At 36.2% G+C, this 72089-nt stretch overlaps 2 non-coding genes across 2 annotated transcripts; both read left to right on the plus strand.

The window, feature by feature from the left end:
* Positions 1-12140: 12140 nt before the first annotated feature.
* Positions 12141-12246, plus strand: LOC128280310 (small nucleolar RNA R71). The gene has a single exon (XR_008270490.1). It is a non-coding gene; the product is annotated as a small nucleolar RNA R71 (small nucleolar RNA).
* Positions 12247-32873: 20627 nt separating this feature from the next.
* Positions 32874-32980, plus strand: LOC128280046 (small nucleolar RNA R71). The gene has a single exon (XR_008270228.1). It is a non-coding gene; the product is annotated as a small nucleolar RNA R71 (small nucleolar RNA).
* Positions 32981-72089: the final 39109 nt, after the last annotated feature.

The following is a 72089-nucleotide window of genomic DNA, read 5'->3' on the forward strand; positions in this document are numbered from 1 at the left end:
AGTAGTTCCGAGGGAACATGTCACCTGGGAGTTCTTTCAATCAGAGTTCTGAAAGAAGTATATAAGACAACAATTTCTCGATCAGAAGCATAAAGAGTTTCTAGAATTGAAACAAGGTCAAATGACTATGACTGAGTACGAAAGAGAATTTGTACGATTGAGCAAGTGTGCTCAGGAATATGTCTCCACTGAAGAGATCATGTGTAAAAGATTTGTTAACAAACTGAATGAAGATATAAAACTTCTGGTTGGTATTCTGGATATCAAAGAATTTTTTTTGTTAGTTGAAAGGGCTTGTAAAGTTGAGGATCTTAGCAAAGAAAAGAGAAAAGCTTATTTTGAAGTAAAAGATTCGAGAAAGTGATCAACTAGTAAATCTTATCAGTCTGCATCAAAGAAATTTTGAAACTCATTTAATCGTTCCAATACATCTGCGGGGCATTCAAACAGAGATTGAGTAAGACAACAGTCGAGTTTCAAAGCTCCAGCTACTTCGATTGCTAGTGTTGGTAGTGTGAGACCTAACCTACTTGAATGTAAACATTGTGGTAAAAGGCATCCCAGTGATTGTAGATTGAATGATCGGGCTTGTTTTAAATGTGGATCGTTAGATCATTTTATCAGAGATTTCGCAGAGTTAGCTGATAAAGATAATGTTCAAAGTACGAGACCAAGTAACAGGGTAGTTAGAGGGAGACCTGTAATGCTCGGGTTTGTGCAAGTGTACATAGTCGTTATCAAGTAATAAGTAAGTATCGAGTTATCATCTCCACAGGAGTTGTATTCGTGCTAAGTCACTCAATTATAAAAATATTATTAACAACTTGGTAAATAGAAACAAATTTGATTTGGAAGTATTGATTAAAATTATGTAAAATTAATCTAGATGCAATGATCCCTAATGTGATTTATCCTAACGTGCAACTATATGAATGAAATAGATTTTAGTAGAATTAACACAATAAGCAACAATTATAACATAAATAAGCTAGGAAAATTACTTTAATTAAACTCAAATTATTATCAACATGCTTATCAATATTCAGAAAAGCATTTCATGGCAACTCGATCTTTCATGAGTTTGGGAAACACATTAGGTCATTTTGAAATCATTTACTTAGTAAATACACATTTTACTGATCCTTATTTACAAAGGATTTCTTAGTATTCGTTTGAGGTAACAAGGACGTGTTAGGTTTGAAACAATTTAATCACACAAATCTAAAAACTATGCAGATAATAGAGCCTGGTTAGGGTTGTTATGTAACCTGCAATTTAATTGGGTTAGGATCTAAATTGAGCATGCACATTTCAATTATGTGTACATTAGCCGTCGTCTGGTTAGAATCGCTCAGCTAATTCAGGTGTATTCCAATCACGTATGAACAAAATACAGACTTGATTTTAATTTAAAACATGATCGATTGAGGCACAAACATTATAAGCATGAATCAAATAATTATTATTTAATCAAAGCAATCATCCTAGCTTAAATAAAATTAAGCTAACATTGTTGTAAACAAGAACAAAGAACACATAGCAAACATCTTTAAATTAAATTAAAGAAAAGAAAGATTAAACCCAATCCAGAGTGGCTCTTACCCAAGACTTTGACTGACGAGGCTCCTTCATTCTTTTGCTTCACTCCATTACTAATGGCTCTCCAAGGTGGCCAACCAAGGGCTTTTTAAGAGGCTAATTTGCTAAAAATCCTTATGCAAAGAGAGTTGAGAGAGGAGAGAATGATGAATGAGTGAGGGATGATTAGAAAGTGAGAAATGGGGTCTTATTTATAGGTGAGGCAAGGGAGCTAGTTTGCTAAAAATAGGAGTGTCCATCTTTTAAAAATTCATCCAAGGGTGGCCAGCCATGATTTGTGGAAGTGTGGTGATGCGTGATATTTGTGACAGGTTTTAAAAATTTATAAATGAATCGTTCTTGAGACTAACTTATTATCATGATTAAGGCAAGGGTACCTATCGAACAATAGTATAGTTCAGCAAGACCGGATTGTCGAACCCAAAGGAACCACGAGTACTAGTATTTACTTCCTTTTAATTATCTAGCCTAAAAATCAAGAGGTTTGGTTATCTAAACTAATTACTAAACTAAGAATGCACAGAAATAAAATTTGGGAAAATACTTTTTATAAAATTCGATTGATTAAGACAATACCTAAGGAAAAATCCACCTAGACTTCACTTGTTATTTGACTCTGAATCTGACGATTTATTCATTTGACTTGATCTATAGAAATCCCTAAGTTATATTATTATCTCTCTCGAGACAAATAACATCTAACCCTAGGTTGAATAATTGAAATCTCTTTCTAATTAACACCCTAGAATTGCATTAACTCGATTTATGGATTCCCTTATTAGGTTTCACCCTAACCCGACAAAATCTTGCCTTAATTACAAAAAATTTACTCTTAGACAGGGTCTATTCCTCCTCTGAATAAGAGCGTTAACTTGAATCAATATCCTGGAATATTAAAACAAGAATTAAGAACACATAATTAAGAACAAATCAAATATTTATCATACAATTCAGATAATAATAACAAGATCCATCACAGGTTTCATTCCCCTTAGGTATTTAGGGGTTTTAGTTCATACTTATGAAGGAAAACATCTCAAAAGCATAAAGTTAACAAAACATAAGAAAACCCAAAACTTCTAAAGGAACTTGAAGGGAGATCTTTAGTCGTGATGATGAATCCGGCTTCTGAGATGGATCAATCGGCTTTCCTTGAGTAATTCCTTGCTTCTTCCTCTCTGTCCTCCTTCTAAGTGCCTCCTCAGGTGTTTAAATAGGCTTTAGAATGCCTCAGAGCCCTCCAGATTAGCCTTTTCCGAATAGGGTTATACTTGGGCTAGGCATTTGCATTTGCATTTAGCATTTGCATTATACCATTTGGTTTCAAGTGAAATGGAGCAATGGCATGTGCATCATATAAGCTTTGATAAAGCTCACGATACGTCACAAGGATAGGCGTGAACTGCATCCTCTCCAAATTCTGTCTTGTGTGCCCGATTCTTGTCTTCGAGTACTTTGTTGCTCGACCACAGCTGCTTTGGGTTGACCAACTGTGATTGCCCTCGAGTTGAGGCTATTCATGTTATTCACCTCGTTGTCCTTTCTCCTTGGGGCTGATCTTTTAGTTATTTCCCCCTCAATTTTACCGCCCCTTATGGCGTTCTTAATCATCTCTCCTGCCATAACTATATTCGCGAAACTTTTTATGATGCTTCCAATCATGTAAGTGATGAACGGTGCCTTCAAAGTGTTGATAAATAACATGGTGGTCTCCTTTTCCAACAGTGGTGGTTGTACTTGCATTGCCACCTCCCTCTATCGTTGTGCGTATTGCCTAAAACTTTCATTAGGCTTTTTCTCCATGTTTTGAAGCGTGATCCTGTCTGGCGTCATATCAGTCACATGGTTGTACTGTTGCATGAAGGCTTGTGCAAGATCTCTCCATGAACCAATTTTTGCACGGCTCAACTAATTGTACCACCTAGCCGCTGCTCCTACTAAGTTATCTTGAAAACAATGGATCAATAGTTGATCATTGTTCACATACCCAGTCATTCTCCTATAAAACATTGTTATGTGTGCCACTGGGCAAGTAGTCCCGTTGCACTTTTCAAACTCCGGCATTTTAAATTTGTGAGGAAGCACCAACTTTGGGACCAAACTTAAGTCTTTGGCAGCAATCCCATGATGATTAACAACGCCTTCCAAAACCCTAAACTTCTCCTCCAACCACTTGCAACGATCCTCCAACTGTTTTGAGGATTCGGTTGCTATTCTTTCCTTCTCCATCAGATCCAGATCAGGAGTGATAGGGTTGATCAGGCTATCGCCCATATTATTTCCTAACCCAGATGGGAAATTTACGGGGATTCCAACATCAACCAGTCCATGTTGAGGCCTTACAGTGACAGATGACCTTCTAGGAGGTGCCTCAGTTTGCAGTGGCACATGAGGCAGAGTAAAACCTGGAGGAGGACCCTCATTCTCCTCTTCAGTGATTGCCATGGGAGCTTTTCTTTTATCAGTGGCCCTCAGTAGCTGAGCCATTTCAGCCATCATATTCCTCTGAGCCTCTAACATTTGTTCCCTCATGTCATTCTGTATTTTGGCCAACTGCTCTTGCAATTGGTCTTGCATATCCTTTTGCAATTGTTCGAACCTTTGATCCAAACTCTTAGTTTTAGTGCGAGTGCCGTAAGGATATGTGATTTCCAGATTTTCTTTTCTACCTTCTGAAGTAAACTTTAACTAATTAGGGTCTTTCTATAACTTTGAATGCAAAGGATGCGATGAAATGCTATGAGATGCAAATGCATGAATGCAAAAAGGGTATCGATTCTGGTTCAATTTCATTTAGAAAACTTTATTTAAAAAAAGAATATCTCTACATATAAGAGGATTACAAATACGCTTTCGCCCTAATGCCCAAAGTTTTAACTCTATCTAATAAAAGGGCTAACTCTCGTCCTATATCCAACGACGATCCGTACATCAGACACAATACATCAGCTCGTATTGCCAAGTCTTGTACATATTCAGCAACCTCTCGAATCTGGGCTACGGCCTCACCCATGACGTGATCCCTTTCTCTGACCTGTCATCTAGATTGATGAAGCTCCCCCTTCAGATAATCTTCTCGCGCCTCGAGCTGCTCAATCCGAAGTTCACCATCATGCAATGCCACTTCCAAATCTTCAACCTTACTTTTTAGCTCTTTTTACTCGACCGTAAAATCATGATTTCGATGCCAACGAAGGGATCTTCCAAGCTCAGTTACCTTGGTCTTCAACCCTTTATTCTCTTCCTCTAATGCCAAATTCTATAACTGCATCTCTTGGAACTTCCTCCCCTAATACTCGGCTCTAGCTTTTTCCTCTTGGACCTATTTCTGCAACTGGTTTGAAGACCCTCCTACTCTCGCTCTCCTCAAGGATACTTGTGCCTTTTTGCAATGCTCCTTTAGATCATCTCGATCTTCCTCAATTTTCCTCTTTTCTTTCCTTTCCTTCTCGACCTCCATCCTTTGAACATCGACATCTAAGCTCAAGTACATTTTTTCTTCTTCAAGTTTTGCTATCCTCTTCTTGAGCTCCAAGTTCCTTCTCTCGAACTCTTGCTTCATAATTTCTAACTCCGAGGGCATCACTTGCAAATATTCCTCTATCGGTCGAGCTCCTTCCATGCTTGGCTTAGGGATGTTATCATTAATCCTTCTGCCTCTCTGTTTGACATATTTCGGTGTCGTAGTAGGGCTAATAGCTACTCCTTTCAATCGAAAAGTCTTATTCCAAGCACTTGAAACCTCGCTAACCTTCCTCTTGTAATCGGCTCCTTTGTATACAAACTCACTTTGAGCCAACCCATGAGTCGCTGGTACGAACTGCCTCAATCAATACTGCCTTAGCACGAGCAAAGGGGCATAACCAATGGCACCCCAAATTCCCAACAGGGGAACCCAATCAAAGCCGCTGCATTGATAAAGTATCTCACCAAGAATCATCCACGGAGCCCTCCACTCAACATCTTTCGATTGAAGGTTCTGAAGTAGTGCTATCCAATTCTCTTCCGGCACATCCACTTTCCCAGATGAGGCTACTATATCTTTCAACAGGGAGTAGTTCTCAAAGAAAACCCGACAAACAATCCCATCAATCAATCGGAAATGACTGTAGAACCAAGCCAAAAGTAACTGAGCACACCCTATAAACCTACCTGCACCAGCCCTCCTACATGCACCTAAGGACTTGAATGTCTTTGCCAAAATCACAGGGACGGAAGTGACCTTTTTACTGAGTCGATGAAAAAGATCTGTGGTTGCCTCATCCACATATCCCAAAGCCCTAGGAAAAACCATCAGTCCATAAAAACATAAGGCAAAAACGTGTACCTTCTTCGTCTCATCGGGGTGTGTCAAAATCAGATCTTTCAAGGCGTCCCATGAAATGCACTTGCACTTACCCTTCTCTTTAATTCTGGCCGTGATCCACTGCTCACTCATCCCCGTAATAGTCATCAATTTCTTCCAAAAGGTAGGCACACAAGGAGCTCGAGAATAGATCCTATCATTCTGAAACCTGGGACAACGAAGTAAGGCAGTGTACTCCTCCACGGTAGGCACCAAATCTACTTCCCCAAAAGTGAAACAACTGTAAGCCAGGTTCCAAAACTGAGCAAGGGCTCGGAACAAGTGCTCATCTACCTAAACATCGAGCAAGTAAGGTAAGTCTACGTAATTATCGTAGAATAACTGCTTGGTCTCATTGCCCCACTGATCCCAAATTTCCTTAAGCTCTTGGAGATTATTCTGTGTGACACTAATACGAGTATAATCTGACAGCTCTGACACATATCCCATAGTTATATTGTCTCCCTTTTCTAGTTGAGTTTGCTCAGACCATCTATGGACGTTGGCGTTGCCCTCCACTCTATCAATAAGTCCGTTATCCATAATAAAACTTCCTAACTTAGAAACTGACCGTGAATCGATACCTTCGTGAATGCAAAATGACATGCAAACAAAAGAAAAGAAGTAGTTAGTATCACATGATATCAATAAATCTCAACGATAATTTATAAGGGTAGTATCTAAAGTTTAACTCTAACTAAGTTGGGTTCTTACGGTTTTTCTATATGAGGTTGGTTCTAAAGTTTGAGGTACCTGAACCAACAGATTCCTCGATTCTCACCCATTATAGGCTCATTTGAAACGAGTTTAGTTCAGGAGAATACGTTTCCCTATGGCTACACGGAAATGAAAATCTCACCAAACCACAGGTACGGATGTATCCCGAAAGTGATCCATTATCCTGTATGGAGGCGAAAACCTCACGAAGGCGTAGTTTCTCACTCCCACTTAAGGGTGTGACCACAACGGTCATGCAAATGCAATGCATATCAGAATATAGCAACACATGCAATAATACAAGCACATGTAATGCAAAGCGGATTAAATTTTAAAATTTTTAATTTCTGACATTAAGACAAGAGATAATCAATTACACGACCTGACTCTCTTATTGGTCCCCAGTGGAGTCGCCAAGCTGTCGAAACCATTTTTTTAAATTGAGTTTTAGGAAAATGGGAATCGACTTTAAAGAACGAAAACATGAGTCGCCACCAATCTTTTTTAGGTGTGATTGGATCACCTTTAAAACATTTTGTTTTAAAATCATTAGTTTTGGTGTACGAAATAAAAAGAACGGGTTCGGGAGTCGGTTACGTACGAGGAAGGATTAGCACCTCCGTAACGCCCAAAAATTGGTACCTAATTCATTATGAAATGTCTTTAAGGTCGGAAATTAAAAATTTTAAGATGCAATCCTCTTTTAATATTTTTGATTTTTGAAAATTAGGGTTCACTTATATCAAATAAATCAAAATATTACATCCAATAAGTTAGGACACAATATTTTTAAGATATTTGACACTAAGTTAGCCTTTTTGGAAATCCTTATCTCGAAATGACAAAACGCCACATCCAGTAAGTTAGGACACAACGCTTTGAAATTTCAAGACAGTTGCTCGTATTTTGAAAATTTTAAAAACTTAGAAGGGTACTTGACTATTCGAACTCAACGAGAAAAATTGAAACCTAATAAGTTAGGGCACTACTTTTCTCGAAGCTTCCAAACACCAAGCATTGCCTTTTTATTTTGAAAACTTTGGAATCTTGTTTTTTAATTAATGAATGAGGAATCACATTATCATTATGGAATAGAATATTGCAATAATAAGTGAATAAAACATGCATTTAAATGATACAAATGGCAATAATACAAAGATCATATACTAGATACATACATGTTTAAAATTACATGACATCATATATACAAAGATATACATAGCATATATTGAAGATGAATAAGCAAAACATACAAACATACATAGTAATAATTAAGAAATGATGCATGATACACAATAAAAAATAGTAATATAATATCAATGTACATGTTCATAAAATATAACATCAAATAATAATTATAAAATGACATTTAATACATAAATGATATATACAATATAAAAATATATAAAAGAATTAGTATATATAAAAATATAAAATAAAGTGAGTAATTGTTAACGAAATATACTTGTAATACAAATAAAAATATGATATTTAATGATAATTTTAAAATAGTATTTAATATACAATATATAATATATAATAACAAAAAATTTACAAAAGAATAATAATTATATATAAAATAAAAATATATTGGTTTTAAAAAAATAATATATAAAATAAAAAGTATGTAAAAGAATTTATAAAAGAATTATATAATATATAAAAATATCAGTTTAAAATGAAATAACACATAATATATACATAAATGATTAATAATGAAATATGTATATAATATGAGTTAAAAATATAATTTAATAATAATAATTTATAAATTTTAAAATTATAAATAATATAATGAATAATATAAAACATAAATAATATAATAGATAATATACGATATACATAACATATAATAAAACAATAATAAGTAATATATAATAAAATATAATAAATGTTATATAATAAAATATAATATAAATATATATAGGAAAATAATATATGATAAATAAAAATTTTATATAAATATAAAAATAGTATTTTTAATAATAATATATGTATAGTTTTTAAAATAAATAAATTATATATATATATATATAAATAACAAAATTTGAAATAATAAAGAAAGGGCTAAAATTGAATTTAAATATAATTATAAGGCTAATTTGCAAAATAATAAAAATTCTAGGCCTGATTTGCAAGAATTAAAAATGACAAAGGACTCCCTGGGCAATTTGCCCTAATCCTAAATGACGCCGTTTTCTGGATATTGTTTTAAAAATCACTTATGGGACCAAATCAAAATAAAATTAAAAAACTAGGGCTAAATTAAAAATAAAACAAAATCAAACTGAAATTTCAGAAAACACGGGAGAATCAATCGGGTAATTTGCCCATTCTCCAAAAACACGCGAATCCTCCCCAGGTCACGGGTCAACGCGCGGATCCTGGAAGCTTTAGAACTACACCGTTTTGAGCTTATTAGATTAAGCAGAAATGATGCCGTCTCATTGAGGCTATATAAACCAAGACTTAAGCCCAAAATTCATTTTACACCGGGTTTAAAAAAAAAGTTGAAAATTCTCTGAAAAGGAGAGAAAGGGGAAAGTCCGGCCTTTGGTCTCTGACTATGGTGCAGTACCTGCACACGCGCCACACACGCCACACGCGCCGTCGTACACGATGGTCTGAGGGTTTAAAAAAACCCTCGTGCTTCCACAGGTAATTCCTTCTCTTTAAAATGTTACTATTTTTTTAAAAAACGATTCGTATATTCGTAAAAGAGAAAAGAAAACAAAGTATGAAGAATAATCACCTTCTGAAATATTATTGCAAATGTTTGGTGTACAATGCTTTTCTGGTATATTTCCCTCTATCCCCCCTTTTTTACATACTTAAGAGAAGGCTTTATAGCCTTAATCTACTGTCTATTTTGGAAAAAAAAATCGAAAGATTTCTTTCCAAACTCTGTTCTAATCTATTTACTGTAATCTTACTTTGATTTCTTTCCTTTTCTTGCAGGTGACCGCAAGGATCTTGCTTGACCACTAATGTCTGCGTGCTGATGGAGCCAACGCGAGATCGTAGCTTGAATCTGGCGTGATTTGCGCATCAATGGTGGCGCGATGTCCGATGGCAGATCACGACGCGCTTGGTGGTGACGATAGGGCCGTTGAATATACGCGAGATGAAGGGTCGCGTCGCTTAGAGTGCCCGAAGCTTCCAGGATTTCTTTGCGGCGCTGAGTTCCCAGGAAACCCTAGCTTCTGATTTGGAGTCCATGTGTTTGGGGCTCATTAGGCCTGCTAAGATTTGGGTCACGATTTGACTTTGGGTTGGTGTATGTGATGGGCCTCGGGTGTATTTGGGTCGGTCTGTTATGTTTAGACATTGGGCCCTACTGTTTGGGCTTTGTAACCTGGACTTTTATGGACTGTTAAATAAATGTTTATTTATTTATTTATTTATTTTTGTTTTATTTAGGGCCGGTCAAATTTGGGCTACTACAACTAAAATATAAATAAATCATTACTGTTAGTGCTCGGGTTGCCTCCCGAGAAGCTCTTATTTATAGTCTTTAGCTGGACTTACCTCTCTTCTACATGGTCAAGGTGGTGCGAGGAGTTTAGACTCCTCATCCCTACTATCAACTTTATCAACATAAGGTTTAAGACGGGTGTTGTTTACCTTAAATGTGTCGAATTTGGGATGAATTACCTTGACTGTACCATATGGGAAAATACTAAGTACCGTAAGAAGAATTTATTCATTAGGTTCAGGAGTGGCAATGCAAGGATCTATTGCATCTAGTATTACATTGTCTCCAACCTTAAGTTAATTTGGTGAGCTTCTCGATTTCTGTGTCCACCATTCATCTAGCTCTTCGATTTGTAGCCTTCATTCTTCATAGATAAGTCCTTTGTTGTTGTTTGAACACGACTCATATGCGTTCTTCGAAACTGTTTCTTGCATAGAGGGTATCACCACATGATCAGTACTAGTAGAATGATTTATACAACCACCTTTGATTTTTGATGTGTTACTCGAATTACGAGCTTGAAGGGTGATTGTTTCGTCTCCCACACGAAGTGTGAGTTCACCTGTACCAACATCAATAATGGTTCTAGCAGTAGCTAAAAAGGGTCGTCCTAAAATCAAAGGTGCGTTACTATCCTCTTCCATGTCTAGAACAATAAAGTCTACTAGGTATATAAATTTATTGATCTTAACAAGAACATCTTCATTGATACCCCTAGGAAATCTAATGATTTTATCAGCTAGTTGAATGTTCATCCTAGTGTGTTTGGGTTTACCAAGACCTAGCTGTTTAAACATTTTATAAGACATAATATTAATGCTTACCCCTAAGTCAGTCAATGCATTATGAACATCTAAACTACCAATTAAACAAGGAATTATAAATCTCCCTGGATCTTTCAATTTGTTGGGTAGCTTATTCTGTAATATGGCTGAGCAAACTGCATTCAACTCCACATGCGACACCTCATCCAACTTTCATTTGTTTGTTAGAAGCTCCCTTAAAAATTTGACTATGTTTGGCATCTGAAGAGAGCTTTGATAAACTGCAAGTTAATATGTAATTTCTTTAATAGTTTAAGGAATTTACCAAATTGTTCATCTATACGGTCTTTCCTTGTCGCATTGGGGTATGGCACCCGTTGTTTGTACTCTTTACTTATCATTTTCTGGTCATTGTGGTCCACCTCACCCTTACCTTTACTTACCACAATTTCCTGCCATTGTTCTGGTTCAGGTGCAATTAACCCTTCTTCATCTTGAATAGTAATTGCATTGATTTGCTCCCTTGGGTTAGATTTAGTGTTACTCGGTAGGCTACATTGTGGTCGTTCGGATATTAATTTAGCGAGCTGACCGATCTGAGTTTTGAGCCCTTGGATTGACACTTGTTGATTTTTAAGTGTCGTCTCGGTATTCTGAAAATGAGTTTCTGACACTGAGATGAATTTTGTTAGCATCTCCTCAAAGTTCAATTTTTTCTTTTATTGGTAGGGTGGTTGTTGGAAGCCTAAAGGTGGTGGTCTCTGATTCCCTTAGCGTCCCGATGAGAAATTTGGGTGGTTCCTCCAACCTACATTGTAAGTATTACTATAAGGATTATTTTGAGATCGAGGATTATTACCCATGTAATTTAACTGCTCATTCTCCATGTTGTGGCCATAGGGTGGGTATTTTGAATTGCTTGATCCACCTCCACTTGCTTTGCACTGCATTACTGGGTGAACTTGAGAAGAACTAAGAAAACCATAAATTTTCTTATTCAAGAGTTCTACCTGATTAAAGAGCATGGTGACTGAATAGACGTTATAAACGTCGGCTGTTTTTGTTGGCTTTGTCCTCATGACTTGCCACTGATATGTTATTCAGTGATATCTCCTCTATAAATTCATAGGCATCTTCAAGTGTCTTATTATTGATGGTTCTGCCAGTAGCTGCATCAACCATTTGTCGAGTCAAAGGATTCAGGCCACTATGAAAGGTTTGAACCTGTAGCTAGAGTGGTAACCCATGGTGAGGGCATCTTCTCAAGAGGTCCTTGTATCTCTCCCATTCATCGTAGAGTGTTTCTAAATCCATCTACACAAAAGAAGAGATATCATTATGTAATTTGGCTATTTTAGCTGGCGAAAATTATTTTAATAAAAAAATTTCGGTCATCTGTTCCCAAGTGGTGATTGATCCTTGTGGCAACGAGTTCAACCACTGTTTAGCCTTATTCCTCAACAAAAAAGGAAACAACCGAAGGCGAACATTAATTTTAAAAGTGTCGCAAGACTCTAAGAAATTTGCCAAGTGAGCGTTGGGATCCTCGTGCTGTAAACCATCAAACTGAACAAACTGTTGGATCATTTGAATTGTGTTAGGTTTCAGTTCAAAATTATTTGCAGCAATAGCAGGCCTAACTATGCTCGATTCAGTTCCTATTAAATTAGATTTAGCATAATCATACATAGTGCGTGGAGCAAGATTCTAATTTACTGGATTAGCAGCAATCGCAGGAGGTAGCGGATTTTCTTGGTTTTCAGCCATCTCCTCGGTTGTGGTTGAAGTGTCGTCCTCTTGCTCGTCCTCTGTGTACCTTAGGCTTTGCCTTCTTTCTCTTCAATTTTTACGAACTGTACGGTCAATCTCACCGTCAAAAAGTAGTGGTCCTGACGGGTTTCTTCTGGTCATAAACTAGAAAAACCTATCGGAAGAAAATAAATGAAAAATTAGAAAATAAAATAAAATTTTAAAATTGCAATAAAAGTAAAATGGCTAAAGTAATAAAATTGAGTGTTCCTAATATCCTAGTTCCCCGGCAATGACGCCAAAAACTTGATGCGTGATATTCGTGACAGGTTTTAAAAATTTATAAATGAATCGTTCTTGAGACTAACTTATTATCACGATTAAGGAAAGTGTACCTATTGAACTGTAGTATAGTTCAGCAAGACCGTATTGTTGAACCCAAAGGAACCTCGAGTACTAGTATTTACTTCTTTTTTATTATCTAGCCTAAAAATCAAGAGGTTTGGTTATCTAAACTAATTACTAAACTAAGAATGCACAGAAAGAAAAATTGGGAAAATACTTTTTAGAAAATTCAATTGATTAAGACAATACCTAAGGAAAAATCCACCTAGACTTCACTTGTTATTTCACTCTGAATCAGATGATTTATTCATTTGACTTGATCCGTAGAAATCTCTAAGTTATATTATTATCTCTCTCAAGACTAATAATGTCTAAACCTAGGTTGAATAATTGAAATCTCTTTCTAATTAACACCTTAGAATTGTATTAACTCGATCTATGGATTCCCTTATTAGGTTTCACCCTAATCCGGCAAAATCTTGTCACCCTATCTCTAGCACCCAATCAACTCCGCTTAATTACAACAAATTTACTCTTAGACAGGGTCTATTCCTACTCTGAATAAGAGCATTAACTTGAGTCAATATCCTGGAATATTAAAATAAGAATTAAGAACACATAATTAAGAGTAAATCAAATATTTATCATACAAATCAGATAATAATAACAAGATCCATCTTAGGTTTCATTCCCCTTAGGTATTTGGGGGTTTTAGTTCATACTTATGAAGGAAAACATTTCAAAAGCATAAAAATAAAAAAATATAAGAAAACCCAAAACTCCTAAAGAAACTTGAAGGGAGATCTTCATTCTTGATGATGAATCCGACTTCTGAGATGGATCAATCGACTTTCCTTGAGTAATTCCTTGCTTCCTCCTCTCCGTCCTCCTTCTAAGTGCCTCAGAGCCCTCCAGATTGGCCTTTCCTGAATTGGGTTATACTTGGACTCGGTAGGGACACGCCCGTGTGCAATTACTCCAGCCCGTAGTCAAGGCTATTGAGTAGGCACGGGAGTGTAAGTCGTGCTTCGATCCTACCAAAGAGACACGACCGTGTGACGAAGTCCAGGCCGTGTTGATTTCCCATCTGGGTCCATTTTCTCCGTTTTTGTCCTGTTTCTTACTTATTTTTACTCTCCTATGCTCACCTATGTATAAAACATGAAATTAAAGGATTAGGCACATCGAATTCACCAATTCTAAGGAAAAACCATCCATAAATGTGCTAAGCATGGGATAAAAATATGTACAAATTACGGTTTATCATGTGGCTGATTTTTTCTTGATTTAAATGCACAACATCATCAGGATCAGGACTCGGTCAATTGCAAATCTCCAGGTAAATCTTTGATTTCTTTAACTCTTCAAGGACCTTGTGTAATTAAACCAAAATTTGATTCATGAACATCTACATGCAGTCGAATTTTGGGTTGAATTAGTCCTCCATTTGGATGGTTTTGTAACAAACATAAAGCTCTCAGACCTGTCGAACAATAGTAGATAATTTAGAGGACCAAAGAATATAATTTAACCACTTTAATTAATCAATTTACTTTATTAATTAAAACCCAATTTATTAATGAAATATATTAAAATAAATTATTATATATAACTTTATATTTTATTATTTAATTTAATCATGCATGACCCACTTTATAGCTTGAAAATATAATATGCTCAAATTAATATAAAAGAAGCCATTTTCTGCATGAAAACTATATAATAAAGCATAAAATCACATTTTAATAATTTCTATGTCCCAATTTCATATTTTCATATATTTCATATATTTCATTAACTTATTAAACAATTACTTGGTTTTAACAACAAATTTAAGTAAAAGGTGATGAATTATTTAGGAAAAATCCTATATATTTTTCAGTCTAGACACCCCCAAACCTAAATCATTGCTAGTCGCGAGAAATGTTTATGCACAGCACAAGGTCCCACTAAGGCAAAATTGCTAATTGTATAAGTAGCATCAATCTTTGTCTCATAATCATGCATTAATAACTTCATGCTCATCAATCTTCTTTATTAATAAGTAATTCATATGCAAACATTCCTTAAGATTATACGAAGCTTCAAAATATGCCAACATGAATCATAGTTTGCCTATATGTCACAGCCATAGATAAATTTCTTCATTCAACATAATTTCTTATCAATCAAGCAAACAATCACGACGCTTATTTATGATCTTCATATGTTGAACTTAGGACTTCCTCTCCACTAATGTAGGTGACATAATCATCAAATCAATAGGTCTTTTATAAGGTTGTAATGGGGCTCGGTTAAAGGTAAGGATTTTAAGGGATAGGACATTTCGGTTTTAAAAAATCTTAACCTTTAACTTTGTCTTGGATTTCTCAAAATTCTACCTTTTTCTTTAAGTGATCCCTTGGAATACCCCCAAACTTATTTTGAACTCATGCTCATACATTTTTCTTTGTGGAAACTGAGCAAACTTTTCTTCGCTTTTTTATTTAAGCATGAGCACATACATCTTTATGAAAACTTTCTCAAATGTTGCTTACCAAGACAACTTTAGTCAAGATGGGTGTGCAAAATTAGGATAACTTCAAAAGATGGAGATATGGCTTTTAATGTAGGTTCATTGCAATAAACAGGGCTTTTAAGCTCAAAATTATACTTTCAAGGGTATAATATGATAAGGTGGGCTTGAATAGAATCAAACCATCCAAAGAAACTGGTTCCTATATCATCTTAGATTTTTTTGTCTCCTAGAATTTCGCCTCAAGAAAGTTACAAAGTCAATTCTAAAGATATAAACCTTCATGCATGTCTAATCTCAAAAGAAACTAAGTTTTCATGGCAAGCATTACCTAAGACTAAAATCATACAATCATTTTGTTCTTCATGATAACATACAATCACTCAGATAAAACCATCGTTCATGCTTGTATACAAGCTATCTCATTAACAAAGAATTTCTCTAAACATTCATTTATTAAAACATACTCATGAAAGAAATGATTGAAACATAATTGAAAATTTTAAAACTTTTAAGCAATTATTTGCCTTACCCCCTATAACAAGAAGCAATGTCCTTATTGCAAGAACAAAGTAATAAATGAAAACTGAACACTAGGTAGGGTTAAAAAGAAAGAGACGTGAGTTATTAAGACTGCTTAAATACCAAGTCTTTCCTTATAATCCAATCCTAGACATGTTCATTCCCATTACCACATCACTTAGTCTTTTTCTTTTTAAAGAAGCATTTATTCATGCTTGCTATATTTTATTTTGTAGAAATTAAATCTTAGCTATTAAGGAACAAATTCCTAAAGACCTAAAATAAATAAATAAAAAGACAAGAATCCCCCCTTTTATTTTTCTGACTCATTCCCCTTGTCTTCTTTAGCTTCTTCTTCGCTTGTATAATCAGTATCTTCCATCCATGTCTCAAAGATAGCATCTTTTCTACTGGTCTTAGGTATTCCCTTCCGCAAGAATGGCTCCCATACTTTCTTACAATCCATTGGGATCCCAGATTTGTCACAACATCAAGCACTTGTTGAAGAAAATCCCATTTGTTGTTGTTCATCATAAGGTAGTACTCATCTTCTTCAACATCAGGTAAATTAAATAAATCATTGATGGACTTAGAAGTAAGAGGTACCCTTTTTCTTCCGAACGATGACCTCAGTAGCATCTTGTGTTGTCAAACTTGCATAGAACTCTCGAACTAGTTCATCATCGGGAAGTGAACGAGCATCACAAAATCGTTCCCACTTAAGAGCATTGATTATCTTTCTAATCGGTATAAGGACTGCCATCAAATCATTACTCTTCAAATTAAAACCTTTTTCTGGTATTATACATTGATGATTGAAAATTGAATTAAATCTCTCTTTCACTTCTTCATCGATTACAATCTGGTTTTTAGAAGCAGTCTTCAGCGAACCTTGTGACGGCGAAGAGGTTGCGGCGGTGATAGCGACTACGTGTGACAATGATGTTGATGTTCCTGCGATTCTCTTGCGGCGGCACTAGGTGGTTTCAGCAAAAGAAGAGGAATGGACTAAGGGTTTCTTTTGGGATTTGAGGCTAGCGGCGCAAGAAGGTAGTTTAGGGATTTTTATGGTTAAGCAAATTGCTTTCAGGGATATAAAAATTAGTAGAATGAAGAGGGGTTTATATAGGGAAAACTAGGGCAACATGTAGCAAAAATTTAGCTACATTACGGCTACTTGGGCAGCAAGCAATGGAAGTGGCGGTAATAGGTGTGGATTTTTCTCTCCTATCTGCTGTCTTGGGCTTCAAATTCAGATCATATTTACAACTTATTCAACAAAGAGGTGGGCCAAATTTAACCCCTTTTATTAATATATACATTTAAATTAAACAAATAAATTAAACTAGAAAAAAAACATTCTAAATCTTAATTAGGAAATTTCTTCTTAACAAATTACATTAAATTAATTCCCAGAAAGGTTGGAAGGGTCATAGCGATCCCGCTTAAGTTCCAATCTCCTTAGAAAAAATTAATTAAATGTACTAAATTAAGAAAATAAATACTAATTATTTATTTATTTACAAAATGAGATCATGAAAAATCAACGAGGATTCAACTCTCACCACGTCACCATCCCAATAATGCTTGAGAAGTTGACCATTTTTAAACGTACCTCCATAATTGTCATATAATTCAATAGCTCCATAAGGATAAACTCGATAGATGGTATAGGGTCTTTTCCATCGTGATTTCAGCTTCCCAGGAAATAACTTTAGCCTTTAATTAAACAACAAAACCTTCTGACCTTCATTAAACTTGTGAGGTCGTATATGACTATCATGCCATCTTTTTTATCTTTCTTACACATTTTGGCATTCTCATAGGAAAACAACCTCAACTCTTCCAACTCATCCAGTTGTAATGTCTTTCTCTCACTAGCTTGCTTAAGATCAAAATTCAACTTCTTCAAAGCCCAGTGAACTCTATTCTCCAACTCTAATGGAAAATTACATGACTTCCCAAAAACCAACCGGTAAGGATTCATTCATAACAGTGTCTTAAATGTTGTTCGATAGGCCTATAATGCATCATCGAGCCTTCGAGGTCAATCTTTTATGCTAGGGCGTACTACCTTTTCAAGGATACCTTTGAATTCACGGTTCACTCTTTCAATTTGTCTATTAGACTAAGGGTGATAGGCAGTAGCAATCTTATGCTTCACATCATATTAGTCAAGCAACCACTTAAGCTATTTGTTCACAAAGTGAGAACTTTCATCACTAATAATAGCTCTTGGTGCCCCAAATCGTGTAAACACATGCTTATGTAGGAATCGCATGACTACCTTAGCATCATTTGTAGGATATGATTCAGCTTCAACCTATTTAGACACATAATCCGCAGCAACTAAGATGTATTTGTTCCCATTCAACGAAGGAAACGGTCCTATGAAGTCAATGCCCCATACGTCAAATAGTTCAATCTCCAAAATATTTGTTAAGGGCATTTCATTCCTCCGTGATATATTTTCAGTTCTTTGACAATTATTACAGTTCATCACATAAACGTAAGAATCTTTAAATAGTGTAGGCCAAAAGAAACCTGCTTACAAAATCTTTGCTGCAGTACGTGTACCACCAAGTGTCCCCTACTTAAAGATGAATAGCAATGATATAAGATCTTAGCAATCTCACTTTTAGCTACACACTTTTGGATTATATTATTTGCATACTGTTTAAACAAGAACGGGACCTTCTAGGAATAATTCTGACTATCATAAAGGAATTTCTTCCTTTGTTGGTATGTCATTTCTTGAGGAATTATTCCAAATTGGCAAAATCAGCAAACCAAGGTGTTTCATGAATTCGACTCACCTCAAATAAGTTCTCATCTGGGAAATTCTTGTTGATAGGCACATATGATCAAGTTACCTTATCTTGCTCCAACCTCGACAAATAATCAGCTACTTGATTTTCAAAACCTTTTCTGTCTTAGATCTCAAGGTCAAATTCTTGGAGTAAAAGTATCCAATGAATTAGCCTCGGTTTCGCATCTTTCTTTGTGAGCAAGTATTTAAGGGCCGCATGGTCAGTAAATACTGTAATTTTGGTACCTATAAAATATGAGCGAAATTTGTCAAAAGCAAAAACTATAGCAAATAGTTCCTTTTCAGTTACTGTATAATTGAGTTGGGCTCCCGTCAAATTTCTACTTGCGTAGTAAATAGGGTGGAATACTTTATTTTTTCTTTTACCTGTCATAGCTCCAACAACATAATCACTTGCATCATACATCAATTCAAAAGGTGTACTCCAATCGGGTGTAATGATTATTGGGGTTGAGATTAACCACTTTTTTTTTTCTCTTCAAATGCTTCTAAACATGCTTTGTTAAATTCAAACAGTGCATCTTTCTCTAACAATAAACATAACGGTTTAGAAATTTTCAAAAAATCTTTGATAAACCTTCGGTAAAAATCGGCATGGCCTAAGAAACTTCTAACTCCTTTCACATTCATTGGAGCCGATAATCTTTCAATTACGTCCACCTTTTCTTTTTCGACTTCAATTCCTTTCTTTGAAATTCTATGCCCTAAGACAATCCCTTCCTTAACCATTAAATGGAATATCTCCCAGTTAAGGACAAGGTTCATCTCTTCGCATCTTTTTAGTACCTTAGCCAAATTACTCAAACAAATATCATAAGTGTTACCAAAAATAGAAAAATCATCCATGAAAACTTCAACAAAATTTTCAACCATATTAGTGAATATTGCCACCATGCATCATTGAAAGGTTGCAGGTGCATTGCATAAGCCAAAAGGCATTTGCCTAAAAGCAAACATATTGTACAGACAAATAAAGGTTGTTTTATGTTGGTCTTCCGGAGCTGCAACTATTTGGTTATATCTCGAATAACCATCTAAAAAATAAAAGAATTCACTACCTGTCAGTCGATCTAACATCTGATCTATAAAATGCAACGGAAAATTGTCCTTTTGAGTGGCTTTGTTTAGCTTTCTGTAGTCAACACAAATTCTCCAACCAGTAACAATTCTTGTTGGGATCAACTCGTTATGCTCATTCTCAACAATCGTAATTCCACCTTTCTTCGGCACACACTGCACTGGACTTACCCAGAACTATTCGAAATAGGATAGATGATTCCTGCATCTAGCCATTTGATCACTTCCTTTCTCACAACCTCTTTCATAATAGGATTGAGCCTCATTTGCCCATCAATTTAAGCTTTTTCACCTTCCTCTAGAATAAATTTATGCATGCAAAATGAAGGGATTATACCTTGAATATCAGCTATTGTCAAACCAATTGCTTTCTTAAATTTCTTTAGAACAGAAATTAGTTGCTCCTCTTGATCTTTTGTCAGTTCTGCTGAAATAATCACAGGCAAAGTGCAACAGTTACCTAAATAAAAATATTTCAAATGGGAATTAAGTACCTTTAGTTCGAGTGTAGGTGGTTCTTTGATTGACAATTTAGGTTGCACAAATTCTCTGATTTCCAACTCTAATGGTTCAAATCGTATGGATTGAATAAAATTTCTCGGATTGGCTTCCATGAAAGCCATGTTTTCTTCCCCTTCTTCATCCTCCAAAGGGTTAAAACCTAAGTGTAACACCCCAAACCCGACCTAGACGCTATGGCCAAATCCGCGATGTCACATTAAAGTGTATTTTGAAAAACATTGTCTGATACTAAAAACCTCGTTCTGATTTTTGCAAAAAATTTAGAATATCTTGCTCATTTTTCAACTCTAATTGGTTTAGCACTGTGTTAATTATATTAGATTGTTATTGCATTCAAAAAAAACGTTGCGGAAGCTTTTTAAAATGTGTTGCAAAATGTAGAGTTTAAAAATGTTTTTATCTCTTTGAAAAACCGTGGCCTACTCCTAACAAATATGATCCAAAGCATATAAATCCCAAAATCAAAATAAAAACTTTAAAAGGCCTTGTTACAAACAAAAACCCAAATTAAATTACTTATAAATTAAAAGGAAGCAAAAACAGTTATGTGCCACCATCGAGTCTCTCGCAGCATCGATCCACCTAAGGATTACCTACGCAGAAAAGCAGAAGGGTGAGTTTAAGTAAACTCAGTGTGTAATCCCTTAACAATAGCCAGACAAACAGTAGGCAAATACAGTTTGGGCCTAAGCCCGTTTTCAGTAACAGTCCAGTATCAATTAAGGTCATAGCCCATTTCAGTATCAGTATCAGTGTTGGCCTTAGCCCATTTCAGTAACAGTAACACAAATGCAATAAAAAATCCTCCCCATCCATCCTCTACACTCCACTCCATCTAGCTTTACACTCCATGTGGGGATAAAATCGACCCCCCATCCCTACATTCCAAAATATAGCACCGGATGTGGCACTAAACAATGGTTGCAGCAGAGCTACGAGTACAGTACACTTCCTCCGAATATATCAAACCCACCCCCATGCAACATGTCATGTCATAATATCATACATTTATGCAAGATTGTCATGCTCGAATACAATCATACATATCAGAGGGGTATATCAGTCATTTTACCTCATAAGGGGTATAACAGTCATTTCATCAAATTAGGGCTTAGGTATACATACTGACCCACCAGTAGGTCTACAGTCGTCTCGGGCGACTTGTGCAACCTTAACAGTCAAACAGTGATAATGGGCCCAAAGCCCATAATGTGGCCCATGTGGGTCCACACACCCGTGTGGCCAAATAAGCCCAAAAATGATCTTAGCCATGTAAATTAACAGCCTGGCCCAATAATCTCCACACGTCCATGTGGTTTGTCCGTGGGGCCCACACGGCCCATTTCGGCCTAACGTGACCCAAAACGGCCTAAGCCCGTAAAATCTCTCATGGTGGCCCCTACGATCAAACACCCACGTTTTACGCGTTCGGACTACTACACGAGCAAGCGTACGCTCGTGTAGCGTCAATGGACATACTTTTTTGGCTTTTGCCGATCTACGTCTATAGCGGTGTGATTACACACATATTTATGAGAAGAGCGCAAATCTCCACGTACACCAACATAGGTTCAAACATGACATAATGTCAGTCTTTAATCATTAGGGTTAAACACCCTCTTATTAACATTAAATCCCTAGTATGGTACATGTTACTTACCTTGGTTAAGCAAGTACGGTTTAATCCCTCCTTAAACCAGTAATCACCAAATCCTTTGCACAACCTGTATTGTATCCCAATCTCTTTAACTATCACCATGAATGAAAATAACTAGAACCAAAAGAACAACAACTTACCACCACGTAGAACTCAGAATGGTTGATAGAAGAAATTGGCCTATCTCTACCCAAGAGCCAAAAGTACACAGGATAACAGAGGCAAACGAAATGATTGTACCTTTTTCAGGAGTCAGCAACACATGATGATGTTAGAAGAAAAATCACAACGGTAGAGAGAAAGAAGAGGGAAACATGAGCACTTATCGATTCGTCAAAGAACCTCAACTAGTCAAAAACAAAATAAAAGAGTAAAAGGGGTAAAGTATTCGGCTAACCTACAAACATGGAAGGAGAAAAGAAATGAAAGGCAGAAACAAGGAGGAAGAGTAAATGTATTCGGTTTAAACAATGCGAGAGGGAACACTTGACAAAAGCCGAAGGGACAAAGATGAGGAGAGAAAAGAGGTATTCAGCCACAACAACTAAGATGATGAGAGGGAAGGGCTACAAGAGCAATAGGTTAATGTTTGAGAGAGGAAGAGATAGCGGGCATTCATCCACAGAATAAAATCCAAACGAAAAGTTCCCCAAATGGTCACACTTAGCATTCGGCTACCAAACAATACCACAAAACCAAAGAATGACAATAAGCAAAAAAGGCAAGAACTATCGAAAATGGGGAGCAAAACGTTACAATTTTCGGCACCAAGAGCCTATGACCGAATTGGCATGGTGGAGTTCCCACAATCAGCAAACTACCTCCACACACCTCAACCACCCATAACTCTCTTCTAAATTCTCTCCACAACATCCTCAAACTGATCACCATCTAAAACCCCATTTCTTCTCTTAAATTTCGGCTACACACTCCCCTACACCTTTCAAACACTTCAACCATCCAAGCAACAGATTCTTACTGACATACAACCTCTCACACAGCAACATGCAAAATAAAACACCTCTTGTACACAACACGACCCGAACTCAAGCCTCCTAGTAGCAGTTACACGCCATTATCCTTTGGACCAATGGCCTTTTTATGACTTGATTTTCCCACAATTATTTAAGAACCCACTATCTAGAAGCAAGGGTTTTATTCTAAAAAACTAAGTTTTTTGCAAATTCCAGGCTTGAACCCAAGACTTCTCAGGCACTTCGCAAGACACTTAACCACCGAAGCAGACATGTAATTGCGTTACACAACTTACAGAAAATATGTACCTATACTTTGGGGTGTTACAACTCTACCCCTTAAAAGAAAATTTTGGCTTTGAAATTTACCTGGCCAAAATAGATGAGGGTATTGTTGTCGTATCGCCTCTTCGGGTTCCTACGTGGCTTCCTCAAAACTATGATTACGCCATAGTACCTTAACTAGTGGGACAGACTTCCTCCGTAGAACCTTCATATCACAGTCTAAAATCTGAATCGGTTCTTCCTCCAAGGTCAGATCTGGCCTAACCTCAATCTCCTCAGTCGAGACGATATGCGCAGGATTAGAGTGATATCGCCTCAACATAGAGATGTGGAACACATCATGAATCCGGTCCAAATCTGGAGGAAAATCAAGTTGATAGGCAACCGATCGGACACGCTTTAATATGAGGTAAGGCCCAATGAACCTAGGGCTAAACTTGCCCTACCGTCCCAACCTCAATACCTTCTTCCATGGCGAGACTTTGAGAAAAACGAAGTCCCCCACAGAATACTCAATCTCCTTACACTACAAATTCGCATATGACTTCTGTCTGTCAGATACCTCATTCAGTCGATCCCGAATTAGTTTAACTTTGTCCTCGTTATCAGAAATTAATTCAGGGCCTAGAACATGCCGCTCGCCCAACTCAGTCTAACACGAAGGAGTACGATACCTATGACCATATAGTGCCTCATTAGGTGCCATCTGTATGCTAGACTGGTAGCTATTGTTATATGCAAACTCTGCTAATGGCAAGTAGTCCTCCCAACTACCTCAGAACTCTATCACACAACCCCTTAACATGTCCTCTAGTATCTGAATCACCCTCTCTAACTAACTATCTGACCGAGGGAGGAATGCCGTACTGAAGTCCAACCTTGTACCCAAAACTTCATGTAACTTCTTCCAGAACTGAGATGTGAAACAAGGATTTCTATTAGATATTATGGAAACCGGTACCCCATGCAGTCGCACTATCACAGATACATATAGTTTAGCCAGTTTCTGTAGCGAGTATTTAGTATGAACCGGTATGAAATGGGCACACTTGGTCAATTGATCCACGATGACCCATACTGAATCCTTCTTAGTAGGCGTTAAAGGCAGCCCACTAACAAAGTCCATAGTTACTCTCTCCCACTTCCACAGCGGAATCTTAACTGGCTGAAGCAACCCTCAAGGTAACTAGTGTTTAGCCTTAACCTGTTGACAAGTAAGGCATTTACCCATGAAGTCGGTAACTTCCCGTTTAAGACCTGGCCACCAATATAACTCACAAAGGTCCCGGTACATCATATTCTCACTAGGATGCATAGCATAGGGACTACTATGCACCTCTTGCAGTATAGACTGCCTCAAATCAACATCTTTCAGTACAGACTCTCCCACGAAAACAATACCACTTCGCTATTCAGTCCAAAATCTAAAGTTTACCCACTCTCTAACTGTCAGAATCGAAGACCCAGTGACTCATCCTCCATCTTTTTACCCTTAATCTGTTCAATCCAGGTTGGTTTAACCTGAAGTTCAGCCAGCAGACTACTATCATCGAATAAGCTGAGACGAGCAAACATTGCCCTCAGATCAGTCACAGCCCTATGGCTCAGCGCGTCAGCCACCATATTGGCCTTACCTGAATGGTATTCAATCGAAAAATCATAATCCTTAAGCAGCTCAATCCATCTACGTTGCCTAAGATTTATCTCTTTCTGAGTGAGAAGATACTTGAGGCTCTTGTGATCCATGTAAATGATACACTTCTCACCGTACAAGTAATGCCTACAAATTTTCAGTGCAAATACCACTTCAGCCAACTCCAATTCATGTGTCAGATAGTTCACCTCATGCGTCTTAAGCTGGCAAGATGCATATGCCACTACTTTACCCTCTTGCATCAACACACATCCTAAACCGACATGTGATGCATCGCTATAGACAGTGAATTCTTTCCCAGACTCTGGCTGTCTTAAGATAGGGCCTCAACCAGAACCTTTTTAAGTTTCTCAAAACTCTCTTGCTATTTATCAGTCCAGTTAAATGGCACCCCTTTACACAACAACTTAGTCAGAGGTGTAGCTATCAACGAAATCCCTTCCACAAACGTCTATACTACCCTGCCAGACCCAAAAAACTTCGAATCTCAGGTACTAACTTAGGCTACTTCCAATCTAGAACAACTTCAATTTTTTGAGGATCAACCCTAATCCCTTCAGCAGATACCACATGACCCAAAAAAGTTAACTCTTCTAGCTAGAATTCACACTTGCTGAATTTAGCGTACAATTATTTTTCCCTCAGAATTTGTAGAACCACTCAGAGATGTACATCATGCTCATCTTCAGTTCTTGAATACACCAAAATGTCATCTATAAACACCACAACGAATTGATCCAGGTAAGGCTGAAACAGTCGGTTCATCCAATCCATAAAAGCTATTGGTGCATTCGTCAGTCCAAACGACATCACTAGGATCTCGTAATGACCATAACGAGTCCTAAACGCTGTTTTATAAATATCAGTCTCCTTGACCCTAAGTTGATGGTACCAAGATCGAAGATCTATCTTAGAGAAAACTGAAGCTCCACGAAACTGATCGAATAGATCATCAATCCTCGGTAGAAGGTACTTATTCTTAACAATCAATTTATTCAGTTTTCTGTAGTCGATGCACATTCGCTTGGATCCATCCTTCTTTTTCACAAATAAAACCAGTACTCCCAATAGAGACGCACTAGGGCGGATGAACTGTCGGTCCAATAACTCTTGAATATGAGATTTAAGCTCCACAAGCTCCTTCAGTGCCACTCGATAAGGGACGATGGACACCAGAGCTGTATCAAGCAGGAGCTCAATCCCAAACTCGACTTCACAATTTGGAGGTAACCCAGGTAGCTCATCGGGAAAAACATCCCAGAAATCCTTAATTGTTCAGATCTTTTCAATTGAAGAAACCTTAGAATCTGAAACACCAATTAGGCTAGATACGCCTCACAACCCTTACGAACTAATTTCTCGGCTGTCAGTGTAGAAATCACATTTGATAGATAATTCCGATGCTCCCCAATTACAACTACCTCATCACCCTCTGCAGTTTTCAATACCACCCACTTAGCAGCACAATCCAAATTCACTTGATGCTTAACCAGCCAGTCCATGCCCAGCATCAAATCAAATTCTCCAAAAGGGAGTTCCATTAAATCTGCCAAAAAGATCATTCCTTGAACCTCCAAAGGTACATCCTTAAATAGTTTATTCACTCTTACCAACTGCCCTAATGGACTTAACATAGTAACCTCACTCACAGTGTATCCAACCATTATACCTAAAGTCTCAGACACAGTGCATGCTATATAAGAATGCGTAAACCCAACATCAATCAATGCAGTATAATATAAAATATGGATAAAGAACGTACCCATAATAACATCTAGGGCGTCTCTGTCCTCTCAGTGACGTGCAGCATAAACCAGTGCCAGCTGCCTTGCCTCAATATGACCAGCACCTCTACCTCGACGACCACAGATAATACCATTCCCACCTCTGGCCTGACCACGGCCTCTCGGTGGCTAACCAGTACCCATACCAGTAGCTTGTATCTAATCAAGCCTCCGTGGACAATCTCTGATACGGTGCTCTATAGATCCGCACCTCAAACATGTCCCAATCCTTTTCCAGTACAAACCCTGATGGCGTCTCACACAATCTGCACAGGGCTGCAGTCCAGTAACAATAACAGAGGGCCCAACTCTGATCGGCCCATCAACTTTGTCCTTTTTCTTAGGCCTCAAAAATGAACTAGAGCGCTCCGAATCCCTCTTGTTCCTATTCTGGCACTCAGCGCGCTTCACATCCTCGGTGATCTTTGCCTTATCCACCAAAATAGCAAAATCTCTCTCCCTCTGTGGAGCTATCAGAATCCTTAAACTATCTCTGAGACTATCCTCGAACCGAACATATCACTCGTATTCAGTTGCCACCATCCCACGTGTATAGCAGCTAAGTCGTAAAACCTCAGACTCATATTCAGCTACTGATTTAACTCCGGGCATCCACATAACTAGCGCCCACATATTTTCCTTTGGAATGCAGTTTTGAAAAATTCCCATGTCAACCGGTCGGGCTGAGTGCCCCCTTTCACTGTAAGCCACCACTGATAGGCTTCATATCGTAGCAACGACACTGTACCTTTTCATTTTTGCTCTGGGTGCAGTCGAGGTCATCCATGATCCTCCTTGTGGCTTCAACCAATACTGAGCCACATTAGGGGCAACTCCAGCAATACACCTAAAAATCTCAGCCCCATTAGACCTAAGTCATTCCGTCACCGACCCATGGCTAATAGTACCAGTATTAGGCCCAGCGACCCTATCCAGAATTCGTAACATAACTTGGGCTAATACGTCATCCCCAGCTCCACAATAGTGTGACCCAGTCTCAGTTATAGGTGAAGCCGATGCCTCTCTAGCTTCATTGTTAGGCATATGACTCGACGCTGATGACCTAGCCCGAGCACCTTCACGGCCTCCGTCGCGACCTCTTGTACCCTTTCCACCAGTAGCTCTTGTACTCATATCGATTTACATATTACCTGAATTATTAATCTTATGCATCAGTTTACATTTTCAGTGCCTATTACAGGATATGTTATGGAAATTATTATTAATAATTCAGAGTTTTGTTCCGCAGATTGCAGTCTTTCTACTGTTTTAGGTTACCCTAAACAAAGTATTTCAGTACAGGCTATTGCCTACAGTAGTCTCAATATTTCAATTTAAGCAGACAGTAATTTCAGAGAACTTACAGAATTGGTGCCGGAGACCTGGTGTACCACACATTCAGTAAAACATTTTCAAGTATTTCAAATTACTTAAAACAATTCTTTTTTAAAATTCCAAGTTTTAAAAGAAACCAAAATCCATAGCAAGTTTTACAACCTGGATCTGATACCACTAAATGTAACACCCCAAACCCGGCCTAGACGCTATGGCCGAATCTGCAATGTCACATTGAAGTGTATTTCGAAGAACATAGTCTTATACTAAAAACCTCGTTGCAATTTTTATGAAAAAATTAGAATATCTTGCTCATTGTTAAACTCTAATTGATTTAGCACAATGTTAATTATATTAGATTATTATTTCATTTAAAAAAAAAACAATGATTGTTGCGAAAGCTTTTTAAAATGTGTTGCAAAAACATGGAGTTTAGAAATGCTTTTATCTTTTTAAAAAACCACGGCCTACTCCTAACAGATATGATCCAAAGTATATAAATCCCAAAATCAAATTAAAAACTTTAAAAGGCCTTATTACAAACAAAAACCCAAATTAAATTACTTATAGATTAAAAGGAAGCAAAAACAGTTGTGTAGCCACCATCGAGTCTCTCGCAGCACCTATCCGCTTAAAGATTACCTACATAGAAAAGCAGAAGGGTGAGTTTAAGTAAACTCACTGTGTAATCCCTTTAACAACAATCAGTCAAACAATAGGCAAATACAGTTTGGGCCTAAGCCCGTTTTCAGTGACAGTCCAGTATCAGTTAGGGCCATAGCCCATTTCAGTATCAATATCAGTGTAGGCCTTAGCCCATTCCAGTAACAGTAACAGAAATGCAATCAGAAATCCTACCCATCCATCCTCTACACTCCACTCCGTCCAACCCTACACTCTATGTGGGGATAAAATCAACCCACCCATCCCTACACTACAAAATATAACACCAGATGTGGCACTAAACAATGGTTGCAGCAGAGCTGTAGTATAGTACACTTCCTCCGAATATATCAAACCCACCTCCATGAAACATGTCATGTCATAATATCATACGTGTATGCAAGATTGTCATTCTTGAATACAGTTATACATATCATAGGGGTATATCAGCCATTTTACCTCATAGGGGTATAACAGTCATTTCATCAAATTAGAGCTTAGGTATACTTACCGACCCACCAGTAGGTCCACATTTAGCCCAAGCAACCTATACAACTTTAACAGATAAACAGTGATAATGGGCCTAAAGCCCGTAATGCTGCCCATGTGGGCCTACATGCCCATGTGGCCCAATAAGCCCAAAAATGACCTTGGTCGTGTGAACTAAACAACCTGGCCCAAAAATCCCCACATGTCCGTATGGTTTACCCGTGGGTGGCACACGAGCCAGTGTAGCCTACACAGCCCATTTCAACATAACGTGACCCAAAACGGCGTAAGCCCATGGAATTGCTTATGGTAGCCTCTACAATCAAACGCCCACATTTTACACGTTCGGACTGCCACATGAGCAGTGTGATTACACACATGTTTATGAGAAGAGTGCAAATCTCCACATACACCAACCTAAATTCAAACATGACCCAATGTTAGTCCTTTAATTGTTAGGGTTAAACACCCTCTTATTAACACTTAATCCCCAATATGGTACATGTTACTTACCTTTGTTAAGCAAGTACGATTTAATCCCTTCTTAAACCAGTGATCACAAAATCCTTTGCACAACCTGCATTGTATCCTAATCTCTTTAACTATCATTATGAACGGAAATAACTAGAACCAAAAAAACAACAACTTATCACCACGTAGAACTAAGAATGGTTGATAGAAGAAATTGACCTGTCTTCACCCAAGAGCCAAAAGTACAGAGGATAACAGAGGCAAACGGAATGATTCTACCTTTTTCAAGAGTCAGCAACACAGGATGATGTAAGAAAAAAGATCACAACGATAGAGAGAAACAAAAGGGAAACATGAGCACTTACTGATTTGTCAGAGAACCTCAACTAGCTCAAAACAAAAAAAAAACTAAATGGGGTGAAGTATTCGGCTAACCCACAGACATGGAAGGAGAAAAGAACTGAAAGGCAGAAATGAGGGGGGAAGAGTAGATGTATTTGGTTTAAACAATATGAGAAGGAACATTTGACAAAAGCCGAAGAAAAAAAGATGAGGAGAGAAAAGGGGTATTTGGCCACAACAACTAAGATGATGAGAAGGAAGGGCAATAAGAGCAATAGGTCAATGTTTGAGAGGGGAAAAGATAGAGGACAATCGGCCAAAGAACAAAATCCAAATGACAAGTTCCCCAAATGGTCACACTTAGCATTTGGCTACCAAACAATACCACAAAACTAAAGAAGGACAAGAAGCAAAAGAAGTAAGAACTACCGAAAATTGGGAGCAAAACCTTACAATTTTCGGTACCAAGAGCCTATGACCGAATTGGCATAATGGAGTTCCCACAATCAGCAAACTACCTCCACACACCTCAACCACCCATAACTCTCTCCTAAAATCTCTCCAAAACACCCTCAACTGATTACCATCCAAAACCCCTTTTCTTCTCCTAAATTTCGGCTACATACTCCCCTACACTTCAACCGTCTAAGCAACAGAGTTCTACTGAGACACAACCTCTCACACGGCAACATGCAAAATAAAACACCCCTTGCACGCAACACGACTCGAACTCAAGCCTCCTAGTAGCAGTCACACGCCAGTATCCCTTGGACCAACGGCATTTTTATGACTTGATTTTCCCACAATTATTTAAGAACCCACTATTTAAAAGCAAGGCTTTTATTCTAAAAAACAAAGCTTTTTGCAACTGCCAAGGCTTGAACCCAAGACTTCTCAGGCACTTCCCAAGACACTTAACCACTGAAGTAGACATGCAATTGCATTACACAACATATAGAAAATAAGTACCTATATTTTGGGGCATTACACTAAGGCTTTCTCTAATGGATCTTCTTCAAAATTGCTTTCTTTAGAAATAAAAGTTTCTATCTCTTCCATAACTGAACAATCTTTTGCCAGATCGGGAAATTTCATTTCTTGAAGAATGTTAAAAGTTACCTAATTGCCTTGACCTCGCATGGTGAGTTCGCCTTTCTACACATCAATTAATGTTCTTTCCGTGGCTAGGAAAGGTCTCCCAAGGACAATTGCCACTTCCTTATTTATTTCAAAATCTAAAATAATGAAATCAGCAGAAAAAATAAATTTATCAGCTCTTACCAAAACATCCTCGATCATTCCTTCGGGGTACACTAAAGATCAATCTGCTAGCTAAAGCATCACAGTTGTAGGTCTTACTTCTCCTATCCCTAGCATATTGAAAATAGACTAAGGCATCAAGTTGATACTTGCTCCTAAGTTACACAAACCTTTACCATAGTAAGATTCACCAATGTTACAGGGTATCGTAAAGCTTCATGGATCCTTCAATTTCGGTGGCAGCTTGTTCTGCAAGAATGTACTGCACTCCTTTGTCAAGGCGACAGTCTCATACTCACTCAGTCATTTCTTCTTGGATAGTACATCCTTCATAAACTTCACATAATTCGACATTTGTTCTAAAGCCTCCACCAACGGAATATTGATGTGTAACTACTTCAGAACATCCAAAAACTTCTTGATTATGCATGTTACATTCGTATTGATCTTGGTTGATCTTATGTAGATAGGGGTATGTTTCTACTTGTGTTGCTGCAATTTTTACGGATATGGAGGTGATGAAACTTTCGGTTGAACCGAGCAACTTTTTTGAATAGGTAAATCTGCATCTAAAGTAGATGTTAAAGTATCTGAATTCACTAAGTTAGGATTTACCTTGTCAGTCTTTGCAGATTTTGATTCCTCTGGTGTAGGAATTTCAATAGCTGGTTGATTCTTCTCAATGGGCTTATCTTCTACCTCAATCAATTAGGGTTTCAGAATTTTACCACTTCGCAATGCCACTGCCTTGATATGTTCTTTACCCAAGTTTCTTGGATTCTTAGTATCACTTGGAAGGGTTCCTTGCGGTCTATTACGAAGCTCTATAGCTAACTAGCCCATTTGGTTTTCCAAATTTTTCAGTGTTGCTGCTTGGCTTTGGATCAAAGTGTTATTCTTTGCCATATATTCTTTCAACAAGTTCTCCAAACTATTTGATGCCTCATCTTATGGTGGTTTTGGAGCTTGTTGATTAAACCCTTGAGATTGGATGAGTCTATGCAGCATAAAGTTGTTGTTTGGTCTATTTCCTTGGTTGCTCTAAGAAAAGTTGGGGTGATTACGCCATGAAGGATATAGAAGTTGGTATTTTAGTGCTGGTTCCCTACATAGTACACTGACTCGGGATTCAATGGGCAATTCTTGAATGAATGACCTTCCCCACAGTACACATAGGAAACTACTTAAAATGGAGTTGGTAATTGAGCTGCAAAATTATTAACACTATTAGAGGTAAACTACTTTAACATAGAGGAAATAGACGATACCGTAGCTGATAAGGACATCAGAGCATCAACTTCATGAACTCCGGCTATACGTCTTCCTGAAGCTATTTAATTTTTGGCCATTGATAGTTTTTGCTCGCGATCACCTCGATGATCTCATAATCCTCATTATAAGACTTAGACAAAATTGCACCATTCGCAGAAGCACCTACCATCAATCTTGTATGCACATTGAGACCATTATAGAATGCCTCGAACTGGATACAATAAGGAATCCCATGATGAGGACACTTATGAAGTAACTCTTTGAATCTATCCCAAGCCTCATACAAAGACTCGTCATCCAATTGTCGAAAAGTTGTGATCTCGTTCCTCAACTTAGTGTTCTTGCTAGGCAGGAAATACTTAACCAAAAATTTCTCTTCTAATTCTTGCCATGTAGATATGGAACTTGGTGGCAATGAATTGAGCCATGTTCGTGCTCGATCTCGTAACGAGTACGGAAACAACTTCAACCTTAGTGCGTCTTCAGTCACATCGGCTATCTTGAATGAGTCACTCACCTCTATAAACAACCGAAGGTGGAGATGTGGATCTTCCATGGGCATACCACTGAATTGGCCCATCGTTTGTAGCATTTGAAGCATCACTGGTTTCAATTCGAATTAGGTTGCCTCAATATCTGTAACACCCCAAACCCGACCTGGACGTTATGTCCGAATCTGGTGTGTCACATTGAAGTGTTTTAGCGAAAACCTTATTTTCATTGAAAACCCTTCTTAAAATGAGAAACCTTAATTAACTAAAAAAAACCTTTCAGTTACGAAAGCCTTGTTTAAAAAATTTTATTTTTTTAAAAGAAAAATGAGTTTCGAAAACATAGGAAACATACTATAATTTAAGAAATCCATGTTCAACTTCTCGTAAAAAATAATAATAATAATTCAAGTAATAATAACATAATGAAAACCTTATTACAATCGATCCGAACACACTTAAAAGAAATAAAACTTAAATGCTTAAAAACCAAGTCCAATTATCTTGCTAGCCACCACCAAGAGTCCCTCCAAACATCTAACCTTCTACTGAGCATCACCTAAAAATAAAATAAAAGAGGGGGTGAGTTTTCGCAAATTCAGTGTGTACAACCCTGGATGAAAAACAAGCACTCAAAGAGAAATCATCAAACATGCAATGCAATCCCGTCCAAATTATCCATCCGCTACACACTAGCTCCATCCCCTATCACACCATGTGAGGTTATAAATATCGACCCACCCAGCCCACACACCAATGGTAGCCCGGTTGCGGAACTACCTTCATTTACATATTGGGCTTTAAAAGCCGTTGGTGGATCCACGATTGTCAGGCAACCATGCGATCCTCATATACTTCCTCCGTTCCATAGTTCCCACCCCATATGCAACCTAAGCAGAATATCATATGTATACATGTCACATCAATAAAACTTACATTCAACACTTAGGGGTATTTTGGTCATTTTCGCCCTTAGGGGCATTTCAATAATTTTCCCTTAATGACGGTTTTCACTTACCTTGGCCCATAAACAAGTCTCGTGAGCTAAGTTGAACAAATACTATGCACTAGGTAGGATTTCAGAGAAGAGGAGGTAGGTCATTAAGACCGCTTAAGTACCAAGCTCTCCCTAGATCTAATCCTAGACATGCATATACCCGTTGCCACACCTTAATCCTATAACTTGTTCACGGTCGCAATATATTAATTAAGTCTTATGTAGTTATCATATACTAGGCTCAAAACCCCTTACAAAGTCCCAAACAAATTCACATACCTGTATCTGACCCATTAAGCCCATTCATATTCATATGGCCCATTACGCCCAAATCACCTGTATATGGCCTATTAGGCCCAAATCACATTTATATGGCCCGTTAGGCCCAGTCATATTCATATTCATGCTCACATACAAATTCCTATCACATAGCATCAATATTCAGTTTTTGCCCATTATGGGCCCAACAGCCAATCGGGCCCACTTAGCCCATTCTGACCCGTATGGCTAAATCACAACCCAAGCCCACGAAATTGCTCTGGGTCTTAGGCAACCTATTGGTCTCCCCCTTATGAATGTTCATGTACTCGCAAGACTATCGTAGCCAAACTTTTAGCTTTTCGGCATTACGACTTTTTGGCTTTTGCCGATCTACTTGTGTGTGCAGTGTATGTACACACCTGGTAGGCAAGCGTGCTGTGATTTCCTTAGCATAAACCTACAATCGATATCACTCAAAGATTAATCTCACATACTTATTGAGTACTTTACCAAAAGCCAGAATCTCACTTTAACCTTACCTTGCGTGATAAGTATAATAGCCCCTTTACTAACCACAATCAACACCTAGATCTACACCAATTGTAACTATTAAAACCAGAACAATAGGTGACTCATATCCAACAAAAGTCCCCTTACCTTACTATGGCTCTTCGGCCAACCTTAGCCAATGGATGAGGAATACTTACCAAAACTACAGCACCTAAAGGGCAATTCAGCAATGTGCTAAGATCTGAGATCCTATACTAATTCCCTACCATAGTTGATTAGAAAGAGTGAGGGAAAATATTCGATACTTAGCAAAGAAACTGATTAGGAGAACAACACTTACACTAGATTTAACCGAAGTAGAAGGAGTAGTGATTGCACCAAGGGTATTCGGCCAAAGAGGTTCGGCCCTTTAGGATTTTGTATGGCAAAAAAGGGTTATTAGGCTCCAAGGAAAAAGAAAGAAAAGTCAGCAATGAGGTAGAGGAAGAATAGAATTCGGCACAAGGAACGAGAAAAACAAAAGAAAAGCAGAGGGTTTTCAACTTTTAGAGAAAAGAGTTTCTGGTAACAGGGTGAAGGAAATTCGGTCATTAGCTTCATACCCTAGCATTTGGCACCTATTTATAAGCCTTATAGCTGAATTTTCCCATGCCCAATTCCCCATTCGACTCCATCACTTCTCCCTTCTCATCTCCTCGTTTTTCTCCCTGATAACCCCTTGATCCTTTCATTAATTTTCTCTCCTGAACACTTCCCTTGGAGTCCACTTTCACGCAACTCTCATCCTTCTAGAAGGTCAAAATTAAACTTCTAAAAACACTAAGCTAGGATTCGAACCTTGGACCTCCTTGTAAGCTATTAATGCCACCTCCCTACACTCTAAGTGGCGTCACTTAGCCACTGTTCTACTAGGCTCTTTGCTGCTATTTTCCCCTATCTTTATTTAAAAGCCCAACTACTTGCCAACCCTGATTCTTTTAATAATTAACTTATAATTTCTTCTACCCCTTAATTCGAACTCAAACCTTGACCAAGACCTACCTTTGCGTAATTAGCACTTAACCGGGATTATTAAGCAAAAAAAGAAAAATTCAAGATTTAGGGATTTTTGGGGCATTACAACTCTACCCCCTAAAAGAAATTTCGTCCTCCAAATTTCCAACTACTAACACAGACTACCACACCACACTTCCGCTGCGCACTCTAATTCCAACTTAGGTAAATAGCACACTATGGGTAAGTACGAACAATTATTTACCTCTAGAGCATCTCCATCATCTTGACGACGTGCTGCATAGACCAAAGCTGGCTGTCTCACCTCAGCATGATTAGCGCCTCTGTTTGGTGCTCTATGACCCAAACTGTTTCCACCCCTGGCCTGATCACGGCCTCTCAGGGGTAGCCGACCACCCTTCGGTGGTTGTACACCACCTCGGTCCACGACCGGCACCTGAGCTGACATTCTAGGGCAATTTTTGATCCTATACTCCATAGATCCACAAGATAGACAAGCTCCCATCCTCTTCCAACACTCGCCTACATGACCTTTCCCACAATCAGCACAAAGTGGCACCCCTGGATTAACAACAGGGGGCCCTACTCTATCTGGCCCATTAACTCTGGCCTTAGCCCTAGGCATATGTCCTACACTAGGAGTTTCACCTCCCTCTTATTCCTACCCTTTCTTTCTTCCAATTTAAGCACTCAGTGCGCTTTACCTCCTCTGCTATCTTTGCCTTCTCCACCAACCCCGAGAAAACTTGCTCCCTTTGTAGAGCTATTAGTACCTTGAGGCTATCTCTATGTCCATCCTTAAACCTCATGCAATGCTCATACTCCGTTGCCACTGTTACTTTCGTATACCTACTAAGGCGTAAAAACTCCGCCTCATACTCTGCCTCTAATTTGTTCCCTTCGGTCAAATTCAGAAACTCCTTCCTTCTAGCATCAACATAGCTTGCACCCACATACTTCCATTGGAATGCAGCTTTGAAAAACTTTCAAGTGACCCGCTCCGGTTGGGTGCCTTCTTTCACTGTCAACCACCACTGGTAAGCTTCTTCCCTAAGCAGTGACACTACTCCTTTCAACTTTTGCTCAAGTGAGCAGTCCAGGTCCTCCATTATCCTTTCAGTGAACTCTAACCAATATTCTGCCACATTAGGAGCCACGCCAGCCACGCCCTTAAAGATCTCAGCACCGTTCAAATGAAGTTGCTCCGGAATGGACCCCCCGATTTTCGCTACCATTATTTGTCCAAGCGATCCTTTCCAAAATTCTCAGCATTACTTGCGAGAATGCATCTTCTCCCGCTGCCCAATCATACGGTCTATTCCTAACCACAGGTGAGGTCGGAGCCTCTTCTACTCCAACATTGGGCATGGCCCGATGCCGACGATTCAGCCCTAAAACTTTCGCGGCCTAAGCCACGGCCCCTTGCACATTTTCTAGCACTCATCGTCGATTCGTGTAATATCTGGATTAGATATTTTATTAAGTCTTAGTTAGTTTCAATAATTAACTTGATGTTTTATGGAAGTAATTAAAGAGAAGATTGTTTTTGAAAATCCTCTACAATTTCATGTTCCTGCTGGCTTTGGTTCCATTCTAACAAAATCATCTAGAGTAGCCCTCTAACTGTTTACTGTATAATAAATTAAACAAATTTAAGAGTAAAATTACTTACTTGGTTCGACGTCGGAGACTCGGTGTGCCACTCAGCAAGACTTCCCTTTTTCCAAAACATTGTGATCTAATCAAAAATATTTTTTTTAAAACACAAAAAGAAACCAAGTAATAAGGCCCAATTCACTACCCAAGTTTTGCAACCTGGACTCTGATACCACTAAATGTAACACCCCAAACCCGGCCCAGATGCCATGGCCAAATTTGGTGTGTCACATTGAAGTGTTTTTGTAACAGCCCTCACCCGTATCCAACGCCAGGACTGGGTTCGAGGTGTTACCAGACTTAAACATTTACACCATGCAAAATCGGGCCACAAAATTTTTTTCCAAAATTAAAACATCTTAAACACATACATATCGTCCCTTATATAGGCCTTTGAAGCCTATAACACACATGTTATAAAACTAGGTCCCTATACATGCCACTCACTTGATAATTCTAGCATATGTGTTTATACTCTCAAGGTGTTGGCTTGACAGTGTGATGCTGCCTCCGACGATCTCCAACCCTGAGCTAACCTGACAACACTAAAAGAAATGAAAAAGAGGGGGTAAGCTTTACGCTTAGTAAGCTCACATGAAAATAATAAGTAATTTACTAACATGTTTTTCATTGTAAAACTAACCCAATTGTACATTTACACATGTTCTGGTTAAGCTACTTTCTTGAGTTCCAGTCACTAAATCATTTACATTTGGAGTTACAAAACTCCAAATTAAGTTCTGTAAATTTCCCAAGAAACTAGACGCATATATATTTCCACCACAAAATTTTAAGAATTTTTGGTCCATCCAATAAGTACAGTTTATTATTCAAATTCTCCCCTGTTTCGCAATTAGATAGCTTCAACCTTTCTTCACTAAAATTTATTTATCTCATAGTACGAGACTCAGATAATCTTTCTCATTAAGGATTCTAACCGTATAAATTATAACCCATAATTATTTTTCTACAATTTTTAACAAATTTTCCAAGTCAGAACAGAGGATCTAGAATTCATTCTGACACTGTCTCACAAAAGTTAGAATATCATATAATATACTCTTTTGCTCCCCTGGTTTCTTTTATAAAAAAATAGACTCATTAAGATTTAATTCCATCATTTATTTGAAATTTAATTCAACTTACACAATTTTTGGTGAATTTTCAAAGTCACACAATTGCTGCTATGCAACACTGTTTTACTAATAAAATTCACTCTTACATAATTTCACTTAATTCATTTTGTCTTATCGAAGTTCACTCAAATATCGAGCATATTGCTCAAAATTTTCTTAAACATATACCTGCACTTATTCATCATATAATCATGTTCACATGTATTTTTACTTAATTGATTTTCCCGTTGAACTCTTCGGAATAAACTGATACTCAGTTGCCTGCACATATTTTCACACTTGTAGCCAAAGCTATCTGGTACGTATAGTAGCCTGCACTTAGTACTACACATGTGACCAATTATCCAGTGCACGTAGTAGCCTGCACTTAGTACTACACACGTGACCTAACCATCTGATGCACATAGTAGCCTGCACTTAGTACTACACACGTGATTGAAGTTATCGGGTACGCATAGTAGCCTGCACTTAATACTACACATGCGACCAATAATTCGGTACACGTAGTATCCTGCACTTAGTACTACACACGTCACCTCACAATAGATCATTCGTATCGTTTCTATTCCGATGGCTCAACTGGGATATTCCTCACTTTCCAACATGTTACAATTTATTCATAGTCCTTTTTCAATTTGCAATTTACAAAAAATAATCATTCTATAAGAAGCCACATTTCGTATGATAACAAAATATAAGAAAATAAAAAGAATCTATAAATTATTTACGTACAAACATACCTCGAATCCATAAATGGCAATTTACCATTCTAGTCCATAACCTTGAATTTTCCCGATTTAAGCCCAAATCTCAATTTCCTTAATCTATAATATCAAATTTAGCCTACTAATTAGTCACACTATTCATATGGGTCAAAAAATCATATTTTTAAAAATTTTCATTTTGACCCCTAAACTTTTGCATATTTGCACTTTTTCCCCAAGGTTCGGAAATTAAACTTCTTTTGATTTTCTTATGTTTTATGACATGCTGATAATTTTTATCTTTTATGGCAACATCAAATTCTCACTCTAACATGTACTTATGAACATTAGGTATTTTTACCGATTATGTCGTTTTACTCGTTTTCACGTAAAATCGCTTAGAAAAAGTTGTTTAACACAATTTCAACCTTCATATTCTACCATTAAACATCAAAATACATGCATATCATTCATGGGTAAATTTTTAAACATAAATCCTAACTCAAAATAATGGTAGAAATGAGCAAATCATGTTACCGGGATTTCAAAAATACATGGAACATTAAAAACGGAGCTCGGAATCACTTACTATTAAGCTTGGAAGCTTGGCCAAACGCTAAACATGGCTGCTCTTGGTACATTCTGCTGTATCAATAAGAAAGGGACACATTTGGGGTTTAAAATTTGTCTTTTAATTCATTTTACCCCTAAATGACCAAAATGCCCTTTTTACTATTCTTTCAAAATTTACCCAAACAAGGCCATTTTTGTCCAAAAAGTTATACAATGGTTTAATTGTCATTTAAGGACTTCCTATTTAAAATTTCATGACAATTAGACACCTCTAACATATAAAACTCAACTTTTACACTTTTTACAATTTAGTCCTTTTTACTAAATTGAGTGCCCAAATGTCGAAATTTTCGAACAAAATTTTCACGAAATCATTTCTTGAAATCGTAGGCCGTAAAAATATAATAAAAATGAAAATTTCCTCATCGGATTTTTGGTCCCGAAACCACTGTTTCGACTAAGCCCAAAATTAGGATGTTACATTTCTCCCCCATTTAGGGATTTTCGTCCCCGAAAATCTCACCAAAAAAGTGGTTTTGGATTTTTCACTTGGATTCATCAATCCTGTAATCAATGTCAAAGAACTTTCACTCAGGCTAAAATTTTACTGCTTGTCTCTTTAAATTTTACATACAAAAATTATAAGTGGTATTCACTTTACAATACTTTTACTGAAACTTAATCTTTACCAGAAAGCTCATGTACTCAAAAGTCAGATCCATACCATCACGTTACATATACATTCACACCCGAATCTTTTCAGTTTTTAATAGTAAAACTAATTAGTTCATCTCAACCTCATACATTTTATAATTTCACACAGTCCAATTATTTGTCAATTCAACCCTCAGCTACTCTTTATTCCAAGCCTCTTTTGGCTTTCCAAAGAAATCATAATATGAAACTCGGATCTCAATCCGATTAGTGGAGATTAAAATTTCATGATATCCAATATTCATAAAGACACAAAATTCTATGAAACTGGTTAGCTTACATTGGGGTATACCAACATAATTTACACATCTCATAACGTTTAACAATGCTATATATCACTTTCCTCTTTTAAGGACAGGAATGATCCAAACAAGAAAATCCATATTAACCTTTTCTATTTCCATTCTAATTCCCAAACGGCAAAAATAATTCTGATGATACTTGCTATACATCTTTAAACTTTCAACATTTCAAGAATTTGTACTCAAAGATAAACAACGATCGTTTCAGCATTTTTAGATACCCAGATTATCTTCACATTATCAATATAAGATCTTCTTATCATACACGATTCTTCTAGGAAACATACACTTCTTAATTAGACTATTCGTCTTTTTACCCGTGAAGAAATAAAATCTTATTCTTAAGCATTCACATCTCATTAAATTCTAAAAATATATTCCATACAGATTGAACAATCAAGTCGACCTTATTCATCCGTAATTGATATTTCAAAAAACTTCTCTCTTCTAGTAAACAGAACGATTCAACATGCATCATTCCAAATTCACTCATCATGCCAATCGAAGACCATAACAAATGCGTTAGCACAAGTAATACTGGTACCTCAACTGAATACGTTAACTTTGATTAACTTACTTGAGAAAGGAAATCAACCACACACATTAGGACTTGAAATTTCACCACACTATCAGGATCAATTCAGAGGTATAGTCATACTTGTTCTTTATATACATCAATCACAAGCTGGAGGTCATGCTCTAAATGCAAGCCATGATCAACAAGTTAATATAACTAGAAAATCCAAGATAGAGAAATTCTAGACGGAGAAGCCCAGAATAAAGAAATCCAGAATAAGATTATTTTAAACCACTAACAACAAATACGACTGGAACTAGATGCTCTTCATATATATATATATGTGTGTGTGTGTGTGTGTGTATAATCAGTCAGAGCAATGATCAGTAGAGACAGAATCATGGAACCATACACAATTTCTCATCGATTCTCAATGGGCAGAATATAACAAAATACTAGAGAAAAACAAAACCATGTAGATAATAATCCAATTAGACTGACAATATATTCATCTAACGTTAAGATCAAGGAACATTTTCATTATATAAGAATTCATCAGGGATTAGATAGCCCCAATAATATTTCCAATATCAGATAATCTCATACAATATCTCAATAGAGACAGTCACAAACTTTTCACTGTAATTACCACGCTTGAACATTTCATATTTCTAACATTATTCCTTTAACTATTTCTGCCATCCTAAATTCCATAATATACCCTTTACTAAGAAAACCAATTCATTAGGGAATTTCAATCAATACATTTCTTGACATCATACCAAGATAGATGGTTTTAACAAAATTATCCTTTTTCTCTAACTGCGATGTTGCGAAAATTAAACAATCTTTCGGTCAATCCGATATCTTTCTAGCTCATATTTGTACTTATCAACCCATTCTCAATCTCTAATCATGCTTATAACCATTCTATCATTGAACTCTTTGGTTTCTCTCCTTGAAACTCATTCAACATAAATCTTAGGAATTTCCATTATAAAACACCACTTTGGTAAGGAGAAGAGGGTCGTAGGGCCTCTGACTCAACTCTCATATACATATACATGTAACACAGTTTTCATCATAGCAATCATATCTCAATCATGTCATTCATTTTGAGTAACTAACATTCATATTGATTTTACACTCACTTTCCAGTTATCTCATTTAAACAAGTGTACTTATACATGTATTTCCATGTTTCCTAGATAATCCTACTTATCCATTCATTAAATAAGACAAATCAAGCACATAATATCATTTAAGGGCTAAACAAACATGGATAAGTATATCATAGTCTAAACTTTCATCTTACATATCATCATATACATATAATTACAATTATATATATCAGTGAAAGCAATTTAATACATTTACTCAAGTTATACGAGCTTACCAATCATAATCATCCTAACCAATATACATGAATATTTATCTTATCAATATTTTTGATAAGTTACTCAAACACATGCATTTATTCAAATAAATCGATCATATACATCATGGAATTATCTATTAATCATAGATAAACTCATTTCACCATGTACATATGTCATGAATCCTCATTCGTACCTTTCCAAGTTTCAGTTTGTCATGACTATACTTTACTCGAATATTTTAGCATCACATTCAACATGGCCGGTGTAGCTCGGTTGGAAAGTATCTTTGTCTAAACAAAGTGGCTCTCATACGCGTCGAGAGACATCACACTATCACGGATCAATTGCATGTATACCTAGACTTTTACACTTGGTAGGTTAGTCTGAGAACCGACTAAACCATAGCTCTGATACCACCAAATGTAACACTCCTCACCCATATCCAACACCAGGACAGGGTTCGAGGCGTTCCGTACTTAAACATTTACAACATGCAAAATCGGGCCACAAAATTTTTGTCCAAAATTAAAACATCTTAAACACATGCATATCGTCCCTTATACAGACCTTTGAAGCCTATAACACACATGTTATAAAACTAGGTCCCTATACATGCCACTCACTTGATAATTCTAGCATATGTGTTTATACTCTCAAGGTGTTAGCTTGACAGTGTGATGCTGCCTCCGACAATATCCAACCCTGAGCTAACCTGACAACACTAAAAGAAATGGAATAGAAAGGGTAAGCTTTATGCTTAGTAAGCTCACATGAAAATAATAAGTAATTTACAAACATGATTTCCATAGTAAAACTAACCCAATTGTACATTTACACATGTTCTAGTTAAGTTGCTTTCTTGAGTTACAGAAACTAAATCATTTATATCTGGAGTTACGAAACTCCAAATTAAGATCCGTCAATGTTTCTAGAAACTAAACTCATATATATTTCCACCATAAAGCTTTTAGAATTTTTGGTCCAGCCAATAAGTACAGTTTATTATTCAAAGTCTCCCTTATTTCGCTGTTAGACAGCTTCAACCTTTCTTCACTAAAATTTATTTATCTCATATTACGAGACTCGAATAATGTTTCTGTCTCTTTATCCTGAAATTAGACTCATTAAGGATTCTAAGCATATAAATTATAACCCATAATTATTTTTCTACAATTTTTAACAATTTTTCCAAGTCAGAACAGGAGATCTTGAATTCATTCTGACACTGTCTCACAAAAATTAGAATATCACATAATATATAACTCTTATGCTCCCCATGTTTCTTTTATATAAAAATAGACTCATTAATATTTAATTTCAGTGCAAGCAATTTAATACATTTACTCAAGTTATACGAGCTTACCAATCATAATCATCCCAACCAATATACATGAATATTTATCTTATCAATATTTTTGATAAGTTACTCAAACACATGCATTTATTCAAATAAATCGATCATATACATCATGGAATTATCTATTAATCATAGATAAGCTCATTTCACCATGCACATATGTCATGAATCCTCATTCGTACCTTTCCAAGTTTCAGTTTGTCATGACTATACTTTACTCGCATATTTTAGCATCACATTCAACATGGTCGGTGTAGCTCGGTTGGAGAGTATCTTTGTCTAAACAAAGTGGCTCTCATACACGTCAAGAGACATCACACTATCACGGATCGGTGGCATTTATACCTAGAATTTTACACTTGGTAGGTTAGTCCGAGAATCGACTAAACCATAGCTCTGATACTACTAAATGTAACACCCCTCACCCGTATCCAACACCGGGATAGGGTTCAAGGCGTTACCAGACTTAAACATTTACAACATACAAAATCGGGCCACAAAATTTTTGTCCAAAATTAAAACATCTTAAACACATGCATATCGTCCCTTATACAGACCTTTGAAGCCTATAACATACATGTTATAAAACTAGGTCCCTATACATGCCACTCACTTGATAATTCTAGCATATGTGTTTATACTCTCAAGGTGTTGGTTTGATAGTGTGATGCTGCCTCTGATGATCTCCAACCCTGAGCTAACCTGACAACACTAAAAGAAATGGAAAAGAAAGGGTAAGCTTTACGCTTATTAAGCTCACATGAAAATAATAAGCAATTTACTAACATGCTTTCCATAGTAAAACTAACTCAATTGTACATTTGCACATGTTCTAGTTAAGCTACTTTCTTGAGTTATAGTCACTAAATCATTTATATCTAGAGTTACGAAACTCCAAATTAAGATCCGTAAATAGTCCCAGGAACTAGACTCATATATATTTCTACCATAAAAATTTCAGAATTTTTTGTCTAGTCAATAAGTACAGTTTATTATTCAAAGTCTCCCCTGTTTCGCTGTTAGACAACTTCAACCTTTCATCACTAAAATTTATTTATATCATAGTACGAGACTCGGATAATGTTCTTGTCTCTTTATCCTGAAAGTAGACTCATTAAGGATTCTAAGTATATAAATTATACCCATAATTATTTTTCTAAAATGTTTAACAATTTTTCCAAGTCAAAACAGGGGATCTCGAATTCATTCTGACACTGTCTCACAAAAATTATAATATCACATAATATATAACTCTTATGCTCCCCTGTTTCTTTTATATAAAAATAGACTCATTAATATTTAATTTCATAATTTATTTGAAAATTAATTCAACTTACACAATTTTTGGTGAATTTTCAAAGTCACACAACTGCTGCTATCCAACACTATTTTACTACTAAAATTCACTCTTACATAATTTCACTTACTCTATTTTGTCTTATAGAAGTTCACTCAAATATCGAGCATATTGCTCAAAATTTTCATAAACATATACCTACACTTATTCATCATCTAATCATATTCACATGTATTTTTACTTATTCGATTTTCCCGTTAAACTCTTCGGAATAATAATAGATACTTAGTTGCTTGTACATATTTTCACACTTGTAGCCAAAGCTATCTGGTACGCATAGTAGCCTGCACATAGTACTACAAAAGCGACCAATTATCCAGTACAAGTAGTAGCCTGCACTTAGTACTACACATGTGACCTAACTATCTGATACACGTAGTAGCCTCCACTGAGTACTACACACATGACCTAACTATCTGATACACGTAGTACCCTGCAGTTAGTATTACACACGTGATCGAAGTTATCGGGTATCCATAGTAGCCTGCACATAGTACTACACATGTGACCAACAATCCGGTACACGTAGTAGCTTGCACTTAGTATTACACACATGACCTCACAATAGATCATTCGTATCGTTTCTATTCCGAAGGCACAACCGAGAAAATCCTCACTTTCCAACATGTTACAGTTTATTCATAGTCCTTTTTCAATTTGCAATTTGCAACAAATAGTCAATCTATAGGGAGCCACATTTCAAAGAATCGATAAATTATATACGTACAAACTTACCTCGGATCCAAAAATGGTAATTTACCATTCTAGTCCATAACCTTGTATTTTCCTGATTTAAGCCCAAATCTCGATTTCCTTGATCTATAATAACACATTTAGCATACTAATTAGTCACACTATTCATACGGGTCTAGAAATCATATTTGTACAAATTTTCATTTTGACCCCTAAACTTTTGCATATTTGCACTTTTGCCCCAAGGTTTAGAATTTAAACTTCTTCCTATTTTCTTATGTTTTATGACATAATGATCATTTTTCCCTTCTATGGCAATATCAAATTCTCATTTTTCCTATTTTCTTAGGTATTTTTACCGATTATGTCGTTTTACTTGTTTTCGCGTAAAATCGCTTAGCAAAAGTTGTTTAACACAATTTCAACCTTCATTTTCTACCATTGAACATCAAAATACATGCATATCATTCATGGGTAAATTTTTAAAAACAAATCCTAACTCAAAATAATGGAAGAAATGAGCAAATCATGTTACCGGGATTTCAAAACTACATAGAACATTAAAAACGGAGCTCGGAATCACTTATTACTAAGCTTGGTAACTTGGCCAAACCCTAACCATGGCTGTTCTTGGTACATTCTGCTGTATCAAGAAGAAAGGGACACATTTGGGGTTTAAAATTTGTCTTTTAATTCATTTTACCTCTAAATGACCAAAATGCCATTTTTACTATAATTTCAAATTTTACCCAAACAAGGCCATTTTTGTCCAACAAGTTATACAATGGTTTAATTATCATTTAAGGACCTCCTATTTAAAATTTCATGACTATTAGACACCTCTAACATATAAAACTCAACTTTTGCACTTTTTACAATTTAGTCCTTCTTACTAAATTGAGTGCCAAAACGTTGAAATTTTCGAACGAAATTTTCACTAAATCATTTCGAGAAATCGTAGACAATAAAACTATGATAAAAATGAAAATTTCCTCATCGCAGTTTTGTCCCGAAACAACTGTTTTGACTAAGCCCAAAATCAGGATGTTACATTTCTCTCCCCTTTAGGGATTTTCGTCCCCAAAAATCTAACCAGAAAAGTGGTTTTGGGTTTTTCACTTGGATTCCTTAATCCTATAATCGATGTCAATGAACTTCCACTCAGGCTAAACTTTTACTACCTGTCTCTCTAAATTTTACATACAAAATTATAAGTGGTATTCACTTTACAATACTTTTACTGAAACATAATCTCTGCCAGAAAGTTCATGTACTCAAAAGTCCGATCCATACCATCATGTTACATATACATTCGCACCCGAATCATTTCAGATTCGAATAGTAAAACTAATCAGTTTATCTCAACCTCATACTTTTTATAATTTCACACAGTCCAATTATTTTTCAATTCAACCCTCAGCTACTCTTTGTTCCAAGCCTCTTCTGGCTTTCCAAAGAAATCATGATATGAAACTCGGATCTCAATCCGATTAGTGGAGATTAAATTTCATGATATCCAAAATTCATAAAGACGAAATTCTATGTATCTATTGAGCTTATATTCAGGTATACCAGCATAATTTACACATCTCATAACGTTTAACAACGTTATATATCACTATCCTCTTTTAAGGACAGGAATGATCCAAACAAGAAAATCTATATTAAACTTTTCTATTTCCATTCTAATTCCCAAACGGTAAAAATAATTCTGATAATTCTTGGTATACAACTTTAAACTTTCAACATTTCAAGAATTTGTACTCAAAGATAAACAATGATCGTTTCAATATTTTTAGATACCCAGATTATCTTCACATTATCAATATCAGATCTTATTATCGCATATGATTCTTTTAGGAAACAAACACTTCTAAATTAGACTATTCGTCTTTTTACCCGTGAAGAAATAAAATCTTATTCTCAAGCATGCACATCTCATTAACTTCTAAACATATATTCTATACAGATTGAACAATCAAGTAGACCTTATTCATCCGTAATTGATATTTCAAAAAAAATTCTCTCTTCTAGTCAACAGAACGATTCAACATGCATCATTCCAAATTCACTCATCATTCCAATCAAAGACCATAACAAATGCATCAGCATAAGTAGTACTGGTACCTCAACTGAATACATTAACTCTAATTAACTTACCTGAGAAAGGAAATCCACCATACACATTAGAACTTGAAATTTCACCACACTATCAGGATCAATTCAGAGGTATAGTCACACTTGTTCTTTATATACATCAATCACAAGCTCGAGGTCATGCTCTAAATGCAAGCCATGATCAACAAGTTACAATATAAATATAACCAGAAAATCCAAGATAGAGAAATTCTAGACGGAGAAGCCCAGAATAAAGAAATCCAGAATAACATCATTTTAAACCACTGACAACAAATACGACTGGAACCATATGCTCTTCATATATATATATGTGTGTGTGTGTGTATAATTAGTCAGAGCAATGATCAGTAGAGACAGAATCATGGCACCATACACAATTTCTCATCGATTCTGAATAGTCAGAATATAACAAAATACCAGAGAAAAACAGAACCATGCAGATCATAACCCAATCAAATTGACAATATATTCGTCTAACGTTAAGATCAAGGAAAATTTTCATAATATATGAATTCATCTGGGATTAGATAGCCCCAATAATATTTCCAGTATCAGGTAATCTCATACAATATCTCTTCGAAATAATAACTAATACTCAGTTGCCTGCACATATTTTCACACTTGTAGCCAAAGTTATCTGGTACGCATAGTAGCCTGCACTTAGTACTACACATGCGACCGATTATCCGGTACTCGTAGTAGCCTGCACTTAGTACTACACACGTGACCTAACCATCTAATATACGTAGTAGCTTGCACTTAGTACTACACACGTGATCGAAGTTATCGGGTACTCATAGTAGCCTGCACATAGCACTACACATGCGACCAATAATCTGGTACACGTACTAGCGTGCACTTAGTACTACACACATGACCTCACAATATATCATTCGTATCGTTTCTATTCCGAAGGCTCAACCGAGAAATTCCTCACTTTCCAACATGTAACAATTTATTCATAATCCTTTTTCAATTTGCAATTTACAACAAATAATCATTCTATAGGCAGCCACATTTCATATGATAACAAAATATAATAAAATCAAAAGAATGATAAATTATTTACGTTCAAACTTACCTCAGATTCGGAAATGGCAATTTACCATTCTAGTCCACAACCTTGTATTTTCTCGATTTAAGCCCAAATCTCGATTTCCTTGATCTATAATATCACATTTAGCCTACTAATTAGTCACACTATTCATACGGGTCTAGAAATCATATTTTTAAAAATTTTCATTTTGACCCCTAAACTTTTACATTTTTGCACTTTTTCCCCAAGGTTCAGAATTTAAACTTCTTCCTATTTTCTTATGTTTTATGACATGATGATCATTTTTCCCTTTTACGGAAACATCAAATTCTCACTCTAACATGTACTTATGAACATTAGGTATTTTTACCGATTATGTAGTTTTACTCGTTTTCACGTAAAATCGCTTAGCAAAAGTTGTTTAACACAATTTCAACCTTCATATTCTGCCATTTAACATCAAAATACATGTATATCATTCATAGTTAAAGTTTTAAAAAATAAATCCTAACTCAAAATAATGGTAGAAATTAGCAAATCATGTTACCGGAATTTCAAAAATACATAGAACATTAAAAACGGAGCTCAGAATCACTCGCTATTAAGCTTGGAAGCTTACCAAACCCTAACCATGGCTGCTCTTGTTACGTTCTACTGTATCAAGAAGAAAGGTACACATTTGGGGTTTAAAATTTGTCTTTTAATTCATTTTACCCTTAAATGACCAAAATGCCCTTTTTACTATTCTTTCAAATTTTACCCAAACAAGGCCATTTTTGTCCAACAAGTTATACAATGGTTTAAATATCATTCAAGGACCTTCTATTTAAAATTTCATGACAATTAGACACCTCTAACATATAAAACTTAAATTTTGCACTTTTTACAATTTAGTCCTTTTTACTAAATTTAGTGCCCAAATGTCGAAATTTTTGAACGAAATTTTCACGAAATCATTTTGTGAAATCATAGACCATAAAAATATAATAAAAATGAAATTTTCCTTATCGCAGTTTTGTCCCGAAACAATTGTTTCGACTAAGCCCAAAATCGGGATGTTACATTTCTCCCCCCTTTAGGGATTTTCGTCCCCAAAAATCTCACCAGAAAAGTGGTTTTGGGTTTTTCACTTGGATTCCTTAATCCTATAATCGATGTCAATGAACTTCCCCTCAGGCTAAACTTTTACTACCTGTCTCTCTAAATTTTACATACAAAAATTATAAGTGGTATTCACTTTACAATACTTTTACTGAAACTTAATCTCTCCCAGAAAGCTCATGTACTCAAAAGTTTGATCCATACCATCATGTTACATATACATTCGCACCCGAATCTTTTCAGATTCGAATGGTAAAACTAATCAGTTTATCTCAACCTCATACTTTTTATAATTTCACACAGTCTAATTATTTGTCAATTCAACCCTCAGCTACTCTTTATTCTAAGCCTCTTCTGGCTTTCCAAAGAAATCATGATATGAAACTCGGATCTCAATCGATTAGTGGAGATTAAAATTTCATGATATCCAAAATTTATAAAGACACAAAATTCTATGAATCTGGTGAGCTTACATTCGGGTATACCAGCATAATTTACACATCTCATAACGTTTAACAACGCTATATATCACTTTCCTCTTTCAAGGACAGGAATGATCCAAACAAGAAAATCCATATTAACCTTTTCTATTTCCATTCTAATTCCCAAACGACAAAAATAATTCTGATGATTCTTGCTATACATCTTTAAACTTTCAACATTTCAAGAATTTGTACTCAAAGATAAACAATGATCGTTTCAGCATTTTTAGATACCCAGATTATCTTCACATTATCAATATCAGATCTTCTTATCGCATACGGTTCTTCTAGGAAACATACACTTCTTAATTAGACTATTCGTCTTTTTACCCGTGAAGAAATAAAATGTTATTTTCAAGCATGCACATCTCATTAAATTCTAAACATATATTCCATACAGATTGAACAATCAAGTAGAACCTATTCATCCGTAATTGATATTTCAAAAAAAGTTCTCTCTTCTAGTCAACAGAACGATTCAACATGCATCATTCCAAATTCACTCATCATGCCAATCGAAGACCATAACAAATGCGTTAGCATAAGTAATACTGGTACCTCAACTGAATACATTAACTCTAATTAACTTACTTGAGAAAGGAAATCCACCATACACATTAGGACTTGAAATTTCACCACACTATCAGGATCAATTCAGAAGTATAGTCATACTTGTTCTTTATATACATCAATCACAAGCTAGAGGTCCTGCTCTAAATGCAAGCCATGATCAACAAGTTACAATATAAATATAACTAGAAAATCCAAGATAGAGAAATTCTAGACGGAAAAGCCCAGAATAAAGAAATCCAGAATAACATCATTTTAAACCACTGACAAAAAGTACGACTGGAACCATATGCTCTTCATATATATATATGTGTGTGTGTGTGTATAATTAGTCAGAGCAATGATCAGTAGAGACAGAATCATGGCATCATACACAATTTCTCTTCGATTCTCAATAGGTAGAATATAACAAAATACTAGAGAAAAACAGAACCATACAAATCATAACCCAATCAGTCTGAAAATATATTCGTCTAACGTTAAGATCAAGGAAAATTTTCATAATATAAGAATTCATCAAGGATTAGATAGGCCCAATAATATTTCGGGTACCATGTAATCTCATACAATATCTCTTCGAAATAATAACTGACACTCAGTTGTCTGCACATATTTTCACACTTGTAGCCAAATCTATCTGGTCGCATAGTAGCCTACACTTAGCACTACACATGCGACCAATTATCCGGTACATGTAGTAGCCTGCAATTAGTACTACACACGTGACCTAACCATCTGATATACGTAGTAGCCTGCACTTAGTACTACACACGTGATCGAAGTTATCGGGTACGCATAGTAGCCTGCACATAATACTACACATGCGACCAATAATCCCGTACACGTAGTGGCGTGCACTTAGTACTACACACATGACCTCACAATAGATCATTCGTATCGTTTCTATTCCGAAGGCTCAACAGGGAAATTCCTCACTTTCCAACATGTAACAATTTATTCATAGTCCATTTTCAATTTGCAATTTACAACAAATAATCATTCTATAGGCAGCCACATTTCATATAATAACAAAATATAATAAAATAAAAAGAATCGATGAATTATTTACGTACAAACTTACCTCGGATCCGGAAATGGCAGTTTACCATTCTAGTCTCTTAGCTTGTATTTTCTCGATTTAAGCCCAAATATCGATTTCCTTGATCTATAATATCACATTTAGCCTACTAATTAGTCACACTATTCATATGGGTCTAGAAATCATATTTGTAAAAATTTTTATTTTGACCCCTAAACTTTTACATATTTGCACTTTTTGCCCAAGGTTCAGAATTTAAACTTCTTCCTATTTTATTATGTTTTATGACATGATGATCATTTTTCCCTTCTATAGAAACATCAAATTCTCACTCTAACATGTACTTATGAACATTAGGTATTTTTACCGATTATGTCATTTTACTCGTTTTCAAGTAAAATCGCTTAGCAAAAGTTGTTTAACACAATTTCAACCTTCATATTCTGCCATTGAACATCAAAATACATGCATATCATTCATGGGTAAATTTTTAAAAATAAATCCTAACTCAAAATAATGGTAGAAATGAGCAAATCATGTTAACCGGGATTTCAAAAATACATAGAACATTAAAAACGGAGCTCGAAATCACTTACTATTAAGCTTGTAAGCTTGGCCAAACCCTAACCATGGCTGCTCTTGGTACATTCTTCTGTATCAAGAAGAAAGGGACACATTTGTGGTTTAAAATTTGTCTTTTAATTCATTTTACCCTAAATGACCAAAATGCCCTTTTTACTATTCTTTCAAATTTTACCCAAACAATGCCAGTTTTGTCCAACAAGTTATTCAATGGTTTAATTATCATTTAAGGACCTCCTATTAAAAATTTCATGACTATTAGACACCTCTAACATATGAAACTCAACTTTTGTACTTTTTACAATTTAGTCATTTTTACTAAATTGAGTGAGCAAACGTCAAAATTTTCAAACGAAATTTTCATGAAATCATTTCGTGAAGTCGTAGACCATAAAACTATAATAAAATGAAATTTTCATCATCAATTTTGTGTCCCGAAACCACTGTTCCGACTAGGCCCAAAATCGGCATGTTACATTTCTCCCCCTTTAGGGATTTTCGTCCCCGAAAATCTCACCAGAAAAGTGGTTTTGGGTTTTTCACTTGGATTCCTCAATCCTATAATTGATGTCAATGAACTTTCACTCAGGCTAAACTTTTACTACCTGTCTATTTAAATTTTACATACAAAAATTACAAGTGGTATTCACTTCACAATACTTTTACTGAAACTTAATCTCTACCAGAAAGCTCATGTACTCAAAAGTCCGAGCCATACCATCATGTTACATATACATTCACACCCGAATCTTTTCAGATTCGAATAGTAAAACTAATCAGTTTATCTCAACCTCATACTTTTTATAATTTCACACAGTCCGATTATTTGTCAATTCAACCCTCAGCTACTCTTTATTCCAAGCCTCTTCTGGCTTTCCAAAGAAATCATGATATGAAACTCGGATCTCAATCTGATTAGTGGAGATTAAAATTTCATGATATCCAAAATTCATAAAGACATGAAATTCTATGAATCTGGTGAGGTTACATTCTGGTATACCAGCATAATTTACACATTTCATAACGTTTAACAACGCTATATATCACTATCCTCTTTCAAGGACAGGAATGATCCAAACAAGAAAATCCATATTAACCTTTTCTATTTCCATTCTAATTCCCAAACGGTAAAAATAATTCTGATGATTTTTGCTATACATCTTTAAACTTTCAACATTTCAAGAATTTGTACTCAAAGATAAATAATGATCATTTCAGCATTTTTAGATACCCAGATTATCTTCACATTATCAATATCTGATCTTCTTATCGCATACGATTCTTCTAGGAAACATACACTTCTTAATTAGACTATTCGTCTTTTTACCCATGAAGAAATAAAATCTTATTCTCAAGCAAGCACATCTCATTAAATTCTAAACATATATTCTATACAGATTGAACAATCAAGTCGACCTTATTCATCCGTAATTGATATTTCAAAAAAAGTTCTCTCTTCTATTCAACAGAATGATTCAACATGCATCATTCCAAATTCACTCATCATGCCAATCGAAGACCATAACAAATGCATTAGCATAAGTAGTACTGGTACCTCAACTGAATACATTAACTCTAATTAACTTACTTGAGAAAGGAAATCCACCATACACATTAGGACTTGAAATTTCACCACACTATTAGGATCAATTCAGAGGTATAGTCATACTTGTTCTTTATATACATCAATCACAAGCTGGAGGTCATGCTCTAAATGCAAGCCATGATCAACAAGTTACAATATAAATATAACCAGAAAATCTAAGATAGAGAAATTCTAGACGGAGAAGCCTAAAATAAAGAAATCTAGAATAACATCATTTTAAACCACTGAGAAAAAATACGACTGGAACTATATGCTTTTCATTTATATATATATGTGTGTGTGTGTGTGTGTGTGTTTATAATCAGTCAGAGCAATGATCAGTAGAGACAGAATCATGGCACCATACCCAATTTCTCATCGATTCTCAATAGGCAGAATATAACAAAATATTAGAGAAAAACAGAACCATGCAGATCATAACCCAATCAGACTGACAATATATTCGTCTAACGTTAAGGTCAAGGAAAATTTTCATAATATAAGAATTCCTCAGGGATTAGATAGCCCCAATAATATTTCCAGTATCAGGTAATCTCATACAATATCTCTTCGAAATAATAATTGATACTTAGTTGCCTGCACATATTTTCACACTTGTAGCCAATGCTATCTGGTACGCATAGTAGCCTGCACTTAGTACTACACACGTGATCCAAGTTATCGGGTACGCATAGTAGCCTGCACATAGTACTACACATGCGACCAATAATCTAGTACACATAGTAACGTGCACTTAGTACTACACACATGACCTCACAATAGATTATTCGTATCGTTTCTATTCTGAAGGCTCAACCGGCAAATTCCTCACTTTCTAACATGTAACAATTTATTCATAGTCCATTTTCAATTTGAAATTTACAACAAATAATCATTCCATAGGTTGCCATATTTCATATGATAACAAAATATAATAAAATAAAAAGAATCAATAAATTATTTACGTACAAACTTACCTCGGATCCGGAAATGGCAATTTACCATTCTAGTCCATAACCTTGTATTTTCTCGATTTAAGCCCAAGAATCGATTTCCTTGATCTATAATATCATATTTAGCCTATTAATTAGTCACACTATTCATATGGGTCTAAAAATCATATTTGTAAAAATTTTTATTTTGACCCCTAAACTTTCGCATATTTGCACTTTTTCCCCAAGGTTCAGGAATTAAACTTCTTCCTATTTTCTTATGTTTTATGACATGATGATCATTTTCCCTTCTGTGGCAACATCAAATTCTCACTCTAACATGTACTTATGAACATTAGGTATTTTTACCGATTATGTCATTTTACTCGTTTTCACGTAAAATCGCTTAGCAAAAGTTGTTTAACATAATTTCAATCTTCATATTCTACCATTGAACATTAAAATACATGCATATCATTCATGGGTAAATTTTTAAAAATAAATCCTAACTCAAAATAATGGTAGAAATGAGCAAATCATGTTACCGGGATTTCAAAAATACATAGAACATTAAAAACGGAGCTCGAAATCGCTTACTATTAAGCTTGGAAGCTTGGCCAAACCTTAACCATGGCTTCTCTTGGTACATTCTTTTGTATCAAGAAGAAAGGTGTAACGCCCCAATTTTTGGGATTTCTGTAATTTTCAATGAATTTTAGAAATACTGTGTTTCGACTGTCTAATGTGGGTCTAAGTATGTTGGTGGGCCTTTAAAAGGCCCAAGAGTAAATTTAATTCAAGACAATTCCTAAATTTTAATTTTGGGGGAGAGGGTTCTGGTGATATGGGCTTTTAAAATTGAGGTGGTAAAATAGGACACAAAAAGATCTGTGGTAAAGTGGCATGTGGCGCCACCTAGGTGTTTGGGGGAGTGACGTGTGGATGTTTAGGGGGAGCCAGAGTTCAGGTCACAAGGTAAGCATGTTGTTACTTTTATTTTTGTGTGCATGTACTGGGCATGTGATAGAGCTTAAGTGGAAATTCGGCTAGGGCTTTAGGAAGGTTGGGTTGTGGGTCTGAATGGCCATTAGGGCAAGCTTTATTTTCTTTTTGTTTTGCCAAATTAGGGTTAGCCACATTGAGCCTTCCCTTTCATTCAATTCTCTTCTCAGTGTCGCAAAAAGCCAAAAACAAAAAGTTAGATCTCCTGAGTTCTGAATTCTTCCTTCTCTTCTCCTCTCTACTTCTATTTTCTTTTTCTCCTTCTTTTCTTCCCTGGCCGAAACATTCCTGCCATTCTACTCATCTCCTCTTTCATTCCCATTCTTTTCTAAACCCCTATAGCCTATTGCCATAAAAGCCGAAATCCCGAAAGTTGTTTCTTGTGCCGATTTCTTCTAGTTAAAATCCTCCTATTTTCTTCATCTCTTTTGGCTGATTTTCACATCCTCTAAACCTCAACCCCTGTCAGCAGTACCACTGCAAAAACCACCATACCAAATCATCTTCCTCTTCACAGTTCCAAAAGCTGAAAACACCATAGTTTTTAGGGACATATAGCCGAATCTTAGATCTCTAAGATTCGATTTCTGCTAGTGTTTAAGGGCTGGATTTGCATCAGATTTGAGTAGAAACTGAAGTGGAATCGTTTTGGTTGAAAGAACCTGAGGTAGGTAGTCAAATCTATTCTTTATTTTGGGTTTTAGAAAAGCCGAAATCCCTAAAGGCATAGGGAGGCTGTCGATTGGAGCTTAAGGCTCTAAGGGTTGTAACAATTGATTTGTTTTGGTGTTAGTGTGATCCAGAGGCTGTTAATCGAAGGCTTGGACAAGTGGAACGACTAGATCTAGATCTAGTCTCTAGTCTTGGCAAAGGTAGGATCTCAAGGGCCATAGGTATTGATGGCCGATTATGGTAAGTATGTTTATGATGGTTGCCATTGTTTTTTGGATCTGATATGTCTAGGATATCATGGGAGATTTCGGTAGCAGTTGTTGCAAATCAGGTGTGTGAACGACACCCACTCATAGACTAGATTGGCAAAAGCCGAAAAGCTGAAATGCCGAAAAGCAGGCATTATGTGAACTTGCGAGCTTGCGAGCGCTCGTGAGATGGTTTGGCTGTTAATTTTGGTAATCACAAGCGGTAAGATTGCAGAGTACGTAAATTCATGCACTTCGGTATATTTGGACTTAATGGCCCATGTAACACCCCTTACCCGTATCCGTCGCCGGAACAGGGTACGAGGTATTAACAAATTATAGTATATACTATTAAATAGAACCCAAACAAAAATATGGAGTGCAATTTGATCATGAATCATTATAACATATGCCATTAACAATACGAACCAATTTCAAAGGCTTCGTACAAAATGATTAGTTTGATACTATAATTATTATTTTAAACCTAGACAATCATGACACGTAACAAAATAACTAAGTCTGCTATACATGCCATATTTCAAAATGTTGAGTTCAAATACCAAGAGTATTGATAGTGCGGGCAGATCTTCAAAGATCTCTAACTCCTGTGCTAGCTGGATGACACTATAAGACAAAGGAGAGAAAAGAAAGTAAGCTTATAGCTTAGTAAGTAAGTATATAAATAACAAATAAGGAATCTAATATGTTTACAATATAACTCAATTATATCATATTTTTAATTTTACTATTTACTCCGATTTGATCAAGCTGTCCCTCCTGCGTCATGATCACTAAAAAAATCATAACTTGAGTTACGAAACTAAAAATTCAAATCCATAAAATTTCCCTCAATCTATACTCATAAATATTCTTAATAAATTTTTTCTATAATTTTTGGTTCAGCCAATTAGTACAGTTTATTAGTTTAAGTTTCCCCTGTTACATAGCTCAACTAATCTGAGCTCTGTTCACTACGAATTGAATTTCTCTCAGTACACAATTCAAATAACCATGAAAACTATTTCATTTAAAACTAGACTCAATAAGGAATTTAGGAATATAAACTATATTTCTTATTGTGTTTTGTACAATTTTTAATGATTTTTTAAAGTTGGAATAGGGGATCACATAGTCATCCTGAGCAAGTCACACATAATTGTAAATATCTCAAAATATAGAATTCCTTTGCTTGATATGTTTCTTTTATATGAAAATAGACTCATTAAAATTTAATTTCAAATCTCATTCAACCTCTAATTAAATTCCTTCTATTTTTGGTGATTTTTCAAAATCACGTCACTGCTACTATCCAAAACAGTTTTAGTGCTAATTTCACTCTTTCACACATTCTTTGTACTAACCTCATTTTAACTTATATATATATCACAAATCATTTTCACCACATTTCACACATCGCGAGTATAGGCCCATGATTACAATGTCACCATAAAGCCATCCCGTTGAACAATTCAGATTAATCCTCGATACTTGATGGTTTACACAGCCCCACCATCATATTTCATTTAATTCGGCTCTCTTGTACACATGGTGAACACTTAGTACCACTATGCGACCTAGCCAATTTGTCTCGTAGCTCTCTTGTCTACATGGTGTTCTTCACTTGGAATCACGCATGCGACCTAGCTACATTTATCTCTCCCGTAGCTCTCTTGTCTATAGATGATGTGCAATCAGCACCATACATGTGACCTAGCTACGCTCCCTCTATTTTATTCAATCTTTCCGAATGTTCAATCGGGATCTCTCTCTATTACTTATTTCCATTCTTCTAATAGTCGATTTATACTTCAACATCAACTGGTATATATATATATAATAGGCTGAAATATAAGAATGTAAATGAAATTTAATGTATTATTTACATACAAACTTACCTCGGTGCAAAATATGAGAATTTTGCAATTTAGTCCAAAACTTTCTCCTTCCCCCGTTCGAGGTCGATTCCACGCCTTTCTTGATTATGAAGCTTGAAAGTTGAAGAAACCCTAGCTATGGAGGAGAGCAAATTTCGGCAGCAACTAGTGAAGATGATGACCAATTTTGTGTTATTTTTCCCATTTTATTTCATTTAATATACAAATGACCAAAATGCCCTTACTACTAAACTTTCCAAAAATTCCCTCCATGTCCAACTTTTTTCCATAACTTAGGAATTGGTCAAATTGCTATTTAAGATCTCCTAGTTAATATCCCAAAGCAATTTCATACTAAAAACTTCTAAAACACGAGTTTTACAATTTATTCGGTTTAGTCCCTAATCTCAACTTAAGAGCTCAATGCTTAGAATTTCATCACGAAATTTTCACGAAATCATGAAATCATATCATAAACCCAAAAATAATTATAAAAAAATTATTTCTATCTCAGATTTGTGGTCACAAAACCACTATTCTAATTAGGCCCTAATTCGGGTTGTCACAAGCCGAAATTTGGTTAATAGGCCAACGGGCCCAATTCGATAAAAATGCTCGATAAGTGTTTCTGTTAATACGTTAATAGTTGTAATGAGCATGAAACCCTAAAAATACTGATAAAATTACTAGAATACCTCTGTAAGGTAGAATTACTGTAATACCTCTAAAGGGGTAAGTTTATGATTACGCCCCTCGAGGGTAAATAACTATTCTTACGCTATAATATGACTGTCTTTTTGAAGCATGCCTTGTAATTATATATATTCTGCATACATGTCATACTGCATGGGGTTGGGATTTGTTATGGAGGAAGAACACGTCCTGGTGGCTGTGCCACATATTCTTATATAAGCAGCTTTGCTGCGGATTATAGTTAGTGCCGCAACTGGTGCTAACACTGTAAGTGTAGGGATGGCGTGGTTGATTTATTCCCCACAGGAAGTGTAGGGATGGACGGAGGCAAGTGCAGGGTTGGATGGGGTTATCATGCATTAATCATATGAGAATGTTTTGTTATGGGCAAATTGTATTGAACTGGGCCCAATGTTGTTAATATGGGCAAGGCCCAATATATCTCGACTTGTAATAGGGCTACGGCCCAGATTGATACTGATATGGACTAGGCCCAGTACACTCTGATACTATAAGGGGCTATGGCCCAGATTAATATTGGTATGGACTAAGGCCCAGTTAACTCTGATTTCTGAATAGGGGTTAGGCCCAGTAAAGCTTGAACTGATTTGGGCTCTGGTTGGGATACTTTACACACTGAGTTCTCCAAACTCACCCCCTTTTTCCTATCTTTGCAGGTGAGCCTTAGATCGGTGGACTTGGAGCTGAAGGGATTAAGAGTGGCCATGTGGACTGTTTAAAATAAGTGTTTATGCCTTCACTTTTATTCTAGATTATTTCCTTTATGTTTTCGGGTTTTAATTTGTAATAAGGCCGCTTTAATTATTTTTAATTGTTTTTAGTATTTTTTGTTAGCTTAGATATGATATTGTTTTAACTATTTGAAATTGAATAGCTCTAGGGCGCGTTTTAAAAAGGTTACTTGATTTCAAAATATCGCGATAACAAAGCAAGGCTTCCGCAACGAAAACATTTTCAAAATTAATAACCTTTCCAAATGGTTTTAAACGAAATGGTTTTCCCTAAAAAATCACTCAGTTAAAGTGTGGCAATGGTTGTGTGCATGTCTAGGAGTGGATCCGTGGAGAGGTTGGTACTTAAGCAGTCTAATAGACTCACCTCCTCTTTTCCGACATCCTACCTGGTGCACAGCTTCCATTCACTTTAATCTATAATGAAAAATACTCTTTAAACACTAAGAAAGATTTTAGATAAAACATGAATTTTAAAGTAACGCTTCAATGTGACACGCCGGATTCAGCCGTAACGTCTAGGCTGTGTTTGGGGTGTTACATTTAGTGGTATCAAAGCCCGGTTGCAACAATTCGGCTATTGATCGGGTCCGAAAAGTTTTTTGAAAAATTTTGCTAAACTTAGGGTATTTCAGAAACAGTTTTCGAAAGTTGTTTTCAAAGATATTTTACAAGGTATACATGTTTTAAGGTTCAATCTTAAAATGGTTTAAGTTTTTCTGGGTTTCTGAAATTTGATAACCGAAGAAGTGGCACACTGAATCCCCGGCACCAAGTCTGTAAGTATGTCTGTTACTCATACTACACTGTATTAAGATATTACTGTAGATAGAACTGAGACTATATCATGACACTATACCTAGGGCAATACTAAAAACCCTAGAATACTGAGACTGTAGCTAGGCTATGATTCTATGAAAATAGAAACTTTAAAATACTATCTCTGCATAAAACATATGAATAAGTACTAAAATTTTTGAACCGAGATCTTGGTAGTTATTGTTATGCATGCTGATCATGTAGAGTGTTGATATGGATTCTAAGGGTAAGCAAAGTTTGCAAACTTCGGGTAGCAGTAACTCGGAGCTTGGGACTGAGGCACTGGCCGAGTTAGTAAGGAAAGTGGTAGAAGAAGTATTGGAGACCAAGGTTAAGGAAATTAGGGAAACGCTTCAAGGAGGGTGCTTAGAGTGTAAGAAGAGGAAGGATTCTAGTTCTCAGAAGACTGAGCCTCGTTCTGTGAAACATGTTAAGACACGACCAAAATTTCCAACCTACAAGAACTGCAACGGGCGTCATCCGGGTGAATGCCATAGGAAGACAGGAGCATGCTTTAGATGTGGGTCCAAGGAGCATCGAGCTCAGGATTGCCAAGCTTATTTTGTTTAAGTGTGTGTTACGAGTTGTATGCGTACTTAATAGATGTTTCTTTACTTTGGTAATTAGACGTTCTAGGTCGTACTAAGAATTATTTTTAATTGGAGTGCGCAGCAGAAGCATAGTGGTTTGACTTGAGTAATACGGTTAGTTGATAGCTTGGAATTTCTAGGATGAAATTTCTTTAAGGAAGGTAGAGTTGTAATGCCCCTATTTTTGAAATTTTTGGGATTTCTGTAATTTTCAATGAATTTTAGAAATACTGTGTTTCAACTGTTTAATGTGGGTCTGAGTATGTTGGTGGGCCTTTAAAAGGCCCAAGAGTAAATTTAATTCGAGCCAATTCCTGAATTTTAATTTTGGGAGAGAGGGTTCTGGCGATATAGACTTTTAAAATTGAGGTGGTAAATTAGGATACAAAAAGATCTGTTGTAAAGTGGCATGTGGCACCACCTAGGTGTTTGGGGGAGTGACGTGTGGTTGTTTAGGGGGAGCCAGAGTTCAAGTCACAAGGTAAGCATGTTGTTACTTTTATTTTTGTGTGCATGTGCTGGGCATGTGATAGAGCTTAAGTGGAAATTCGGCTAGGGCTTTAGGAAGGTTGGGTCGTGGGTCTAAATGGCCATTAGGGAAAGCTTTATTTTCTTTTTGTTTTGCCAAATTAGGGTTAGCCACCTTTAGCCTTCCCTTTCATTCTATTCTCTTCTCAGTGTTGTAAAAAGCCGAAAACGAAAAGTTAGATCTCCTGAGTGCCGAATTCTTCCTTCTCTTCTCCTCTCTTCTTCTATTTTCTTTTTCTCCTCATTTTCTTCTCTGGCCGAAACATTTCTACCATTCTACTCATCTCCTCTTTCATTCCCATTCTTTTCTAAACCCCTATAGCCGATTGCCATAAAAGCCGAAATCCAGAAAGTTGTTTCTTGTGCCAATTTCTTCTAGTCAAAATCCTCCTATTTTCTTCATCCCTTTTGGCTGATTTTCACATCCTCTAAACCTCAACCCCTGTTGACTGTACAACTACAAAAACCACCATACCAAATCATCTTCCTCTTCACAGTTCCAAAAGCCGAAAACACCATAGTTTTTAGGGACATATAGCCGAATCTTTAGATCTCTAAGATTCGATTTCTGCTAGTGTTTAAGGGCTGGATCTGTGTCAGATCTGAGTAGAAACTAAAGTGGAATCGTTTTGGTTGAAAGAACCTGAGGTAGGTACTCAAATCTATTTTTTAATTCAGATTTTAGAAAAGCCGAAATCCCTAAAGGCATAGGGAGGCTGTCGATTGGAGCTTAAGGCTCTAAGGGTTGTAACAATTGATTTGTTTTGGTGTTAGTGTGATCCAGAGGTTGCTGATCGAAGGCTTGGGCAAGTGGAACGACTAGATCTAGATCTAGTCTCTAGTTTTGGCAAAGGTAGGATCTTAAGGGCCATAGGTATTGATGGCCGATTATGGTAAGTAAGTTTATGATGGTTGCCATTGTTTTTTGGATCTGATATGTCTAGTGATGATTGTAGGATATCATGGGAGATTTTGGTAGCATTTTTCACAAATCAGGTGTGTAAACGACACCCACTCGTAGACTAGATCGGCAAAAGCCGAAAAGCCGAAATGCCAAGAAGTTGGTATTATGTGAACTTGCGAGCGTGCGAGCGCTTGTGAGATGGTTTGGTTGTTAATTTTGGTAATCAAAAGCGGTAAGATTGTAGAGTGAGCAAATTCGTGCACTTCGGTATATTTGGGCTTAATGGGCCAAAATCGGCTTAATGGGCCAACAGGCCCAATTCAGTAAAAACGCTCGGTAAGTGTTTCTGTTAATACGTTAATAGCTGTAATGAGCATGAAACCCTAAAAATACTAATAAAATTATTGAAATACCTCTTTAAGGTAAAATTACCGTAATACCTCTAAAGGGGTAAGTTTACGATTATGCCCCTCGAGGGTAAATAACTGTTCTTACGCTATAATTTGACTGTCTTTCTGAAGCATGCCTTGTTAATTATCCTTTTTAATTATATATATTCTACATACATGTCATACTGCATGGGGTTGGGTTTTGTTATGGAGGAAGAACCCGTCCTGGTGGTTGTGCCACATATTTTGATATAAGCAGCTTTGCTGCGGATTATAGTTAGTGCCGCAACTGGTGCTAACACTGTAAGTGTAGGGATGGCGTGGTTGATTTATTCCCCACAGGAAGTGTAGGGATGGACGGAGGCAAGTGCAAGGTTGGATGGGGTTATCATGCATTAATCATATGAGACTGTTTTGTTATGGGCCAACTGTATTAAAATGGGCCCAACTGTGTTAATATGGGCAAGGCCCAATATATCTCGACTTGTAATAGGGGTACGGCCCAGATTGATACTGATATGGGCTAGGCCCAGTATACTCTGATACTGTAAGGGGCTATGGCCCAAATTAATATTGGTATGGGCTAAGGCCCAGTTAACTCTGATTTTTGAATAGGGCTTAGGCCTAGTAAAGCTTGAACTGATTTGGGCTCTGGTTGGGATACTTTACACACTGAGTTCTCCAAACTCACCTCCTTTTTCCCATCTTTGCAGGTGAGCCTTAGATCGGTGGACTTGGAGCTGGAGGGATTCAGAGTGGCCATGTGGACTGTTTAAAATAAGTGTTTATGTCTTCACTTTTATTCTAGATTATTTCCTTTATGTTTTCGGGTTTTAATTTGTAATAAGGCCGCTTTAATTATTTTTAATTATTTTTAGTATGTTTTGTTAGCTTAGATATGATATTGTTTTAAATATTTGAAATTGAATAGCTCTAGGGCGCGTTTTAAAAAGGTTACTTGATTTCAAAATATCGCGATAACAAAGCAAGGCTTCCGCAACGAAATCGTTTTCAAAATTAATAACCTTTCCAAATGGTTTTAAACGAAATGATTTTCCCAGAACAATCACTCAGTTAAAGTGTGGCAATGGTTGTGTGCATGTCTAAGAGTGGATCCGTGGAGAGGTTGGTACTTAAGCAGTTTAATAGACTCACCTCCTCTTTTCCGACATCCTACCTGGTGCACAGCTTCCATTCACTTTAATCTATAACGAAAAATACTCTTTAAACACTAAGAAAGATTTTAGATAAAACATGAATTTTATAGTAACGCTTCAATGTGACACGCCGGATTCGGCCGTAACGTCTGGGCCGGGTTTGGGGTGTTACAAAAGGGACACATTTGGGGTTTAAAATTTGTCTTTTAATTCATTTTACCCCAAAATGACCAAAATGCCCTTTTTACTATTCTTTCAAATTTTACCCAAACAAGGCCATTTTTGTCCAACAAGTTATACAATGGTTTAATTATCATTTAAGGACCTCCTGTTTAAAATTTCATGACAATTAGACACCTCTAACATATAAAACTCAACTTTTGCACTTTTTACAATTTAGTCCTTTTTGCTAAATTGAGTACCCAAACGTCGAAATTTTCGAACAAAATTTTCACGAAATCATTTCGTGAAATCGTAGACCATAAAACTATAATAAAATGAAATTTTCCCTATCGAATTTTCGTCCCGAAACCACTGTTCCGACTAAGCCCAAAATTGGGATGTTACATTTCTCCCCCTTTAGGGATTTTCGTCCCCGAAAATCTAACCAAAAAAGTGGTTTTGGGTTTTTCACTTGGATTCCTCAATCCTATAATCGATGTCAAAGAACTTTCACTTAGGCTAAACTTTTACTACCTGTCTCATTAAATTTTACATACAAAAATTATAAGTGGTATTCACTTTACAATACTTTTACTGAAACTTAATCTCTACCAGAAAGCTCATGTACTCAGAAGTCCGATCCATACCATCATGTTACATATACATTAGCTGTAACACCCCAAACTCGGCCTAGACGTTACGACCGAATCTGGCGTGTCACATTGAAGCGTTATTAGAGAAGTTATGTTTTATCTAAAATCTTTCTTAGTGTTTAAAGAACATTTTCATTTTAAATTAAAGTGAATGGAAGCTGCGCACCAGGTAGGATTCAAGAAAAGAGGAGGTGAGTCAATTAGACTGCTTAAGTACCTAGCTCTTCCATGATCCAATCCTAGACATGCACACATCCATTGCCACATTTTAAGCTTATTCTTGTCCATGAACAACAAATTAAGTTTAAGTCTATTTAAAATATTTATTTCCTTTGAAAACATTTACGTTGCGGAAGCTTTGCTCGGTTATCGTGATATTTTTAAAATAAGTAACTTTTATAAAGTGCGCCCTAGAGCTAACCAATTTTAAGGAATCAATTTAAGTGATGTGAATCTCAAGTTGAAAACGATTTAAGTAATTTAAAAACCCAAAATAAAAATAATAAAGCGGCCTTATTACAACTTTAACCAAAATAGAAATAATCAAAAATAAATGCGAAATTGAAAAGGAAGCTAATTGAAACTTATTTAAAAACCAGAAATTTAATCTTCATGGCCACTCTGAATCCCGTCCGGCTCCGAGTCCACCAACTAGTGCTCACCTGCAAGGATGGAAGAGAAAGAGGGTGAGTTTGGAAAACTCAGTGTGTATGGAAATCCCATCCAAAGCCCAAGTCAGCTCAAGCCCATTGAGCCTAAGCCTTATTCAGAAAACAGTGGGTACTAGGCCGAAGCCTTTTTCAGATCATCTGATGAACCGGGCCTTAGCCCCATTTCAGATAACAAGATGGCCCATAGGCCCATTCCGAATAGAATGACATATTCGTGTATGCAAGCCCAACCCACCTATAACCAACCGCTACACTCCACCTGCATTCAGCCCTACACTCCATGTGGGAATATCTCAACCCACCCAAATTTCTACTCTCCACATTTGCAAAGACTACTACTCGATTATCAAGAAGTTGAGGCAAAGCCTCCAAGACGTGGTCAAGCCACTTTCAAGACTTCCTCCATCAATAACCCATCCCATGCATCGATAATAATAACATGGCATGCAAGAAAATAGTAACATCAAACATGCATTCAGTCAACCTTAACCCTAGGGGTATATCGATAATTTGCTCTCTGGGGTAAATCAGAAAATTTCCACCTAAAAAGGTATTTCAGTAATTTTATCGATTTTAAGGGTTCTCACGAATGTTATTGTCCTTACTAGCCCATTTTTCATCGCAATAATTTATTTGTCTCAATTTCACAATTTTAGCCATTGGGCCCTAAAACCCCTAATGGGCCCTACAGTGTCCATTAGCCATTTAAGCCCATTTAACCCAAGTTTTATGACCAGTTTACCAGTTTTAGCAGTTTCAATTCTACAGTCTAACAGAACATACTTATTGCCTATTTTTTATATTATATATTTTTATTATTTTTTTATTTATTAACCCGTATGGGCCCGTGAGCCCATTGAGCCTAGTTTTAGCCTATCGGGGCCCAATTACCGAAGTGCACGAAATTTCATACACGACTAACTTACCACTTTGTGATTTCAGATCTAATGATTTCTAAACGTCTTGTGAGCACTCGCACACTCACAAGCCCACGAAATGCTGGAATTTCGGCATTTCGGCTTTTGCCGAATTGAACCATGAGTGGGTGTTCGATACACACCTGTTTCACGACGACTACTACTGAGATCCCTTACGATGTCCTACAATTGATTACCACAATTCTTAGATTGCAACCCACAACAACCAATCCCAATATTCAGCAACCCATATTTGAACCATGCCCCTAAAGCCTTTAGAATCTTACCTTTTTGCCGAAAACCGATGACTAGGTCTAAGTCTAGTTGCTCCAAAGATCCAAGCCTTTGATCAAACGTCTAGAAGACACTAATAACCAAAAGAAATCATCGGTTAAAGACCTTTAAAGCCCTATGCCCAAATCGACAACCTCCCTAGATTTTAAGGACTTCAGCTTTTCTAAATTGTAAAATACGACTAGATCTGAGGTGATGAGCACTTACCACTTATTCCTCTTTGATTAATACGCAGATCTAATGCAAATCTATCCTCTAAACGATAGTAGAACTCGAATCCAGGACATCTAAAGTTTTAGCTATAAGTCCCTAAGTCTATGGTATTTCGGCTTTTTAAGTGATGAAGAAGATGACGATTTGAGGCTATAACTTTGAAGTAATGTTGCCGACAGATACTAAGGGTTTAGAGAAGATGAAAGTTGATAAAAAATAACAAAGATAACTGAAAGATTTTGGCTTGGAGAAATCGGCACAAGAAGTGAGTTTTCGGGATTTCAGCTTTTATGGCAATCGGCTATGGAGGTTTTGTAAAGGATGGGATCGACAGTGGAGGTGGGTTAGGTGATCAGAAGGTTTCAGCTAGAAGAAAAAGCAAAAAGGAAGAAAGAAAATGGAGGAAAAAGAGAGGAAGAAGAAATCGGCACCAAGGAGAAGGGATTTGCGTTTTCGGCTTTTGTAAGAACTCAGAAAGGATGAATAATAGTGAAAGCTTTCAGGTGGCTAACCCTAATTCTCCAAGACAGAAAAAGAAAAGAACCTAACCCTAATATCAACTAAAACAATCAGCCCAACCTCCCTAAGGCCCTTGCCGAAATTCACTTAAGTGATCACATGCCTGGCACATGCCTAAAAAAAATAACAATATGCCTACCTTGCAACTTGAACCCTGGACCTTTAATTCCTTCCTAGACGCCATTTTTTTAGGAACGTATTGGTGCCACCTTGCCACCTTGCCACTTTTCCAAGGCCTTAGTTGTGTCCTATTTTACCACCTCAACTTTAAAAGCCCATATCGCCAGAACCCTCTCTCCCAAAATTAAAATTCAGGAATTGCCTCGAATTAAATTTACTGTTTGGCCTTTTTTTCCCACACCATAAACCCTTCATAATTTATTTAATTACTAAACTAAACATACGAAATAATAATAACATCCAAATTATTCGGGCCATTTTCCACCCGAACCCAGACTCAAGGCCCAAAAATCGGGGCGTTACATTCGCACCCGAATCTTTTCAGATTTGAATAGTAAAACTAATCAGTTTATCTCAACCTCATACTTTTTATAATTTCACATAGTCCAATTATTTGTCAATTCAACCCTCAGCTACTCTTTATTCCAAGCCTCTTCTGGCTTTCCAAAGAAATCATGATATGAAACTCGGATCTCAATCCGATTAGTGGAGATTAAAATTTCATGATATCCAAAATTCATAAAGACATGAAATTCTATGAATCTGGTGAGCTTACATTCGGGTATACCAGCATAATTTATACACCTCATAATGTTTAACAACGCTATATATCACTTACCTCTTTCAAGGACAGGAATGATCCAAACAAGAAAATCCATATTAACCTGTTCTATTTCCATTCTAATTCCCAAACGGTAAAAATAATTCTAATGATTCTTGCTATACATCTTTAAACTTTCAACATTTCAAGTACTCAAAGATAAACAATGATCGTTTCAAAATTTTTAGATACCCAGATTATCTTCACATTATCAATATCAGATCTTCTTATCGCATACGATTCTTTTAGGAAACATACACTTCTTAATTAGACTATTCGTCTTTTTACCTGTGAAGAAATAAAATCTTATTCTCAAGCATGCACATCTCATTAAATTCTAAACCTATATTCTATATAGATTGAACAATCAAGTCGACCTTATTCATCCGTAATTGACATTTCAAAAAAAATTATCTTCTAGTCAACAGAACAATTCAACATGCATCATTCCAAATTCACTCATCATGCCAATTGAAGACCATAACAAATGCATTAGCATAAGTAATACTAGTACCTCAACTGAATACATTAACTCTAATTAACTTACTTGAGAAAGGAAATCCACCATACACATTAGGACTTGAAATTTCACCAAACTATCAGGATCAATTCACAAGTATAGTCATACTTGTTCTTTATATACATCAATCACAAGCTGGAGGTCATGCTCTAAATGCAAGCCATGATCAACAAGTTACAATATAAATATAACCAAAAAATCTAAGATAGAGAAATTCTAGACGGAGAAGCCCAGAATAAAGAAATCCAGAATAACATAATTTTAAACCACTGACAACAAATACGACTGGAAGTATATGATCTTCATATATATATATATGTGTGTGTGTGTGTGTTTAATCAGTCAGAGCAATGATCAATAGAGACAGAATCATGGCACCATTCACAATTTTTCATCGATTCTCAATAGGCAAAATATAACAAAATACTAGAGAAAAACAGAACCATGCAGATCATAACCCAATCAGACTGACAATATATTCGTCTAACGTTAAGATCAAGGAACATTTTCATAATATAAGAATTCATCAGGGATTAGATAGCCCCAATAATATTTCCAGTATCAGGTAATCTCATACAATATCTCTTCGAAATAATAACTGATACTCAGTTGCCTGAATATATTTTTACACTTGTAGCCAAAACTATCTGGTACGCATAATAGCCTGCACTTTGTACTACACATACAACGCATGACTGAAAATCATAAACTTTTTCTTCAACCTAGACTGAACTAGTACTGATGTTTTGGTTGACAATATCTCCCTGAAAAAGGAAAACTTCAACAATCGAACTAACTTTAATTTATCACAACATTTCTCAGTTAGAGTTGTTCCGACAGATATAATTCTGTCTCAAGTCTTCAAGAATACAAATTTGTCTTCCAAATCATCCCTCAATTCACATGTGTACGTTTAAAGTTTATTTCCAATCCGGTAAATAGATTTAAACACATATAACCCAGTTAACTTTTCAATCAAATAATTTCAGATCAGATTAAACTACTGAATTGTCTTTTTGAATAAATCTTTTCTTCTCGTTAAAAAGGATAACCCAAACATATCATTATACAGATGCCACAATCATCAAGTAGAAATCATAATGTAATAATAAGACTGACTTCTTACCCATAACAATAGATAATATCCCGACAGTTAATAAAGCATGTGAACCTAGAAGAAAATCAAATATGATTTGAACAACAGCCAATACAGAAGCACAACTTTTATAACTTTGATAATGGTACTGCAGTACTCCCAAATTTCAGAACTAAAATTATAATTATAATAGATATAGCCATTTTCGTCAAATAGATATCTCTTATAGATAATCGCATAGAATCATAAAAAAACCAAAATAGAAAAATTTTCAACATCTAAAGCTACACAAAATATCAAAAAATTACAACCCATATAGAATGATATCAACCCCGATGATATCCCAGAAAATGTCCAGAAAGAACAATATCACTCATAAATACTAGAATCCACAGTAACAGAAGCAACATAAACTTCACGTATTTTCAACAGAACAATAGAAATAGAAATAGAGTATTAGCATCATACAGATTTTTCCGTAGATTTTCATATCCACACAAGGGAATAAATACCAGAGAAAGACATAGCAATCTCGAATTTAACCTAAATAGACCAACGATACTTTCATCTATTAATATGTTTAGCTAATGTTCTCATACGATAAGAATTCTTTTTGAAACTAAACAGTCACATATACTTCTGAGGATAAATGTACACATAGAATGCCTAGAAGGAATCATAGTAACTGTCCTACTATAATCATTGCACTCAGCCATCAATACATTTCAATCATTATTCAACTGTCTAATTCTATCATAAAAAATTTTCACATTATCCCTTCACTAACAGAAGTTAATTCAGAAAAGCTTCTAGCTAATATATCCTTTAGCTAACATACCTGAATAGGTAATTTAATCGG

This window comes from Gossypium arboreum, chromosome 8 (assembly GCF_025698485.1).
Source record: "Gossypium arboreum isolate Shixiya-1 chromosome 8, ASM2569848v2, whole genome shotgun sequence".
NCBI lineage: Eukaryota > Viridiplantae > Streptophyta > Magnoliopsida > Malvales > Malvaceae > Gossypium > Gossypium arboreum.